Raw genomic sequence first — 60,948 nt, 5'->3', positions numbered from 1 at the left:
GTAGTTAATGATTTCTTGACACGTGACACATTTTTGTAAAAATAAAATAAAAAATTGACTGTTATTCATCCAAGTTCGTTACGACTAATAGCGAATTTGATAGTTAATGATTTCGTGACACGTGACACATTTTTGCAAGAAAAGCTGATTGGATTAAGTTCGCTAGGCATAGCAAATTTGGTGCACTATGGGGAACAATCTCATTGTTCAATAAGAATTAATGTATCAATCACAATCAAAAAAAGAAAACGAAGAAAAATGGCTATTTAATTAATGTACCAATAACAATTAATTTTGATTGATACATTAATTTTTTGTAATGCCATTGTTACATTTTAAATTTATGTTTGATTCAATTTTTTTATTATCATTTAATCCTATATTTTTATATTAATAAAAGTAGTTAATGAATTAGACACTATTCATGATATATTGTCAACTTTTGCATTGGATATCAATTTCTGGTCAAGTAATTTTTATTTCTGCTGCTTTTTATATAAGAAAAAAAGATGAATATGTGAACTATTTTGCACCAGAATTGCCAGCGTAGAAACAAGAGTCCCTCTCCCACAGCAAATTAGCTCTGTTCTTACATGTATTTAACGTTTGTGTAGCGTGTTATGTTTAAATTGGATGAATATAGTACTCGCCAATTACATAAAAAAAATTACTTGTGTAACCTGTTGTGAATAAATACACACATGTCCAGATAATCATCTACGTTTGCTGCAACCAACTTGTGACAACTGACAAGTTCATATAGAATAGACTCAATGATCCAAAAGCAATTTGTGGACTTGCAACTTTGAGTAGATGACAACATTTTTTTTTTTTATTTGTGGAATTCAACCTCAATTTCAGCCAAGAACCAGGAATATGCCAGATTGATGCTGTCAATTTCCTAAAACCAACAAAAAATATCTATAAACAATTAAACATTACAAAAAGAAATAGATAATTCTGATAAGCAAAATTCACTCGTAAAACTTAAAATCCAATAACTAAAGATAATATTTCTTGACCACCAAAAAAAGGTGAGAAACTGTGCTTAAATATCCTCAAATCATTTATTATATGGAAGCTCCAACTTCCTCCGAGCTAGATGCAGGTTCCTTTGGGTCTTCATCCGTCCACAATTGTGAAGAAACACCATCTAAGGCAGAATTTAGCTGTGCTATTTTCTCAGATAGCACCTTGCGAGTCCTCTGTTTTAATCACAGCAGAAAATAACAAGAATTTCAATAAGGTAATTTGTATAGCAAAATGACAGAACAATATGCACAGTGCAAAAAAAAAAAAAAAAAAAAACTTTACTCAAAAGATTGGGGAAGACATCAGAAGTATAAATTTAAAAATCAAATGTTGCCCTCAAAACCAAGTTACATAAAGGAGTTCATCTCCATGCTACTGTAAAACAGATCAAGTGCAACTCTGTCACAAGTTCCACTTCATTAATAAATTATAAATACATACAGTAAAGTTTCTTACAAGTCATAATCAATAATTATAAAACCCAACTTCAAATTATAACATGGGCTTAAAGTATGAGTTACTTCTTCCCTGAAAGATGTCCACAACCAGTTATACAGGGGCAGACCTAAATTGCAGGTCACGAGGGCATCTTCCCCCACTGTCCCACACTATTATTAGGGTATATATAATTTTTTATTGTTATATATTTATATTCCATAATTTATTACGATTTACCCCATACCTGCTTAATATAATTAACATAGACGTTAAATTCGGTTATGTTATAGCAACATATGACAAGATGATACTATTAAATGATTTATTTTAAAAATGAATCATAATTAAACCCTGATAGCTTATAATGTTGTATTTTTATAATTAAATTTGAATATTTTACAAATAGTTACTTATGTGTCAGCATTGTCCTTACTCATCTTGACCCACTACCTAATTTTTCTGGATCCATCACTACAGTCTACCAGTATAGACCATGTTCACAGCTGAAATTCTTGTATTTTGGATAATTGACCTCAATTTCTGGGTAAACTTCGATGGGGTTATACAAAAACCATTTTTTTTATTCTTTTTTTGTTCAGACACCATTAATGGGCATGGTTTCAAATAAATGGTAACTGCACGTATAATTCCTGACCTCCAGAGCTTTTTCTTCATCATACATAAATTTTGGAAGTTTCCTCATAAAATCTTTACTGTCAGCTCCAGTTCCAGCTATTGCCTTGCTTATCTGGAAAATTAATAACATACAAGTCAAAGGTAATCTCTTTTTGACCTTTCAACTCATTAAAAAAATGTTAACAACATATAAAAAGCGGCTCTATGTACAAAAATCAGCAGTTCATAAGACCTTAAAGAAAAAAGTCTAAAAACAAGTAAATTCATATCATCCAGCTCTCTGTTGTCAAGCATATGCACAGCTATCCAGTAAAAGCAGTAGCCGATGGAAATAAAAACAGCATATGAACAAACAGCAAGATCAGTCTCTGAAAACGAACCCTGATAGATCAATTGTTGAAAAACAACATATATATGATGATTCATCATTAGAGAGAAAAGGAGAAAATGTCACGCAAACAATGAAGTGGAAGTAGTTTTTATGATACCAAAGAGCTGTGTCAATAGAAAATGAAGAAATATTGAAATTTGATGCATGTGTACATAATGAGGGGAAGTATCTTACAACTTTATAGGAGTAAAGTGATGGAAATTAATACAGAAAGCCATTGCTGAGTGATGTGTTAAGAATTAAGATTAGATTCACATCTGATTTGAACAAAACTAAACTTTGGCCAAAGTAGAGATAACTAATGTGTATTTTCCCATGACTAATTTTAGAAGAAAATATTCCACAATATGAATAACTGGTACACCTAAAAAAAAGGTAAACCTCGGTCACAAGACTCCCCGACTTACGAGGGTAGGGGTGATAGTCGATTATACGCAGCTTTACCGTTACATATTTTGCAAAGAGGTTGTTTTCAAGACTTGAACCCATGACCTTTCGGTCAGAAGGAGCAACCTTACTGTTGCTCCAAGGCTCATCACCTAAAAATGACAATAAATTCAAGAAACAAGAAAGAAGGGACCTTCTGCCCGGCCACATGGAAAGGAAAAATATAAAAGTGGACAAGGCTGGCTCTGCATATATACCTGAGGTGCATATACACAACCTAATGCGCCAACAATTAGTCCTCCCAATACAAAGCCACCAACAAAGACACTTCCACTACTTGGTCTTCCACCGTCCCCACTGTATTAGCAGAAAGATTAAAAACAAAAAAAAGTTAGCATAATCTCGAAAGGTATACCGACTTGTTAAAATTATCTTATCCATGTATAAAGATTTTAGACAAGCAAATGACTTAAACGTAAGCTACAATCGACAATCACGCCATAAAATTCAATTAGAATAACAAAATGAAACCAGAACAAGAATAGCTGTCGGTGTACTATTTGTTGAAGCCAAACCAATTTTTAGGCTTATACACTAAATAGGCATGCACAAAAAAATAAATGCACCAGAAATTTTATTTCCAACTCCTACCTTGCTCGAACTATAAGTGGCAGGTTACGTGTTGCTTTTGCCCTCACAGAGGAACCTGGAAAGTGTTCACTGGAGCTTATTTTCATGAAGCATTTATCCATCGGCTTTAACAGGGAACCTGACATTAAATAATCTGAATATTAGATATCCTGGAAAATCACCAGAAATGGGGGGCTGTTAATACAGTAGCAAGGATCAATCAAAATATTTTATTCCCATGAATCCAGCCCAAAAATGTTATCATTGAGTTATCTTCCACCCATTTATACAAATATATAAAAATCTTTAAAACTTCAAAGACCGCATCTCCTAACATCAGGATTATATGGCTCCACAATTACATTAACATGCCACCCCCAACAATGTGGCGTACACTAACTAAACACACACACACACACACACACACACACATATATATATATAAGAGGCAGCATGCGTGTATCAACATCCTCCTCAAAATGAGACCCAAAAAAATGAAAAAATGCCCACATGGTGATTGTATAAGACCAATTTATTCTACCCCAACGATCATTAATCAATCAGAACAACCAACCAGGAAACAAGGGAAATGCTACATCAACAAGGCCATCATATATGCCCAGATGGCAAAACAACTATATAAAGACAAAATTATATAGCACTTTAGTATGATAAGAACAATATAAATCCAATTCTGCAAGAATTTAAGTGGTATGCCCAAACTGAAATACTGTCCAACTCAATATGCCAACTTGCCACATAAGGCTATCTACAAGTGTTGAGTAGTTGATGGAGTTACAACAGAACCAAGTTAAGTTTAGTTAATTACAAGATTGTCATTGTAGTTAGCCATTGTATAATCAGTTGTGGAAGTCAGTCACAAGACATAGATCACTTGTAATAGCAGTCTATTAATAGCGTTCTTGTAAGTGAATTCTATTTGCGGAAGGAATGAATCATTTTCTCTACTTGAGTTTACTCTGTTTTCTTTCATTGTTTCCATTCTCTCTAAAGATAGGATCTGCTATCCTAACAGGTACATCGCCGTTTTTTCACATTCTCATGTTCCACCTTTTCATTCTCTTCTCACCCAAAATTATAGCCATTGTTCACATCAATAATTGAAATCAAAACCTATCTGCACAATGAGATCGATCATTAACTTTTTAAGGCAATCCAACCAAATGGTATGAATCTGATTAAGCTTCCCCATGACCAAGGAACCAAACACTGTACGAAGCTAAAGTCACGAAACAACAAAAACAAAAAATTGGAGTAACCCAGAATTAGACATGCACAACCACAATAAAAAGATGCAAACTTGAACGACATAGAAACGCATTCACGATCGAAGAAACAGCAACGTGTAGTGCAACCTAGAGGGGGGCGGGAGAAGGAAGAATTTTCACTTTTGAGTGTGCCCTTTTGGGCAATGGCGATGATGAAAGTGATAGAAGTAATGACCTGATAGAAAGTGGTTCTCTGGATTCATGGGCATAGCGATGGAGGTTGATAGAGCAGCCATTTCTTCAGAGCAAAACTGAAAAACTCTATAAACTTTTTCTTCTTCTGTTAATTGTTACTTTGTTTGTTTCCTCGTAGAAAACGAAAAAGGTTGGAGTTTTTTTTTATCTGCACTTCGATAATATCGATCGATCGCGTTTTGTTTCGGTCCGATGCATCCAATTCAACTTGGGCTCACTTCTTGGGCTTCTCCTATATTCCCCTTTAGCCCATTTCACTTCTTTTTTTCTTTTTTGCCCTTTTCAGTTTTCACAAAACAAATAAATTATTTGATTAATTTGTTCTTTGTAAAAAAAGTTTCTTATTAAATGAGGTTCTCTTTCGATTGCTGTTAGGAACTGAATTCAAATATTCCTTTTTTTTATAAATTATTAATTTGAACCTTGCATGAAATATTTGCATCAGTACCATTTTTTAAATCAAGTCTAAAATATATAACGTGTGAAACCTCTTAGATACAATTTTTTAGGGTTTATATTTTGATTGTTTTTCTTGTAATAGGAGATAAAATTATCTCTATCGATCTCAAAATTATATTATTTTGAGGGTTGAGAAAATTATTTAATGATATTTTGATAAGATTTATATAAATAAAATTCATAAAATATCCTTCACTAATTCTATCAATTCCTATAACAATATAGTTTTGGTTTTGCTGGTAATACTTTTATCTCTTGTAATAGAAGAAATATTTTTTCCAAGACAAAAATTATTATTACGAGACACATTATACTTACAACCTCTGTAATTTTACTATTTTTACTACCATTTTTTTTACCCTTTGATTCAATAGAAATCAACCACTCGCATCTTAGTGACGACATAACAAAAATATCATTTTTGTTTTATTCTTCGTGAAGTATGTGTAGAGTTTTGCGTTACATACATGGCTTTATATTTTTGAACAAAATTAGCTTATTGTGACCATTATTATAGATCGTGTAGGATATCATTAAGGTTGAAACACAAATATTAATTAAAATATTTGATGTGATTGAAGTTGTATGGAAAAAGATGAAGAAAAACTATTAGATATTAGGTATAAGGGTAGTTTAGTATTTCAGTGATATTCTAGATCTTTCTCTTTTCTCTTATGCTCTTCTATATAAGAGCTCACATATTGTACAAATTAATTACCACAATCAATGAAATCAATATTTTCTCTTTACTCTCTTTTACCTTCTAATATGGCATCAGAGCATTTTTATCCTCCATGAATGGAGATTCCGCTGCAATTACTATTTTTTTTTCTTTCTCTCATTGTTTCCTTTCTTCCGGATCTGGTCCGGATGTGTGAATCTGTGAATTTTATTTTTATTATCAACGCTACTCTTTCCCCTTTATTTTTTTCTTTCTCTCATTGTTTCCTTTCTTCCGGATCTGGTCCCAATGTGTGAATCTGTGAATTTTATTTTTATCATCAACGCTACTTTTTCCCCTTAATTTTTCCTGTGTCAGATCTTTGTTGCGTCCAAGATCCACCATTGTGTTCAGATCATCTTCCGATCTTTGCTGCCATCGTCTGACCCTCTTCTCAGATCCTAGATCATTTTTTTTTCTGCCATAGTTCCTCTGGATCTATTGTGTTGTGTTGTGTCACCGTCCATCTAGAATCTTCTCTCTCCCATTGATTTTTGAATTTTCCAGATCTATTGGGTTTTTCATCCGGATCTGTGTCTCATTTCTTTTCTCTTCTATTAACCGAAAATGATTACCGGAGAAGGAGACACAGCCGGAAGAAGATAAAAAACGCAGATCTGAAATGTGAACGATCTGGAACCAAAAAAAGAGAGGAGAAATTTAGATGTGAAAATGATAACAGATCTGATCTGAAAATCTGATCACGAACAAAGGGGAAATGCTAGATGAATAACCAGATTTGAAAATCTAGAAAAGTTACTATGGCAGACGAAAAGTGCCAGGGAAAAAAAATTATAACAGATCTGATCTATAAGATGTGGAAGAAAATTTAGAGAAAAAAGAGACACAAATCTGTAGAAAAATCAAGTAGATCTACAAAAATGAAAAAATATCATGCCTCGGAAAAGAACACCAAAGAAGATGACCGGAATAGTGATTTTTTTTTTTTAATGATCGAAAAAAAGGAAGCAGACATAAAGGAAAGGAAGATCGATGAAGAAGAAAAAAAAATAGTGATTGCAGCGGAATCTCCGTTCATGGAGGATAAAAATGCTCTGATACCATATTAGAAGGTAAAAGTGAGTAAAGAGAAAATATTGATTTCATTGATTGTGGTAATTAATTTGTACAATATGTGAGCTCTTATATAGAAGAGCATAAGAGAAAAGAGAAAGATCTAGAATATCACTGAAATACTAAACTACCCTTATACCTAATATCTAATACTCCCCCTCAAGATGGAGAGTGAACAGAGAGAACTGCCATCTTGAACAAGAAAAAGCAAGAAAACATAATAGCAAAAAAAAAAAAAAAAAAGAAACCAAAATCTTCAGTGTGCTGGAATGAGCTTCAGCGAAATCAACTGTGCTGGTATGGGCATCAACTAAGGATGGGAGGACTAGGATGGACATCAGCCACAAAATACTAAACGGTGCCGGGATGGACATCGGCAAAATCAAATGTTCTGAAATGAACATCAGCAAACTTGAATAACACCACAAACATATGTGGGAATAAAATCAAAATTGCCAAATAGTGAAAAAAAAGGCACAGATATCCATAGCAGCGCCAAACAAAATCTGAAACCAGGAACAAGTCTGGGATATGAATAGACCGGAATGAACATCGGTCATGAGAAAATGCCGGCCGGAAAAGAAGACACAGCCGGAGAAGATAGTCACGGCTGGAGATGACCGGAACAAGCCTCAATGAGCGGCGGAAACATTAATCAGACCGAGACAGATCTGGAGAAGACAAACATACTAGGAACAAGTCCGATGAGAGCAAAAAAACAGATCGGAGAAAAAAAATTGTGTAGATCAGATTTGACTAAAAAATAGAAGAAAATCCAGAAAAATGAACACATAAAATCTCTGCATAGCAACAACACGTAGAGAGTCTTGTAAATCCACGCAGAAGAAAAAAAATCAATATCAGAATGGGATTCATGTTTAGATCCTGAGAGCAGATCCGAAAATGAGAGCGACGACGAGCGGTGGTGAGAAAACCTGTGTAGCAGGGGAGGTTGGATGGCGACCATGCCTGAATCTTCGACAATAGAAGTTTCACCCATGACAGTTTGAGAAGAGGAAGAGAAAGACGCAAGAGTTTCACAGATCCAAATCAGATCTGGAAGAACAGAGACCAGAGTGGCGACAGATCTGTGCGAAGATGAACGACAGAAGGCAAATGAATGAACGAAGATGATGACCGGAGAAGGAGACGCCCTGAGGAACACGTAGAGATAAAAGGTTTTCGGGAAAGCTATTGAGGAAGACGACCTGAAACCAAAATTAAAAAATAAAATGGACATAGAAAAATAAAGGATAAAAAGTAGCTCTGATGATAAAAAAATCACAGATCGGGACCAGATCCGGAAGAAAGGAAACAAAGAGAAAAAAAAAATACTGATTGCAGCGGAATCTTCATTCATGGAGGATAAAAATGCTCTGATACCATATTAGAAGGTAAAAGAGAGTAAAGAGAAAATATTTATTTCATTGATTGTGGTAATTAATTTGTACAATATGTGAGCTCTTATATAGAAGAGCATAAGAGAAAAGAGAAAGATCTAGAATATCACTGAAATACTAAACTACCTTTATACCTAATATCTAATAAAAACCATTCGGTTGGACGCATATGGAGTTTGTGGAAACAATGCTGGTTGTGAGGATGGATGGAAAAGGAAATGCAAAATAAGGGAGGTTGAACATAGGAATAACAAAAATGAGTCAATCCGTTGGGTTGGTTCATAACTCATAAAAAATGAGTTAAGTTAGGTTGACAAAAATAAGATGGTAATCTGAGTCGGCTCGAAAAAAATTGAGGCAAGTCAAACGGTCAACTTGGGTCGAGGTTTTAATTTTTTAATTAAAAAATATAAAAAAAATAATATCAAAACCCTGTTCACTTTCTTTCGTCGCATTTCTGAAGCTCTGTAAATTCTTTCAACACGTCATTTTTATCACCCTCACGATAGGTACCATTCTCACTTTTGCACATGAAGTTTTCAGGAGAGAAAACTGAAGAGGGACAATTGTAAAAAATGATGATGTGGTGCACAGTTCCAAGTAAGTGTAGTTAATGTTGGAATTTTTAATTCCTCTAAACCTTTTAGTGATAACTATCACCTACAAGCCAAGATTCATCATATCAAATCATAAAGAAATAAGAACATAAAGGTGGAGGCGTGCGTGTCTCCATTGCAGCGGAATAACTTTTATCTTGTCTCTTGGGGTTTGTAGTCTTCCTCAGTCAAATCACCCTAAAACTGAATTCCTTAGTGTGCCGTCTCTCTCTTGATGGGGAAGAGAAACTAGGGTTGTTCTTTAACGTCTTGGGGACCATAACCCTTATAGTGTTTTTATCTTTATTATTGGGTCAATAAGCTCCTATTATACCTAGTTGGCTCAACACTGGTATCCACTCATTCAGCCCATACTCACTTAGGAATCTATTTGAGAATATTTAACTGATCACTTTAATTTACCCAATATATATAAATAGCACAATATAATTATTAATATAATATGTGACCCACAATGATTATTAGAAAATATAATTTCCTAACAATCTCCCACTTGGGCCACATATTAACTTGAGATAATTATATCATATATCTTTAGTGCGCAACTGTATGCTATTTTTCTTTAGATTCTTCCTTAGATACAATCTGGTCCACCTCCTATATCAATATGAGATCATGGCAGCTTTTGTCACTTTCAAGCGTAACTAAACCTTCCATGGTCATCGCACCAATATATTCAATGACATAGATCAAGTATGGATGAGTGGCATGGAAATTACATGCAATGTGATCTTACCATGCCTATTTCCAACTAGTCCTACTTTAATCTTTATGAGATCAATCCTAAATTTTCTGCATACACAAAGCAGAAACACAAGCACAAAATATAATACATTCAGAGGGAAAATATCATTGAATTCTTTATTCTGCAGAAAACAAACATAAAAATATTTCATTTATTTATTTAAATAGAACACCAACATAAAGAACTCCCACTAAACCGTAGTGTCATCGAACAAAACAACACCCATATGAGCAGTATGCTCGTGAAAAACCTTAGGCACTAAGCCTTTAGTAAGCGGATCTGCAAGCATAGAGTTCGTCCCTATGTGTTCTATGGAAATATGACCACTCTGAACTCTTTCTTTAACAACCAGAAACTTTTTATCGATGTGCTTCGATTTTGAAGAGCATCTGTTGTTGTTGGAGTACAACATTGCTGACCTGTTGTCACAATAAATCTTCAGTGGCCTTTCAACACCACTTACTATATGCAGCCCTGTGACAAAGTTTCGCAGTCATACCCCATGGTTGGATTCCTCAAAACAAGCTACAAATTCAGCGGCCATAGTAGAGGAAGCTACGAGTGTCTGTTTAACACTCTTCCAAGAAATAGCTCCTCCAGCCAACATGTAGACATAACCTGACGTGGATCTTTTACTATCTTGGCATCCAGCAAAATTAGAGTCAGTATATCCGACGATCTCTAATTGATCTGACCTCTGATATGTAAGCATATAATCTTTTGTTCTCTTTAAATACCGCATAACCCTCTTGGCTGCTTTCCAATGATCCATTCCTGGATTGCTTAAGTATCTTCCTAACACTCCCACTATAAATGCTATATCAGGGCGAGTACAAACCTGGGCATACATAAGGCTTCCTAGTGCCGAAGCATAAGGTACATATGTCATTTATATCATCTCAAGCTTACTTTTAGGGCATTGGGCAAGACTAAACTTGTCTCCCCTAGATATGGGCGTATCTCCTGACGTACAATCCTTCATGCCAAATCTATCCAAATTTTTTTCAATGTAGGCCTTTTGTGATAACCGTAGGATACCTTTAGCGCGATCTCAAAGTATTTGTATTCCTAAGACAAAAGATGCATCACCAAGGTCCTTCTTCTCAAAAATTTTAGTGAGAAGTTTCTTGGTTTCATGCAATAAGCCTATATCGCTACTGGCAAGTAAGATATCATCAACATATAGTATCAGGAATATGAATTTTCTCCCACTGAACTTATGATACACACAATCTTCCACTAAGTTCACCTCAAAGCCATAGGAGATAATAACCTGATGGAATTTGTGGTACCATTGACGAAAAGCTTGCTTAAGGCCATAAATGGACCTTTTCAATTTGCAAACCATAGACTTTGAATCTCCCAATACAAAGTTTTCTGGTTGCACCATATAAATTGTCTCATCAATGTTACCATTGAGAAACACTGTCTTTACGTCCATCTGATGTAGCTCCAAATCCAAATGTGCCACAAGTGCCATTATTGTCCTAAAAGAGTCCTTCGTAGAAACCGGAGAGAAAGTCTCTTTATAGTCTATGCCTTCTTTCTTAGTGAAACCTCTAGCAACTAGACATGCCTTATATCTTTCGATGTTGCCATTTGAATCCCTTTTGGTTTTAAATATCCATTTACAACCAATTGAATCTTATTTATTTTATTCAACTAATAAAATATCTTCAAATTTCAGAGATTAAAATATCATTGATTGTTATCAAAAAAAAAATAAAAAATATCATTGATTGTCTCTCTTCATTAATTTATGTCTCTTGATAGAAAAATTACAATTAAGCTCTTTGGAAAGAAAATAAATATCTTTAATAATGACTAAAAATTCCTTAAAATAAAGAAAATCAATTTTAAATCAACCAACATTAGAAAAAAGTAATTAAAGTTAAATTAATTCTAACAATTAAGAAAAAAATTACAAAAGAAAACTTAACAATCCATCAAACTCAAAATGTCAACCCTCAACTTACAAATTTCTTGAAAGCATGGATCATGCTTGATGGGTTATAAATTTGTTTGAAATCAATTTTTTTTTCAATCAATCAATCCATTAATAAATTCTTTGAATTTTGGTCTCGAGCACTTATAACGATTCGAACTTTGAACTTCCTCCCTTGATTCCGTGACTTAATTTACATCAACTATCCCCTTATCAACTCAGAAACTATGGTCAGGACTTTTCCAACGTATTTTTTTATTCTTTTTTTTGGATAAACCTTTCCACCATATTTCCTTAGTTGAAACTTACTTAAAAAATGTGAAAGAGAAATTAATGCAATTAAAAAGCATTTGCTGAACTATTATTATTTAATTAGAGATATTAAAAAAACAAGAACAGGAGACGAAAGATTATGGGCCTGTTTGGTTAATGTTTTTAAACTAATTTTTGTTTTGAAGACAACTAAAAGCTTTTATCTTAAAGCTTTAAAAATTTATTCTAAAATTAAACTTACCAAACACATTTTTTGATATTCTTTTTTTCAGTGAAATAAATATAAAAATAATTTCATACAATAATTTTTTAAAAAAATAAAAGACTCAAACGGGGTCTTTAATCCGTCATGAGTCAAATGTATGTTTTTTAATTCCATTAATGTTGATATTATTTTTGAAAGTATCGTTCAAACTTTGATTACGTATTTCTTTAATATGCTGGAGACATTTTCTATCAACTGTGACAATGATATAATGATATATATTATTATAGTTGCATAACTCTTGGGGTTGAGAGTGATTTGCTCTTCACAGTCAAAGTAAAAGTAAAATAAGTCTGCTATATATTTTAGTAATATTAAGCGCGTTGTATCACACCTATGCGGGACGTCACGTTCAATTCAGGTGTAAAATCTTGTAATAGATTCATATATAGTATCAAAATAGATATATATTCATAATTGTTTATTAAAACTATAATATTTTAATTTTTTTTTGCCAATTATTAGATATGCATCAAGCTTTATATATTTTTCTTTATTTTGTTCGTCATAAAATTAATATCACCGCATACAACTACGCGATTTATTTAAAATCCCACCAACTGATTAAGGTCTAGATGACAATTTTAAACAATAAGTACCACCTGACATTTTATAAATGAAATGTTGAACCTACCGTATGTACTGAAATTTTAATTAATAAGTGTTGCTAAGACTGTTACAATATTAAATTACATCTAAGCACTTCTTCAATAGAAAATAAAGTTATCTTCTAGTCTTGAATAACTCTTAATGATTTCAAATTCGGTTTTTCATAATAATGAGTCAGATTATTTTATACCGGTACAAGTTATATTTTTAATTTTCGTTGTTAATTTTATATATATTTGAATATTATGATTTATTAAATATGAAAACAGTTAAATTTAAATATATTAATAATCAAAATTGGATGTCAGTTTTTTTATTCGATATCATAATAACTGTGCTTTCTACAATTTTGCATATAAGTTAATTTTTTTTTTTGAAACAATAAATATTTTAGGTCTTAAGATATTTTTCGTGTAGTATATTGGGGAAAAAAAATTAAAATAATGTTTTTTAATTAAATAATTACGCATTTATTGTAATTTTGAAAAAAATTACGGATCTATTGCACACTGTGACGCCTCTTTTGGGCGTCACATGTGACGCCCCATTGAGGCGTCACCCTAAGAGGAAGACATCCAAATGGGGCGTCTCTCATGAGGTGTTGACACGTGTCACTTTTTTTTCAAAAAAAAAAAACTAATTTAATTATAAAACTTCTAAATGCCATAACTTTTGACTCGAGTATTCAAATCAGATAATTCTTTTTTTAATTCCACATAACTTTTTGAGATCTACGCAATGACATCTCATTTGACATATTTTATTTCTCACAAACACAATTTTAATTTGCAAGAATGGTATTATAAGAGCAGTTAAACCCAGAAGCCTCTGAGTTCTGGATTTGCGATTTAATATAAAAAGATAAATAAAATTTTGATTTGTGATTTAAATTTTTTTATAATAATTTTTTTATTATAACAAAAATTTGGTTTGTGATTTAAATTCAAAATAAAAATAAAAATTATTATTAATAAGGAAAACAAAATAAATATTTGATTTGTGATTTAAACTAAAAAATCAATTTGAAAAATCTGAAGAAATAAAGGAAATAATTAAATAAATATTTTAAATTTCTAAGGAAGAAGAATATTATTTTTAAAATTAATAATTAATGCTATAAGCTTCTGGGTTATTATTCGTGGTCTGAAATTAATGATTGCTTATAAATGTTTTTCAAAAATAAAATTACTTAAATTAGGCGTGATTGCCTCTTGATTGAAACTCAATTTAGACGTGATTGGTGATGTGTTAAGTTTTGACACGTGTTGACACGTGTCACATTTTTAAACTCAGAAGCCTCTGAGTTCTGCGTTTGTGATTTAATACAAGAAATAAATCAAGATTTGATGTGTGATTTAAATTAAAAAAATAATTTTTTTTATTTTTATTATAAAAAAATTTGGTTTGTGATTTAAATTAAAAGTAACAATTATCATTAATAAGGAAAACAAAATAAAGATTTGATATGTGATTTAAACTCAAAAATCAATTTGAAAAATCTGTATTAATAAAAGAAATAATTAAATAAATATTCTAAATATCTAAGGAAGAAGGATTACCTGATTTAAATTTAAATTATGTTTGTGAGAAATAAAATATATCAAATAAGATGTCATTGCATGGATCTCGAAAAGTTATGTGGAATCAAAAAAAGAATTACCTGATTTGGATACTCGAGTCAAAAGTTATGGCCTTTAGAAGTTTTATGATTAAATTATTTTTTTTTTGGAAAAAAAGTGACACGTGTCAACACCTCGTGAGAGACGCCCCATTTGGGCGTCTTCCCCTTAGGGTGAGACGCCTCAATGGGGCGTCACAGTATGCAATAGATCTGTAATTTTTTCCAAAACTGCAATAAATATATAATTATTTAATTAAAAAACATTATTTTAATTTTTTTACAAGTAGATTCGTTGACGACTTGACATTTCTTTTTGAAACAATAAACTTTGGACAACCGCGATATATTTAATAAGTCTCCCCATTTTTAAGTTTTACGAAGCTCATGCCATTTTTTTATTCTTTGTCCCGATTCGCATTTTATACAAAGCTTTATAAAACACTAAACGAGATGCTAAATAAGGAATGTTGTTTAGTTGGATATCTAAATCCCTCAAAAATTGAAAAACTATAAAGTATAATATAGGATATTATATCTACCTTCTTTCGTATTTATTATATTTGAATCCCGAGAGGATCGGCTATATCCCCCTATCGATTCCCCACAACAAGTACAGTTTAAACATACTAGGTAGTGAAGTATACCAATTTGCTAACTCCTTGCTTTGAGCTCTAAGTCTTCCTCTTTTGATTCACTAGCTTGAGGCTTTACTTTGGAGGTTTGGCTATGGCACCAAGTGAAAGTACCAGCAGTTCCAGAGACCTTGATAAGACATCAACGTGGGTTGTTGCTGCAATATATACTGTTTTCATATCCCTATTGTTTAGCAGAATTGTTTTTCAAGTTCAACAAATTTTTGTCGTTAACTTTTTTTTTTTTTTGGAAACTGATCCTAATTACTTCTTTGAGGCGAAACAAAATCCCTCGGTATCCCCACGGGTTCGACTCTTTGAGCCGCCTATGAGACTAATCCAGAGTTCGAGTGCGAGTCCAAGGATTACGGTACTTATGTCCCTCCCCAGATGATGTTGATGGGATTCGAACCGAGGTCCTCTCCCACCACTCAGTCCTTATGCTACCAAAAAGACAAATAAACCGATTTTTTCCTCGTGCATTGCACGGGTAATATATTAATTATATTTTATTATAATATCTCAAAATAGAGATTTATTAATTAATAGTATTTTATCAATTATAATTAATCAATTCGTTTAAATTTTGTGTAAATAAATTATGATTGGATTTACAAATCAATTAATATATTTTTACAACATTTTCCATGATGGATTTACACAACTCACGCTACAAAAAAGATCTCAAAATAGATGTGCAAAAAAAAAACTGGAAATTAGTTAGAATTCATAATTATTATTAATTAAGAATTATATCAAAAAAGATTGATTCAAATGGTACATACTGAATTCTGCTTAAATAATCTCGAGTTCAGTCCTTGTTTCTTTGCGAGAGTTAGCTTTCACGAGAGGCAATTTTTTTCGAATTAAGAATATCCACATTGACTATCCTTCCCCAATGATGACTGTTTCCTTTTTCCTCAATCCAAAACGATAAAAGTTTACTAAAAAATATCCATTTTAAACTTTCAATTATTAAACCTTTATGAATTTAATATTAGAATTTGCATTTGTCATTTAACATGACACAATAAATTTTTCTACACACACAATATTTTGTGGGGTCCGTACTTTTTGAAGAAAAAAGAAAAGAAAAAAAATTATGGCACGCAAAATAAATCTCTATAACATTACACAATCACTTTTCTTACAACATAACTCTTATAAAACCCTTTAATATTTCAGGCCATATTAACTAATTTTATTAGTTAATTTATTGATTCTCCATTTCATTTTATTTTTGATGATAGGCAACATGAAATGCAATTTTGAGGAGTTTTTTTTTTTGGAGAAAATAAAGATTTAAAATATGCATGAAATATTAACAAGGTATTCGTATAATAATAAAAGATTTCTCTTTTCTCATGTCACATGAGATAATATCTTTCATAATATAGACACAACAAGTGGTAGGTCCCACCACTTATTAAAAAAAAATAAAAAATATAGCATGAGTCTCTGATAGATAGTAGTTATTTACAGTTATTTTCTATTATTTTAGCTTCCCTTTCTGCTATATAAAGCAGCCCATCATGTACTCTTCATGTTAATCAAATACCAAATATTTCATTCTCTTATTGCTTCTGTTTTCTCTTTGTTCACACCTTGTGTGAATAGTTCCTTTTCATCTCAAAGGTCTGATATCTCACATGGTATCAGAGCTATTCAACGATCCATGGATTCTGATTAATCATCTCCAAGATCCGCAACAAGCAATAAAAATGCAAAATCAGTCAAGCTCATTATGAAATCATGCACGACCAATGGACTAAAGTGGGAAAAAAATATTGGGAAAAAAAAACGAGGATATTAAAAAAAAAAAATATTTCAGCGGACTAAGGTAATTAATTTAGTCAACCATTTACAAGTTCAAATATTGATTAAAAAAATCATGCACGACCAATGGACTAAAGTTATGGTCAAATTGACGTTTTCTTATCAAAAATAGCTGCCAATCTTATATGATTATTTTAACTTTATCCTTGAATTTAATACACCAAATTGATTTTGAAGCGTGATTTCTCTAATAAAAAAGAGAAACATTTTTTTCTTAAACTAAAAAAAGAAAAAAAAAGCTGGAACAATTTAGATATGAACCTGCGAATATTTCAGCACCACTTGGACCTTTTCTCCACTCGTTCTGAAGACCCAGTTAGAAGCGACACAGATTGTATACAAAAAGATGTTTCTTTTATTTGTTTCACAAGGAACCCATATACATATATAATTGGAAAACTTACAATCTGTTTCTTAGAACCCAATTTTCAGTGTTTTTTCCTTTGTTGTTTGAGTATTTTCTTTTGTGCCTTCTGGCTGCCTCAAAAGGCTGTGTTCTTTTCTATCCATGTCTAGTTCAAAGTACAAAGTGCTTTTTTTATATCTGTTTTCTTCGTGGCTTTATTTTGGAGGTTTGGCCATGGCAGCAAGTGAAAGCAGCAACAGTTCCAGAGACCTTGATCAGACACCAACGTGGGCTGTTGCTGCTGTATGCACTGTTTTCATCTTGATATCCTTAACTCTGGAGAAGACTCTTCACAAAGTGGGGACGGTATGTTACTAATGAAACATAAAACTTACTGTTTTTTTTTCTTTTCTGGTTGTAATTATTAGCACTAACTCTCTGTTTGTGCGTTGCCCAATGAAGTTAACTGTTCGTTCTATATGAGTTTTCTCTCTCTCTCTCTTCGGTTCATTTGATGAAAAACGTTACTGGATTGTCACTAGCTGATATTAATTTCTCCCAGAGCAAACCCCCAGGGTTTTTTTGCTCTATTTATGTCCCCTTTAATTTAATTTGGCATATCAAAGTAATTTTCTTTTTTCCTTGCTGAGTCTTGCTCATGTTGTAAATAATATTGATTTAGTTTTTATTTAGTTTTTATTTAGTCATTTATTGTTGTATTGGGCCAAGCCCTTTGTTGTATTGGGCCAAGCCCATTAGGTTAAAAGTAGGTCAAATATTCTCTATAAATAGAGAACCCTTTGTACAGATTATTTACAATTCTATAATATATTAGAATACCTTTTTTCAAGTTGGTATCAGAGCCTCGCCGCCCCCCCACTTTCTCTTGTGGCGTTTCTTAGCACAGGTAGGCTGGGCCTGTTGCATTGTCCACTCTTCAAGCCCAATGAGCTCTTGTGTGAGGGGGCATGTTGAGATATATAGTCCCACATTGGTTGTATGTACAACTAATGTGGAGTTTATAAGGCCTTGGGCACTCCCACCCTTTGAGCTAGCTTTTGGGGTGGTGTATCCCAAAGTTCTTTACATGGTATCAGAGCTCTCGATCTGAGGGCTTTGCTTCCGCACATATTATCTTCTTTTTTACCAAAACCCTAATTTCTTTGCCTCTTGCCGCCACCGGAAAATTTTTCCGGGGACCTTTTGGACCAAGGGGACCATTGTTGACCTTATTTTTCCTCCGATCTATCATTCTACGCAGTGTTCCTCCGCCACAAACGACCGAAACACCTCCGATCGCCTCCAATCAGATCTGTCTTCACCGTTTGGACCACTTTCCGGCGACTTTTCAACCGCGACCACCCACAGACAGGTGTGCGCTCACCGGACGACCACACCAGAAAAATCTCAGCCGGTGAAGCCCATCCACGCGCTCTCACGCGCCACCCCTTTCCCGGCGAGTGAATCCCACGCGCAGCTCCTTTCTCCGGCGCGTGCGGCCGTGTTTTTGGACCGGACCACCACCATTCTTCTCGTCTTCTTGTCTTCTGTCTGGATCTGTAATTATTTTTCTGATCAGAGGTCATTTGATATTCTGTTTGGTTGATTTTATCGCTGGTTGTTAACTTTTTTTGTTAAAGAATGGCTGAGCATGATAGTTCTTCGATCTTATCTGGTAAGAGCACACGTTCTATATCTCTTCTTGCTTCTTGCACTGATTTTAAAACCTCATGGATTTTGGATTCTGGTGCAACTGATCATATGGCTTGTCGTACTGAGTTATTTTGTTCTTATCATCCTACTGTTGGTAGTCATACTATATCCGTAGCTGATGGATCCCATAAATCAGTTATTGGTTCTGGTAACATTCAAATTCAACCTTCCTTGTTTCTTAAAAATGTTCTTTATGTTCCTCAGCTTTCTACTAATCTTATCTCCACTCAAAAACTTACAACTGATTTGAATTGTTCTATCACATTTTTTCCTTCTCATTGTCTTATTCAGGATCTTACCACGAAGAAGACAATTGGAGTTGCTAATGAACAAGATGGGTTGTATCATCTCCTTCCAGACCATGCTAGCAAAAATCAGTTATTAATGACACGTCATCCTTCTACTGCAGAGTCTATGATTTGGCTCCATCACAAGCGTCTCGGGCATCCACCATTTAGTCTTTTGAAGTCTATGTTCCCCTCTCTGTTTCTCAATAAGTCGGTTGAGACCTTTCATTGTGATGTTTGTGAATTTGCAAAACACCATCGAGTGTCATTTCCTTCTAGCACTATTAAAAGCAGAGAACCTTTTTCTCTTATCCATTCTGATGTTTGGGGCCCTTCTAAAGTGCACAGTGTTTCAGGTGCTAGGTGGTTTGTTTCTTTTATTGACGATTGTACTCGGATAACATGGATATACTTGATGAAAGACAAGTCTGAAGTACCAGAGATATTTATTCGGTTTCATCACATGGTTGAGACTCAGTTTGGTAAGGGTATTAAAAGACTCAGATCTGATAATGGTACTGAGTACGTCAATCAACGCCTGTCACAATTCATTTCAGACAGAGGTATGATTCATGAGCTCACATGTGTTGATACCCCTCAACAAAACGGGGTTGCTGAAAGGAAAAATCGTCACCTTCTTAAAGTTGCTAAAGCACTACTTTTTCAGACATCTGTTCCTAGTTCTTATTGGGGAGAAGCAGTATTAGCTGCAACTTTTTTGATCAACCGTTTACCTTCACGGGTCCTTAACAATATCAGTCCTATTCATTCCATGACTTCCTTCTTTCCTTCTGTTCCCATATTGCAGAGCCTTCCACCAAGAGTGTTTGGATGTGTTGCCTTTGTCCATGTTCATAAACAACATCGGAGTAAGTTGGATCCTAGGGCTCTTAAGTGTGTCTTCCTTGGTTATAACCCTTATAAAAAAGGGTACAAGTGTTATCATCCACCAAGTCGGAAATTTTTTGTTTCTATGGATGTCACCTTTCAAGAATCTGAATCTTATTTCCTGGGTCCTCATCGTCAGGGGGAGAATAGTTCTTCAGAAGACTCGTCCCCTTCCTTCTTTGAGTCTGGATCAATCTTCTCTCTTCCTAGTGTGTCTGCTCCTGGTGTGTCAGAACCTTCAAATACACCTGAGATACAACCCATACTGTCTCACCAGCAACCTCAATCGTCTGAACCACTGGTAAGTCCTGAATCTCCTATTTCTTCTGAATCTCCTGTTTCTGATTCTAATATTATTTCCTCTCATGATTTGTCTATTTCTTCTGATATCTCTAATGACTTACCCATTGCTTCTACTTCTGATGACTTACCTATTGCTCTTAGAAAAGGAAAAAGATCTTGTCACAAGAAAACTTGTTCCTCCTGTCCCTCTTGTACTCAATACCCTATCTCCCACTTTGTTTCCTCTGCTAATCTTTCTGTGCAGCACAAAAGCTTTGTTTCAGCACTAGATTCTATTGCAATCCCAAAATCAGTACATGAAGCCTTGAAAGATAAGAATTGGGCTCAAGCCATGCAAGAGGAGATGAATGCTTTGGAGAAAAATAAAACATGGGAGGTTATTGATAGACCCAACGGAAAGAAAGCAGTAGGGTGCAGATGGGTTTATACCCTGAAATATAATTCTGATGGCACTCTTGAGAGATATAAGGCTCGATTAGTGGCCAAAGGTTACACTCAAACCTATGGCATTGATTATGAAGAAACCTTTGCTCCAGTTGCAAACATGAATACAGTGAGAATCTTGTTATCCCTTGCTGCCCATTACAATTGGGATATAAATCAATTTGATGTAAAAAATGCTTTCCTCAATGGTGAGTTAGAAGAAGTCTACATGGAAATCCCGCCTGGTTTTGATTCTGTAAAGGGGGAAAATAAAGTTTGTAGATTAAAAAAGGCCTTGTATGGATTGAAGCAGTCACCTCGTGCTTGGTTTGGAAGATTTACTAAGGTTATGATGACCTTAGGATACAGACAGAGCCAAGGAGATCACACTCTTTTCTTCAAGCACTCCCAAAATGGGAAGCTTACTGTGCTCCTTGTATATGTTGATGATATTATTATCACAGGTGATGATTTTGTGGAGAGACAGATTCTGCAAACACGGCTTGCCTCTGAGTTTGAAATCAAAGACCTTGGGAAACTGAGATATTTCCTAGGGATAGAAGTAGCTCATTCAAGCAAAGGAATTTTTATCAGCCAGAGGAAATATGTTCTTGATCTTCTCAAAGAAGCAGGAAAGCTCGGGTGTAAACCCTCTAATACTCCTATTGAGCAGAATCACAAGATGGGCTATGAAGAAGAGAGTCCTCCAGTTGATAAAGGACAATATCAACGGCTAGTTGGGAAATTGATATATCTGGCCCATACTAGACCAGACCTAGCTTATGCTGTTAGTGTTGTCAGTCAGTTTATGCACGATCCAAAAGAAAAACACATGCAGGCAGTAGAGAGAATTCTTCAGTATCTTAAAGGTACTCCTGGTAAAGGATTGTTATTCCGACGTGATGGCAATCTATCTTTAGAAGTCTACACAGATGCTGATTATGCTGGATCCGTGACTGACCGTCGCTCTACCACTGGTTATTGCATGTTTCTTTGCGGTAACTTGGTGACATGGAGAAGTAAGAAACAAGATGTGGTTGCCAGATCAAGTGCAGAAGCTGAATTTCGAGCTATGGCTCAAGGCATTTGTGAGTTACTGTGGCTGAAAACTGTTCTTGATGATCTCAAAATAAAATGTGAGGGACCTATGAAGCTGCTATGTGATAATAAGTCCGCTATTTGTATAGCTCATAATCCAGTTCAACATGATCGGACTAAACATATTGAGGTTGACCGCCATTTCATCAAAGAGAAACTTGATAGCGGGTTGATTACCACTCCATACATTCTCACTGGGCGTCAATTGGCTGATCTATTAACAAAGGGGCTTCCTTCAGACAGATTTCAAGAACTTACTAGCAAGCTGGGAATGATAAATATTCATTCCTCAGCTTGAGGGGGAGTGTTGTAAATAATATTGATTTAGTTATTATTTAGTTTTTATTTAGTCATTTATTGTTGTATTGGGCCAAGCCCTTTGTTGTATTGGGCCAAGCCCATTAGGTTAAAAGTAGGTCAAATATTCTCTATAAATAGAGAACCCTTTGTACAGATTATTTACAATTCTATAATATATTAGAATACCTTTTTTCAAGTTTGGACCCTGTAGAGCTGTGTGATTTAGGCTTACCTATGATAATATGTGAATAGTCGTGTTTACTGTTTTTCTTTTTTCTTTTATCCTTTTTCTCCCCTTGTTTTGAACTCCAGAGGCAGATTTTAAGAGTATTTTATAAAGCTTATTTAAAGTTATTAGAGTATCTTTTTGTTCATTATTAAAATTCCAGTACAATATTTGAAGTCTTAGGAATATGTTGTGTACTCTTTGAAATATGATGATTCTTTACTGGGATTATCTTGTGTACTCACTCACCCGTTCAAATTTTCTTTAGTGGTTAGGAGATAGGCAAAAGAATGCTTTGCTTGAAGCTCTGGAGAAGGTCAAGGCTGGTAAGGATTAAGTCAAAGGATGACTAATTTTTAAGTTAATTAATTAAGTAAATGCTACATTACTTTCTGAAGTTAATTTTCTATACTTTTTTCCTCTCTTTTTGATCTTTATGTGGAATAAATAATTATTTGTCATATTTTTGTCTCTTTTTTTCTTTTTCTTTTTTGCAGAGTTGATGATTTTAGGTTTCATTTCACTGCTTTTGACTTTTGGGCAGAGTTACATTGTGAAAATATGTATTCCTGCAAAGGTTGCAAACAAAATGTTGCCATGTCCATATAAACATAAGGACACCAAAAATGCATTAAGTAGTGAAGAACATCGTAGGAACCTTCTGTCTTATGAACGTAGATATTTAGCTGCTGATACTACCTCATTCAAATGCAGCAAGGAGGTAACTATGTTTCTTTTTCCCTTCTTCTTTTTTCATTTATAAATGAAACTTGAGTTGTTTACTTCTCAGTTCTCACATCTATGCTATGTTCTTTTGTGAAAAATGAAAAGTGCCTTGAAATTTTTCTGACAGCTGATATTGCAATTAAATAGAAGTAATTGATGTAGATTGATATAATTATATTTTACACTCTACCTTAAAGATTTTTGACATTGTTTATCACTAATAAATTGCTTTTAAAGACCATGTATCCTCAGATTAGAATACCCCTCTGCATAGTTTTTCAAGTTTTTTGGTTTCATGAGCTTGAAAAGCTAGGCCTTATAAAAGGCAAAACAGTGAAATACCTTGCTTTTCATGAGACTAAGTATGTTTATCTTTGAGGCAAACAAAAAAAAATAAAAATTGTAGGTGTATTTTCTTCTGCCACATTGAATGACATACTTAATATTTCCTCATTCAAAACAGCATCTTTGGGTGGAGATTGGAAACAATTGCTAGTCATTTAGATTTTTTTTTCTCATTTTTCTTTTGGGTTGTCTCTTAGTTCTTAAAGAGTTTTTAATATAAGCTTGCTGTAGGATAACAATATATTTCACAGTGATTATCAATGTTTATTCATAATCTTTTTAAATGCAAATCCTTTATAATTGTCATCCCTTCTCTTTAGATGATATTTTAATTTATCTTATTTATTTATGTGAGAACAATATCAAAAACTTCTTTTTCACTACCTGACTTCATTTGCAATTTTATCTCCTATCATTAACTGCTTATCTAATTGTTGATGGTTACAGGGAAATGAGCCACTTTTATCTGTCGATGGATTGCACCAGTTACACATTCTCATATTCTTCTTAGCTGTGGTTCATGTGCTTTACAGTGCTGTCACAATGCTTCTTGGCAGACTAAAGGTCTGCTTGTTGTTTTGATTTTTGTATACTATTTAGAATTTTTGTTTTTTTTTCCCGTATTTGTGCACATTAAGGATATTGAGTTGAGTGGTATTCATCTTATGACTTTTTCTTGCTTTGGAAGCGTGACTATGATTTATATATTTTTTGGTAATGTGATTAAATCTTTAAGTGATGAGTATAAAATTGATTTAATTACAGACATACTGAAGTCTTAAATATTGCTGGTCTCATTAGCGTTTGTAGTTTCTTAATTTGTTATTTCTTATTTTCTTCTATCGAAAAAAAGGGGAATAAAATCTTCAGATTTTGTTCAATATAACAAGAAATTAGAACATGGGGATGCATGGATGAAATTGTGTATTAAATGACATAATAATAACCTTAACCAAAACCAAAAGAAAAATGATTTAAATGCTAAAGAAAAACTGCATTAAATGGATGAAGAGTTTTCTTGCTGCAGATACGTGGATGGAAGGCATGGGAGGAGGAGACTTCAACTCACGGGTATGAGTTCGCCACAGGTATGAGTTCCATTAATGTATATGTTTTTCTTCTTCTAGTGTAAAATAACTAGTTCTTCAGTTTTACTAATAAGTTTTATCTTTAAAATACTATTGAATGAAATTTCATGTCTTTATTTGGTGTTTACCATTTATGTGTGCAGATGCTTCAAGATTCAGGCTTACTCATGAAACATCATTCGTCAGAGCCCATGCCAGTTTTTGGACAAGGATTTCTATATTCTTCTATATTGTAAGACCCATCGAATCCTACTAATTTTTTTTCCCACCGATGCCCATGATTTAGGTTGAAAGTTGGAACCATCATAGACATCTAACATTTATTAAAGCACAAGAAAGGTGATACTTTAGTGTCATTATTTGAGTTATACCTCGCATAAATTAGATAGTGAGGTACAAATATCGAATTGAACCATTGTGGCAAATTTTGTATATCAGAGAATAATCGAATTCATGTTATTCTATAACTTCTATTTCTAATGCTAATTTCAAAGTGATGATGAACAATATTATTTTTCCAATTTCAGGGATGCTTCTTTAGGCAATTTTATAGGTCTGTGCGTAAGGTTGACTACCAGACTTTGCGCAATGGGTTTATCACTGTGAGTCTTACACTCCTCAAAGAACATGTTCTTGACATTGTGGATTTATCTTTCTTCTTTTTTGACAGTGAATTATGTATAGGTCCACTTGGCTTCTGGTAGTAGATTTAATTTCCAAAAGTATATCAAAAGATCACTAGAAGATGACTTCAAGGTAGTTGTGGGAGTCAGGTAACAAACAGTCTTTGATACAATGTATTTGCATCATCATATTATGTATGGTTTTTCTAGTATAACTATTTTGAAATGTGCGCTCACTCTAGTCCACTATGTTGTTAACAGTCCTGTCCTTTGGGCATCAGTCGTTGTTTTCCTACTTCTAAATGTTAATGGTGAGCAACTATATTCTTTGTGGGGTCTTATGAAATTTATTAATTCAACATTTAAAAATTCAATTAATTATGACACTTGGTTAATCTCATGTAATTTCCAGGTTGGCATACTCCAATATGGGCATCCTTAATTCCTGTTATTGTAAGCATTCTGTTCTATGTATGAAATGTTCAAGTTGGTTGAGATCTACAATTATAATTCATTTAATTGGTTGCAGATAATTTTGGCTGTTGGAACAGAACTTCAAGCCACATTGGCAAAGATGGCTCTTGTAATCACAGATAGACATGCAGTTGTCCAAGGAATTCCTCTTGTTCAAGGTTCAGACAAATATTTTTGGTTTGGTCGGCCCCAGTTAGTTCTTCATCTTATCCATTTTGCTTTGTTCCAGGTATTCAATGAGTTTCCTTTTAGCCGAATCTAGAACAAATGTTTTGATATGTAACACACAAGGTAAAACTACTAAGATTTAAAGTTGAATCAAGCCCTACCTTGAAGCAATGAACATTGCTAATAGTATAACACTAATGTTGCTTCTACATTCTACAATACAAAAGATAACATATGCTTACCTTGAAAACTAGTCTGTCTATTCAAGCAAATCTTATTCTTTTTGGTAAACTTTTCTGGTCGCTTGAATTTGTAAAATTTAAATTTATAGTATCCAATTTAAGATAGTTTGCTAGATCTTCTACTTAAAAAAATTATGTGAAACTGCCTATATTAATCTTTGTACTTGTGAGGGTTAAAGAGTTTATCTGAAAGAGTTTTATTTTAATTTTTATTAAAGTATAGCAACTAATTGATTTTTCTTTTGCTCGCAGAATTCGTTCCAAGTGACCTATATCTTGTGGACATGGGTACTGACCATTACATCTTAATCTTGAATATTGACTAATGTCTTTTTGTTGTCTATATTCCTGAATAATAAAAGAATAATTTCTTTATTTGCAGTATTCTTTTGGGCTGAAAAACTGTTTCCGTCTTGACTACAAGCTTGCAATTCTAAAAGTAGCTTTAGGGTAAGCCTTTGATCTAAAAAATAGTGCACTTCGTACTTTGGTTTAACTGGTTACTTTATATGAATATGTAGTTGGTTGAGGCAATCTCTGCTTTTGAAAACAATAGTCTTGGGGGGAGGGTTATAGAAGTAACCAACATTAGAATGACTGAAGCCTCTGATAATACCATAAAGTAATGTGATTAATTCTCATGGGTTTGCAGGATTGTGATGCTATGCATCTGCAGCTACATCACCCTTCCGTTGTATGCTCTTGTAACTCAGGTACCTAATGTTTTTACTTCTTGACTTTCTGCTATATGATTTGAGACATTCTCCTGCAAGGTTTGATTGATGATTTCATTATTAACTCTTGATGTGACATGAACTTAATTGAGACCAAGTGTATTATTTATCCAATATAATTCCAAATGCTACCTAGAACTTCGGCATAGAAACCTACCTTTTATAATCTATTCCAATCAAACCATTAATATGAAGGAAAAAAAACACTCCTCATTAAATCTCAACTAGTGAGGATTGGGATGAGAGTAATCCTTTGTACGCAGTTTTACCTTTACATATTTGCAAAGAGTTAATAAAATTTAATTTTGGTGCTGCCATCTCTAATATGTCATATACATTTTATGCATTAATAGGTATCATAATTTATTATTTGATCATTATCTATAACATTACACTATTTGTACTTGCAAACTATGAACGTTTGAAATTGGTCTAATTGACCACTATTATGCTAAAACACATGCAGATGGGTTCAAGGATGAAAAAATCAATATTTGATGAACAAACATCCAGAGCTTTAAAGAAATGGCACATGGCTGTGAAAAAGAAGCAGGGATCAGTGCAGCTAGGAAAGTCCACAGCAAGAACCATGGATGGAAGCACCGTTGGCTCAACATTGAACTCCCCCGGACCCATACTTCACCGTTTCAAAACTACTGGCCACTCAACCAATGAGGATCAAGATGAATATGAATCTGATACTGATCAGTTGTCTCCCACATTGATTGTAAGAGTGGATCATGGTGAGCAACAAGCAGAAGAAGATACACACCATAGTGAGGGAGAAACCAACAATGTAGGTGACTTCTCATTTGTTAAGCCTCACCCTGTAGAAAGATCCACTACATTGCATTAAAGTTACACTACATTCTTCTCCTTTTATAAAATTTTAACATGTTATTGATTATTGTATATTTTAAACTTGAGATGACCACTTTGGTACATTCTTGTTCAATGTTCATAAATCACTTGTCAGTAATGGAAACTTTACCCTCACTTTAAATCCATGATTTTAACGTTGATATTTTTTATCCATGCTGGAGCAAAGGCTCATAATAAGGAGCAAACAGAGGAACTGTTTTTTTTTTATATGTTATGTATCTAATAAAGGTATTCATAAAGAGCTTATAGTTTGATGCACTGTTATAATGTAAATTGCGTTATCATCTAATTTTGTATTTCATTTAATGTGTTTGATTATGCTGGCATCTCTATTTCTGCATGTGCTTAAATATGCTTCCACAAAATGCTAATATATAGTAGTCATGCCTCATTGCTCCAACGCGTTTCTTCCTTGTAGATTTCCTTGGCTGACGTGTAACAAATGGACTTGTAGTGATATATCCCTTAGATATCTTGAGCATTTGTGCGATCAATGCCTGTGATTGTTTCTGCCACACACAAATCGGTGAAACCCAAAAAGTGGAATAGGAAGGAGAAACGTGATGAAAACACCATCTTAGCGTGTATTGAATTTTAAAAACTAAATTGACTTGACATGAGAGGTTTATATTTATCCGAAGAAAGCCAAGGTGGGTTTCCCTAAAAAGTCAAATTTTTTTCAAGTTCAAAGAAATAACACGTAATGCTAAAAGCCACCTAGGATACATGTGCAACTTTGGTCATCACTTGGTATAAAAACTTTTGAGAACGTTATTCCTAGTTCCGACTATATGATGGAAAATAATTTTTTAAAAACAATTTTTTAAAATTGATTTATCATATTTACTTAGACATATCACATGTGCAAAAAAACTATTCCATCCAACGATACATGGAAAATAATGTCTCCCATACTTGATATATATATATATATATATATATATATATATATATATATATATGGTAGTTGCTTTTATGATTCAACCTAGTTGTGATAGGTAAACAATGTTGTTAAAATCTAGATTTTAAGTAAAATTGGATGGAGATTAAAAAATCATAAAACATAAAATTATAATATAAAAAAATCGTAAAAATATAAAAACGTTTGGAATATTAGTAAAATTATTTTGATGAAAAAAATCGTAAAAATATAAAATCGTAGTGATAAATTGAAATTTTAACAACAATGTCTGTAACAGGACTATTGACATATCATATTACTTAGATATGTTTTTCTGGGACCCACTAAATAATAAAAAAAAAATTAAACAAAAAATATTGCACGAAAAACGATCTGAGTGCAAGAAGAAAACAAAATTTTCGGTAACATGACTTTTGGTTTTCCCTTAAATTGATGTTATAAATCTTGTAAGTTAAAATTAAAGGGCATTTACAATTTAATTAATGCAGATGATTATGAAAATTCTTTATTGATATTGGTGCATAATTAAAACGGGAATTGCTTCTTATATTATCCATATTAATTTCGTGGAGTTAGTGAATTTGCTACAAGAATAACGTAAAAACGTTTCAGCTTCCTGCTTCCGGGAAATTAATTCCCTGGGCCGCTTCTCACTCCTCCTCCTTTTTCTCTCTCTCTTCTTTCTTCTCTCTTCTCTCTTCTCCCCCTCTCACATGCGGTGCATTGGTTCAGGTGCACAGTATATTTGCTCAACATAAAAATATTTAATATATTCAAGGATCACTTAACAATTTGGTGCTCCTTCTCACACACTAATTTTTTTTTTTTCATTTTACCCTTGTTATTTTTCTTTTTTTTCAATTTTACCCTTCTATTTACATTAAGAGACCACCTAAAAAATGATGGTCCCGGACCACAATAAATTTTGTCGTTGAACATTGAAGTACGGGTGCGTTTACTTGGAGAATCACGTTTGGAGAAAGCTGATCCACGTGGATTTTGTAAAATGTTGACTAGTGTCTTCATCATTATTTGCTTGGCAAAAAAATTAATTTAATATTTTTTAATAAATTAATTATACGTTTATTACAGTTTTAGGAATAATTACACATTTATTACACAATATGACGTCCAATTTGAACATCACTAAGGTAGTGTTTGCTTGAAGGTTTATTTTGGGATTGATGTGAAAGTGTAAGTGGATATTGAAAAAATACCACGTTTGATTCAGATTTTTTCAAAAAATACTAGGCAAATAGGATAGATCGAAAAATAACTTTTGTGTTGATATTTGGATGAAATTCACTATTACAGAATACCACTTGAGATGTGGTATTTTGAGATAACTGGGGAAGTGAAAAATCAGATGCAAAGTTTCTCGCGAACATAGATTTTGCATATTTAAATAAATTTCCCTGGTAATATTTCGGTCAACCAAACAACTTTTTTTATATTTTCCTACCAAACTCATTTTTCAACCATTTCCCTATCAATTACATTTCCCTAGTAAAAAAAAAATTCTCCCGAACCAAACACTACCTAAAGACACCCAATTTGGGTATAACTCAAGAGGCAATCACACCTAATTTAGATGTCACTCATCACGTGTTGACACGTGTCATATTTTTTTTCACCCAATTTGGATATAACTCAAGAGGCAATCACACCTAATTTAGACGTCACTCATCACGTGTCATATTTTTTTCTAAAAAAATAATTTAATAATAAAACTTTTGAAGGCCATAACTTTTGACCCGGGTATCCAAATCAGTTAATTCTTTTTTTTGATTCCACATAACTTTTCGAGATCTACGCAATGACATCTCATCTGATATATTTTATTTCTCACAAACATAATTTAAATTTATATCAGGTAATCCTTCTTCCTTAGAAATTTAGAATATTTATTTAATTATTTTATTTATTAATACAGATTTTTCAAATTGATTTTTGAGTTTAAATCACAAAAAAAATATTTATTTTATTTTCTTTATTAATAATAATTATTATTTTTTTAATTTAAATCACACATCAAATCTTGATTTATTTTTTATATTAAATCACAAACCCAGAACTCAGAGGCTTTTGAGTTTAAAAATATAACACGTGTCAAGTTTTGACACGTCACCAATGACGTCTAAATTGGGTTTCAATCAAGAGGCAATCACGCCTAATTTAGGTAATTTTATTTTTGAAAAACATTCATAAGCCATAATTAATCTCAGACTACAAATAATAACCGAGAAGCTTATAGCATTAATCATTAATTTCAACAAAATAATATCCTTCTTCTTTAGAGATTTAGAATATTTATTTAATTATTTTCTTTATTTCTACAAATTTTTCAAAATGATTTTTTAGTTTAAATCACAAATCAAATCTTTATTTTGTTTTTCTTATTAATAATAATTTTTATTTTTATTTTTAATTTAAATCACAAACCAAAATTATGTTATAATAAAAAAAATTATTTTAAAAAAATTTAAATCACAAATCAAAATTTTATATATTACTTTATATTAAATCACAAATCCAGAACTCAGAGGCTTCTGGGTTTAACCGCTCTTATAATACCATTCTTTCAAATTTAAATTGTGTTTGTGAGAAATAAAATATGTCGAATGAGATGTCATTACGTAGATCTCGAAAAGTTATGTGGAATCAAAAAAAGAATTACCTGATTTAGATACCCGAGTCAAAAGTTATGGCTTTCAGAAGTTTTATGATTAAATTATTATTATTTTTGAAAAAAAATATAACACGTGTCAACACCACCTGATGAGTGAGGCCTAAATTAGGCGTGATTGCCTCTTGAGTGACGCCCAATTTAAGCGTCTTTAGTGACGCCAAAATTGGACGTCATATTGGGCAAAAAAATTTAATTATTGCATTTTAATTAAATAATTACGCATTTATTGCAGTTTTGAAAATAATTACGGATCTATTGCACAATATGACGCCTTTTTTGGGCGTCACATATGACGCCTCATTTAGGCATCTCTCACCTAAGGGAAGACGCCAGTGGGGCGTCTCTCACCTAAGGTTGACAAGTGTCATTTTTTAAAAAAATAATAATAATAATTTAATCATAAAACTTCTGAAGGCCATAACTTTTGACTCGGGTATCCAATTCAGGTAATTATTTTTTTGATTCAACATAAATTTTCGAGATCTACGCAATGACATCTCATTTGATATATTTTATTTCTCACAATTCACAAACATAACTTAAATTTAAATTAGGTAATTCTTCTTTCTTAGAGATTTAGAATATTTTTTAATTATTTCCTTTATTAATACAGATTTTTCAAATTGATTTTTGAGTTTAAATCACAAATCAAATCTTTATTTTGTTTTCCTTATTAATAATAATTGTTACTTTTAATTTAAATCACAAACCAAATTTTTTTTATAATAAAAATAAAAAATTATTTTTTAAATTAAATCACATATCAAATTTTGATTTATTTTTTATATTAAATCACAAACGCAGAACTCAGAGGCTTCTGAGTTTAAAAATGTGACACGTGTCAACACCTGACACGTCACCAATCACTTCTAAATTGGGTTTCTATCAAGAGGCAATCACGCCTAATTTAGGTAATTTTATTTTTGAAAAACATTCATAAGTCATCATTAATTTCAGACCACGAATAATAACCCAGAAGCTTATAGCATTAATCATTAATTTCAAAAATAATATCGTTCTTCCTTAGAGATTTAGAATATTTATTTAATTACTTTCTTTATTTCTACAGATTTTTCAAATTGATTTTTTAGTTTAAATCACAATTCAAATCTTTATTTTTTTTCCTTATTAATAATAATTTTTATTTTTAATTTAAATCACAAACCAAATTTTTGTTATAATAAAAAAAGTATTATAAAAAAAATTAAATCACAAATCAAAATTTTATTTATTTTTTATATTAAATCACAAACTCAGAACTTAGAGGTTTCTTGGTTTAACCGCTCTTATAATACCATTCTTGCAAATTAAATTTTTTTTTGTAAGAAATAAAATATATTAAATGAGATGTCATTGCGTAGATCGCGAAAAGTTATGTCGAATAAAAAAAAAGAATTATCTGAATTTGATACTCGAATCAAAAGTTATGGCCTTCAGAAGTTTTATGATTAAATTTTTATTTTTTTTGGAAAAAAAATGACACGTGTCAACCTTAGGTGAGAGACGCCCCATTGGGGCGTCTTCCCTCAGGTGAGATACGCCCAAATGAGGCGTCACATGTGACGCTCAAAAAAGGCGTCACATTGTGCAATAGATCAGTAATTATTTTCAAAACTGCAATAAATGCGTAATTATTTAATTAAAATACAATAATTAAATTTTTTTTTGCCCGTCATATTGTGCAATAAATATGAAATTATTCTAAAACTGTAATAAATGCATAATTAATTTATTAAAAAACATTAACTTAATTTTTTTGCTACGTGATACTCGTAGCAATTTAATTTTTTTTAAGGGGAAGACGCTTTTTAAAAAAACAACCCCGTTTTAAAAAATAGTTTTCTTATATCGATCTTACTTTTTTATGTGATAATACGAGAAATAATCGACTTAATCCGACAAACCTTTTATTTTGCTTTATGCGTGGAATATATTAATCTGACACACTTTCATGAGTAGGACGGAACACAAATCAGTTTGGTTCGGTTTTTAAAAGAAAAAAATATACAAACCAATCAAAATTAATTGCTTTGTTTGGTACGATTTTGTGAATTTTTTTGTAAAAGTCGAAGCAAGCCCACATGATCAAAAGTAAATTGGTTTGGTTTGGGTAATTAAATTTATCTTAATTATTTTTTTAACGCCCTAAAAAAACATCACCTACAGAGACAGTTACATATAACTTAGTGAATAATTATAATAGCCCCTCTTGCTTGGGATTGGGACGTACGTTGTTTCTGTTCTCCTTCAAGGGAAAGTTATGGCAACATGTTGGAGGTTTTACCTCCCTTTGTCTGTCCTGACCAGATACTTGGGTTGTTCTATGCATGCTTCATATATATATATATATATATATATATATATATATATATATATATATATATGCGTGACTATTTAACAAAAAGTGTGTAACGTTTTTTCTACAAATTGGTTTGCAACGTATGTTGGATAATGCAAACAAACGAAGTACTACAAGAAAGAAAATATAAATACACACTATACAGTTCTACTTGGTATTATAATAAATAAGCAAATTTTGTGGCTTTTTTAAAAGTTATTTTGCTATCAAGGACACATGGGGAGCACATAGAATGGTGAAACCGATGCTTTTTTCTGCAGTGTCACCTTTCCACTGCCAGATAGAGAAAGAACTAAGAAGAGGGGGAGAGGGAGTCTCAGTTTGCTTTAATCACTATCAATCATTGATTTGGAGATTGGAACATTAACCATTGTTATTTAAACTGAAAAGGGGTTGAGACCCTACACTACAGTGCTAGACAGTGGCACATGTTGAATGAGCCTTTGTGGCTCACCACTTATCATTGTGGGAAAAGGCTATGCTTTGGTGCATTAATACTCTCCTCTTGCCCCCTTAATTTCTTGTCGCTGCACATAAATTTCGTTATTTTATGGGACATTATGATATGACCATACGTTATATAATTTGTATAACATATAGAACCCATTATGGGGACATTTTTATGTGCAATAAATTCCAGCCATCGTTTAAAGTTTTTTCTTCCTTTTTTTCTCCCAGCAAAATGGAATAAGTAGGCCTTTAAAGAGAAAACTGAATTTGGCTGAAGAGATGGGCTGAATTAATCTTTAGATCAGACAACTCTCTACTTGCAGAAACAAAACACTCTAGTTTGAGGTGGTGATTTACATCAACTTTTCATAAAGGGCAATGCTTTCAAGCTGCATCAAGAATCCATGGGCTCGTTTATTTTAACTTTTCGTTAAACACATAATAAAATTTGAAAAAAAAAAATCATGAAAAGTTGAATATTGCATTTTATATTTCAGTATTGCTTTTAATATTATTTATCAGTTCATCAATTACTTGACTAATTAAATTTCATATCCCTTATCAGTTGATTTACGTACTCAATAAAAGAAAATTTACAACCGCAATAAATAGTTACAGTTATAACACTAGAGCTTAAGCAGGACGTAAATAAGAGAATTTGAGAAGAGTGGCTTTTGGTTCCCATGTACATGGAGGGTAAAACGTGAAATATCAAGTGTCCAAACCTATGGGCTATGTATAATGGACAACAGTAATCAATTGCATTTGTTTTCTTCCAAGAAACACGAAAGGGATAGTGCAACTTGCTACTCTTGGTTATTTTAAATTATCAACAAGGGTACTTGTTGTTGTTGTTTTTTTTTTTTTTTTTTTTTTTTTTTTTAATACAACTTGTTGTTTTGTTTTGAGGGCATGTAAGTTGACAACAAAATCAAGGCTGGTAAGATACTGCAGCAGACACAAAACTTCAAACTTAGCGGCACAATTGGTTTCAAATTAATATATCTTCTTGGTAACTACCATTCCTTTCCATTTAGAATTTAAAATGCCCAAACTAGTTGAGATTCCCAGATGGTTTTGAAATTCAGTTCCTGGTCTTGAATATTGCTGAGCTTGTAAGAGTAATCTAATGCTAATATTCTCGTTTCTTACAATTGAATTCATGATTAAAAAAGAGAATAAACGTGTTAGGCACTTATAATTTTATGAGATGTTTTAAGTTTCCTCCCATATGATAAAACCTACTTTTTGTTCTTCACGTCTTTTATCATTGATAAAGCTCTCCTAACAAAAAATACCTCTCTTATCTTGTATTCTCTAGAATTCACTAAAATTTCTTTGACTTATATTTGCTCTGATAGGGACTTGCAATTATCTACTACTTAAAATCAAACCACTTTACATTTGAAAAAAAAATATATATATACTGGCTGCGGTGTTGAAAATGGGAAAACAACAAAACCAAAAATCAAAGAAAAAACAGTTAATTACTCCCTACAATATTATTATGATTATTATGATTATTGGTCTAATGGTATTATAATATAGACCTTACCGGATAAGGTTAGAAATAATAATGTAGGAAACTTGAAAGCAGAAAGAGATATTAGCTTTGTCCAATTTTGTCCCTTAGCTCCCTACCCACTTGTCTTCATAAAGGGACACCCTATTGTACCTACCAAGCAAATACCTCCTTCAATTCACCTTTCTCTCTCTAAACCCTCTCAGTCTCAATCTCACTCTTCTCTTCTCTGTTTCTATACCTTCTAGTCATTATCATCTTGACTCTTAAGTCTTCTTCTCCGAACCCATTAACCCTTATCCTCAAACGCACTAAGCTCAATTTTTCCCAATCAAATTCATCATCAAAATCAAATCTTTCTTTCTTTCAACCTATTTTATACCTACCTCAACTATTTAACCTTCCAATTCCAACCAAACGGACCAAAACCTAAAAGCCCAAAACCCTCTCTACTCACTTTCCTCTCTGTTTTGTGACTCTGTTCCTCTCTGTTTTAACTCTGTTCCTCACCCAACTCATACGACAATACCTCGAGATGACACGCACGCTGAGAATTCTCAAATCCACGGACAACGCCACAGCCATGATAGCTGCGGCGCCACCGCCGGAGGCCGTGGCTTTGGAGTCAGATTTCGTGGTGATTCTGGCAGCCCTTCTCTGCGCCCTCATATGTGTAGTGGGACTCGTCGCCGTCGCCCGCTGCGCGTGGCTCCGGCGAGGTACCGGCACCGGCGGAAGCTCTCCTCGGCAAGCTTTGGCGAACAAGGGCCTGAAGAAGAAGGTGCTCCAGTCGCTGCCAAAGTTCGCTTACGTCGACAGCAACCCGAGCAAGTGGGTTGCCACGCCGGAATGCGCGATTTGTTTGTCGGATTTCGCCGCCGGCGACGAGATCCGGGTGCTGCCGCAGTGTGGGCATGGGTTTCACGTGGGCTGCATAGACACGTGGCTTGGGTCCCACTCGTCGTGCCCTTCGTGTCGGCAGGTTCTGGTGGGTGTGACGAGGTGCCAGAAGTGCGGGCGGTTCCCGGCGGCGAGCGGCGGAGCCACCAGAATGGCGGTTAGTGAACCTGAATTGAAGTCCAGAGAAGACAATGCTGCTGCTAGTAATAATAATATTAACGGCGGTAGTTGTAGTAACAGTAACAGTGGGTTCTTGCCTTGAAACAAAACAACTCTAGTTTTTTTTTCTTTTTTTTTTGTATTTATTAGTAGTTTTTATTTTAATTTTGTACTTTTTTAATCCCTTGAAGTTGGTCAGAGAGAACGGAATTTGGACAATTTCTCACTTTATAATAATACAATCCTAATTGTTGCGTATAATACTATAATGTCACATTTTTATTGTTATTACATTTGAGTATAATGTATATATATTTTTGTGGATTTTTGTGCAAAAAGTGTAAGTAATCTCAATATTAAAGTTAAAAAGTGTACAAGACAAACTTTGAAAATAGTTTTACTAATTTTAGAGTGAGGGGATTTGTTTTACTTTATGGGTTTTATTAGTGTTATGTAATATAATGTAAGTGTTCTTTTTAATTCTCACATCAAAAGGGAGAGAGAAAGTGGAATGATGAAAGAGAAAGAAAAATATGTGGATCTCACTTTTTTAATGTGTGTGTAGGAAGGTGAAGTTATATTATGTTAAATTATAAACATAAAATCCTTACTTTATCCTACTAAATATAAGCTAAATATCTATAAATTAAGGAAATAAAAGTATCACGTAAGATGATACAGTTTGTCTCATATTATAGACACGTATACATTATGCTCTCATTGAACAGAAAAAGAAAAAAGAAAATAAAGCGGACCCGTATCTTTTTAAATAAGTTGGAAAAAAAAATTATGTCATGGTACGTCTATTTTCTATTAATCAATCAAAGGGCAAAATGATTGTGTAAGAATGAAAATTGAAAACCCATTTTTTACTTACGCAGATGAAATGATTGCAGTTTGGCCTTTGACAATTACAAAGGGACGGGGAGATTAAAATAATAGGGGAAAAGACAATTTTTTTTTTTTTTTTTTTTAGTAATCTGGGAAAAGACAAGTTTGCTCATGATTGTGTTTGCATTTCTTTTATCAGTCATTCTATTACGTTTAACTAATAAAAATTTATACAATATTGATATTACTTTTAAATTTATATTATTATTATATCAGCTTTATGTATCATATGTTAGTAATATTGTATTGTATTTTAAAAATTTTAAAATTTAATGCATTTACATGCTAATATCAGGTCATTATTGTACCTTGCATCAGTATTAATATCTGTTGAAAAAAAAAATAACAATAATAATAATTTAATTAAGTTATCGTGTTAGGGAGAAATAAGAATAGAAAACTGTCCAACTAGCTTACCAAAAAAAGAAAACATTCCAACTAGATAATGATGCTACATATCAACGCACAATTTTTTTGAGTTGGCTATTACATAAAGAAATGGAAAGAAAACTCATAAACTACTAAATTAATTTGCTTGCGTAAGCTTTTATGTTTAGTTGGTCTGTACAACTAACATCATTTAATAAGATTTATGAAAAAAAAAAATTGTTTCTCGCATATTCTTTAATATCACATTTTTTTTATATTTGGAATAACTAATAAAATTTAAATAAAAATATACATAAATGAAATAAATTTATTTGTAATTAAATGCAATTTTTTATAAATATAAAATAACACGCGTGCAATTATATACCAGTAAAAACAGTCATGTATCATCATTTTTTAATTCTCAACTGTCAACATGATTATTTATGAAAATGAAAAAAATATTTTGGTGTAGATATGTCATATCAATGACATTAAAAGCCATCACATCTCATTAGTGATTACATGCTTAGTCACGACTCACGAGTTTGACAAACTTGTTATGAAAATCAAAGCTTGGATTGTATGTTAGCCAACCAAACTTAGCCAGCAACCCCTACCTTGCATTCATCCAAACAACCAGCGCAGTGGTTTTTCGAACTTCCTGTGTGTCTCTGTCCTCTTTGTTTGGACCCTCCCCTTGTTTTTTGTTCCACTCCATAAACAAAACTTGTTTTCTTTTTTGTTGCCTACTAAGAACCTGTTTAATTTAAAAAAAAAAAAAAAAAAAACCGTCTTTAGATCCTCTTATTTTTAAGTTATAAGTTACTTATAAATTAAAGTTAAAAAAGAAGAAGCTAAAAGTTGTTTGGTAATTGCATAAAAAATTTAGCTTAAAAATTACTTAAAAGCACATGTTTCAAGAAAATTATTTCTCTCTATCTTTATAACTCTTCGTTTTAAAAAAAAAAACACACAATTCAAGAAAAATATATAAGAGCTTAAAAAAAGCTCATAGAAGGAGATTTTAGTTTTCAGCTTTTTTTATTATAAAAAAAAGCTTTTTATTATAAGAGCTTTTTTCAAAATTTGATTGGCCTAACTTATACTTATAAGTAGCTTCTAGCTTAAAAAAAAAGAGGATCCAAATATACACTAACTATTACGGAACAGTGACCATTGTGCCACTGTTGACCAACTTTTTTACCTAAATGCCACGCGAACAGTGTTATTTCCCAATCTGCCACGAAGGCAAGTTCGCTTCTGACACAAGCGACCTCGGTTTGCTGACGTATCAGCTTCCTGGTGGTGTCAGAGTTCACTTATGACACAGGCGACCTCGGTTCCAACAATATTTTAATCAAGTTCGCCTACATGGTAGGCGAACTTCATTTTTTTGAATTTTTTCTTTTAAATTTAATACTTGTTATCCACTAAAAATGTGACACGTCAACAAACCGAGGTCGCTTGTGTCAGAAGCGAACTTGCCTCCGTGGCAGATTGGAAAATAACACTGTTCGCATGGCATATAGATAAAAAAGTTGGTGAACAGTGACATTTTGGTCAGTATCCCAACTATTACCTAGAATGTACTAGTAGCACTTGTGCCTATAAATCATTGAACGAGAATCCCGTTAACTACTTTAGTCAAAGGGAATCAATAGTAAGCTGTATTATTCATTCTCAACCTCAAGTGCTAACCATCGATGGTTAAACTAGCACGCAACCTTCTACATCAAGTTTGATTTCCACTATCCGTGATTCCTCCGCTCATCTTCAATTTTAGCAAAAAGAAATACTTTGATGGGGCAAAATCAAAATAAAATAAAATTTAAAAGGGAAGATAGGACAAAAGAGGGACATATATAATGGTAGTGTATATGTTTATTTTATGAGGTTAAAAGAAAAATAAAGTTTGAGATGCCCTTTTGGCAATATGGTCCTTTTCCGCATCTATGCAAATTCCCCCGTCTATTGAAAATCTCTCCAATGGGGGAGAATATAAGAACTCGTTTGGTATAAGGTATTTTTTAAAATTTTTGGAAAATTAAAAGTGATAATTATATTTATTCATGTTTGGTATAAGATTTTTAAATTTTTTCTAAAAATCTGATTTTCTCAAGATTTTATTTTATGTGTACTTTTTTTTGAAAATACCATCCAGAAATACTATTCAGGGGATGACATTCTAGGATTTCTATGACAAGGAAAAATTTAATACAATTAAACATAGAATTAAGAAAATTAACCCAGTATTCTCGAGAATATTTTAATCTATCAAATAACTTTTTGTTAATATTTTTAGAAAACTCACATTTCCATCGTATTCTTAAAAATTGTGATTTTCTAATAAAAAAATTTCTCTTATATCATACGTTGCCTTTTAACACACCATTTATGCCAAATATATATGAAAAAAAAAAAGCTTATAATTGATGGCATCTTCTACTCTTTACTTTTTGGTAAGACGTGTGACTTGTTAGGGCCCACCCACCATTTATCTTCCGAGGTTATCCTCTGTAGTCTGTTCTCTTCTCTAGTGTGAAGTGTAAAGAACTCATCAACAAAGTTGAAAGTGAAACTTGAAAAAGCAATAGCCGATATTTCCCCCTAATCCTCAAGATACATGATTTGACAGCACTATGGTGGCCAAAGATTACATCCAGTTGTCACTCTTTATTGCAGCCCCTTAAGCTTTTCTATATTGTTTGTTTTCAACCAAGTTGAGGTGAGGACTCATAACTTGCAACTTTGCCTACTTTTTTCGTTTTTTTTTTTTTTTTTTTTCTTCTTTTCCCAAACCTTTTTCTTTAGCACGTGACTTATCAGAACATGACATCTCCGTGGGCAACTTTGTTTGAATGTTACCTACAATTTCTCCTGCGACTGCCTAAAGAAGTAGTAGTCAAAGTTCAAACTATGTAATCCATTTTAAGTATCCAACATGACTAATACCTAAATTGATGATAGCATCTTAGCAGTGCCTTTCTACCACGCCTTCTACTATCTAAATGTGACACTAGCAAATCGAGAAAGACACGTTTTAAGCGTGAACATAATAGGTAACTTTCTTTCCCACTTTGACACTGTAACTGGGGTTTGATTTTATCTTCTTAAGAATAACTTACAAGATAAGAGATACTTAGTGATGCGAACAACTTTTTGATAGACTGGGATGTGGGCACATGCTGCAATTTATTAAAGAGAAAATTAAAAAGACGTATAAACCAAAAGTATTATTTTACTATAGGACAAAATTGCAAATATCCATAGATTTGTTATTTAGTCCTTATTGATAAGTAAGTTGGTTTGCATTTACATGTTTTTGTTTTTATTTCTCCTTTTATTAAATGAAGTGGTCTAAGTGCTATGAAAATGCTCACGACATATAATTCTTATTTTGTTTTTTGTTTTTTAATAAGAGGAAGATTATACTTACAACTTTTTTTTTACAACCTCTTACAACCATATCTTAACACCGTTGATTTCTGTCAGTCGACGGTTATCATTTATTGTGAATTAATAATTAATTAATGAGTTTAATTTACGAAAATCATAACCGTTGATTGACGGAAATCAACGGTGTTAAGATATGATTGTAAGAAGTTATAAAAAAAAAATTGTAAGTATAACCTTCCTCTTTTGAGGATATGATCTGCTCCACAAAATATGGGCTGTTAAACAGTTATGACAGGCCATGAGAAATTGATCTTAAATCATGTTCTCATTTTCTGCAGCGACAAAGAGTAACAAAGAATGGCATTCATTAAGTATCCTTACATTTCTAATGGAATCTCGTAGTGCTAACACCTTATATCGACTCATTCTCCTCTTCACCATCACTACCTCCCCCAAATACAGAAGCCATTTTCATAGCCAGCTTTGCAGCCATTTCCCTTCTTTGAAAATCAGGCATCAATCTTAAACTTGCACGCATATTCCCAATCTCAGACATCATCTGTTCCAAATCCTCTAAGTCAAGAAATTTGCCCCTATCTGCCTTTTCATCTTCAAAATCATCGATATTCAGTGCTACTTCCTTGTCACTTTCAACCTGCACTGCGGTGCTTGAGGTTGAGGGTTGGAATGCTTTATCAGATTTGATTCCATCCTCATGTTCACATTCTGTGTTGGGGTTGTTATGAGGAGCTGATCCTCCTGCATCCAAGGAAGTCGCAGAAACCCATTCTTGTTCTGCATCACCCCATGGATCAGCTGAACCAGCTGATAAAACTTCATACTCCAATTCATAATCAGATTCTTCTGAAGACAACTCTAAATAAAAATAATTTAAACCAAAATTAGTGCTCAACCTTTATTCTTCATTACTGAAAGTAGAATGCTTCAGAGAACAAGAAAAACTAAGGGAAGAAAATAACCTTTTTTCTCAGGCAATGATGGTTCACTTATTCTATCACCAGATTTTAATATCATTCCAGGCCACATATGAGCAGAAAGAGCACCATAGAGCCGTTCAACTCCTTGTAAATCACCATCTACAGACAAGCCTGTCAACAGCAGCAGTTCTTTTATCTCAAAGATCCAATACATGTATGGAAATTGTATAAATGGAAAATATTTGTCTTGAGCATGTATTATAACTCATTAGTATATAAAACTGAGCATTTGTCAAAGCGAAAACTCAGAGCAATATGCAATGAGTCATATTATTGACTTGTGGACAGCTCATTACAACAGCTAGGAAAGGATTACATTTGTCAAAATCGGCATTTGAAGCACAAGCCTCAATGAACTCGATGTTGTGATCAGTGCACCATTCCAAGCAGGATCTTCTGATATTCCTTGATGGTTCTTCATCCCCCAATAAACTAGTTCCTTCAGATTCAGATATTCCATACCCAGTGAACTCCGAATAAGGGTCAACAGCAGAATCTTCAAGCTTCAGCAATCGTCTTCTATACTCAGCATGAACTGGATGATCTGGAATCAGGTCCACTTTGTTTCCAATACATAATAGTATCTCAAAGTTTTGAATATCAGTGCGCGATACCCAATCTTGAAGTGCAGTTAGGGAAGATAGCTGCACATAATAAGAAAAAAAATAAAGGTATATCACATGAAAATGTCACTGCAAAGGCATAACTCTGCACAAAATTTTCCTGATGGATTAAATCATTAGCAATATAACAAATTAAAGAAGAGTCAAGTGAAGAATGCTGACATCACTCATGTCAAAAACCATCACCAAAGCATCCAACCGTTGAAATACGGGTAGGTTTCCAACAGAAAAATCATCATGAAGATTAGCCGTCCATACAGAAACATCAGCAGTATAGTACTTAGTGGTAATATTCCACCTGTTCAATCCATCAAAGACACACTGAGGAAACTTGGAAGGAAAAAAAAAAAAAAAGTGTAATCAATCACATGGAGAAAATGATTCACGGTAAACATACCCATAGGCGTTCACTTCAGATGCTGCTGAATCAGAAGCATCTTCAAAGTCAATAGAGAGCAGTCCTGTAGTATATCAAATCAAATTTAGCACATGAAAAACCAAATCAAGAAATGATACTAGAAATATTAAGATAAGATAATAGTGAATTAACATGATTACCAGCGGAATACCCTTGGTTAAAATCCAAAACGTTAAAAGAAACCTTTATCCAAGCCATCAAAAGAAAATGATATATTCAAGATGAAAATGTGATTTTTAAAACAGTTACATCAGATATCAGAATCCAAAACTAAACAAGGGACACCACTGTTCTATTTACTCACTGAGCTAAAATTAAAAGCTTAAAACGAGCAACCAGGCTTTACGGATCAATAACCAAAAAGGAAAACTTAAAAGACTTAACTGAAAACCTGACCTTTCAATAAAATCCAACAAAAATTACTAAATTTTTCATATTTGGGAAAATCCCAATTCATGACCCACACAAAAAAAAAAAAAAAAAAAACTTACGGGATAGGAGGGTCCGTTTACCGACGTTGCAGGATCCGATAATGAAAATTCCGGGTCGATTCTCCAGAGGGATCGGATCCTTTGGCGACTGGTTAGCGTTCATTATTAGTTGCAAGCTTCAATTTTGGTCTTTGAGAAACGTTTAATTTCGATTTGATTTTTTTTTTCTGAAACCCTAATTATGGGCATTCACTGAGTTTGTGTTTTCTCTTCCGGGTTTTGGACATTGTCGTCGTCTCCTTCGAGAAGCAGCCTTGCAGTTATCTCCTCCGCTGGCCCTCACGCAAGCAATGGTGTGCGTTATCCATCGACCACTCCTGTTACGCCACGTTGTTCCTTAATAGTTCTTATTTATTTTTCAGACGTATTCTAAGCTGAAAAAGCAATATTATTAAAATCAATTCGATCCCTGACCCCGGTTGAGGTACTGAGTCACTGATCTAATCGCATGATTCGATAATTATATGCAATTTTATAATTTATATTAAAAAGTTATAAACATATTCAAATATATAAAAATATGATAAATTTTTTAAATATTTTAATATAAAAAAATAATAAATCACATATTATTATCCAATAAAAGATCAAACAAAAATATAATGATCGTGATACAGGACTTTAGGTTCAGAAAATGACATATCTAACAATAAATTAATTCAAAATTTTCTACATAGTATATAATTAAAATAATATTAGTGTTCTAGGTACATAACTTATGTAAGTCAATAAGCAAAAAAGTATTCAAATATGTCCATTATGATTTTATTTTATTGTTTTTAAATTTGGAATTATTTTTTGGACCGGACCAAGTCACTGGGTCACCGATTTTTATGAAAACCGACCAGGTCAGATCGGGTCGCACTGGTTCTGATGCATGGTCGACCCGTTGCTTCAATCGAACCGGTTATATGATCGATTTACCGATTCCCGGTCGGTTCAGTTTTAAGAAAAATTTAATATTTAACGTTGCTTTCTCACTATTCAATATTTTCCCACTTGATCCTCAATATTTAAATAAAATACTAGGTAATACTAAAACTACTTTCCTTTAAAACGTCACTGGTGTGTCAAATTATACAGCAAACGAGGTTTTTTATTAAAATATAATGATAATAATAATAATAAAGAGGACGTGTTATGGTAGAAAAGTCTTTTCATTATCTCAAATTAAATGCTGCGTTTAGAATATAGGTTTAGACAATTACCTCGAACATAAAGTGCAATCTAATCAGATTTGAGTAAACTATACTTTGTTCTTTAAAGCAAAATCTCTTCAAGGCCAAGATAAATAGTCTCTAAAAAATTGTATTAAAAAAAAAAGTCTCTAAAAAAGAAATTTGAAATCTCTAATTATTTTCATCTCACGAAAGAAGACACTCATACTTTGTTTTTCATTATTACCCACTTGGGGTGTATATGCAAACCGAACTCATACAAATAAAAGTACAACAATCCAAATTTTGTACGAGGCAAATTTTGCTTAATTTGCTGCTATTCTTATGGCAGACTCTCTATAATTTAATCTGTTCAGATTTCACTTAAGGTCATAGTTGTAATGTAAAAATATAGATATACAAGAAATTTTTTTTTAATATATCAACCCTAATTATTTCTTTGAAGCTAATTAATCCTCAATATTTTAATAAACTTTAAATCTTTGAACCGGTCATGAGACTAATTTCGAGTCGGAGCTTAATCATAGTTAAAACTCTTTGTCCCTTTCCAAAAATATATTTGATAGAAATTGAACTCAGATTCTCTCTCTACCTATTCAAATTGTACTGCCAATTAAGCTACACTCGTTGGATAATATAGAGGAATTTTGATTCCAGGGTCTTTAAGTCTGAAACGTTTATCGAAGAATACAACCAATTTTATAGTGATAACCTTTTCAGACCTCAAATGTCAGTAAAGCACATCACCTCTTGCAAAGCATGGCTAAAATCAAATGCCAGGGAATGAAAATGAAAATAACACAAAAAATACTCTAAACATGAATCGTACTCATATTATGTGTAAATAAATTACTATATTATATTCATTTCTCCTCAAAATACAACCAAAAAAATAAAAAGCTTGATGCTGATATGTATTCAAACGCCAAATAGTTTCAATCTTCCACCAAATCTTTTCAACCCACTTTTGAGGGAATCAAAACCAACTAAACTTCCAAATTTAACAATGATCAATAATGCTGCTTCTTCTTATGACGACGACGACGACGACGATATCACTAAGACAGGTCAGACTTTAATTCCTATTGTGGCAGGATCAGTACCAGGCTTTGCACCAATAGCAAAAAACTCAATAATGACTTCTAAAGGCATGCCCTTTGTTTCAGGAACTTTCAAGTAGACAAATATCCACGAAATGATGCAGCCAGCAACAAATAATCCAAAGACACCAGTAAGACCAAGAAGCTGGAGCAAATAGGGAAATGTTAAAGTGATGATCAATGTACAAAACCAATATGTAAGGGAACACATAGAAATGCAGATTCCGCGGACACTAGTTGGGAAGATTTCTGCACATATGATGTTGGGAATTACACCAAAACCCATGCAGAAGCAACTTTCGTAGACAATAACACTAATAGCAGTGATTGCTGCATTGAGGACAGAACTCATGTTAAATAACTCCCGGAGTACTAGTACCAGGAGACAAACTATCAAAATGGGTATTGTGTACAGCATGATTGACCTGCCATGAGAAAACATATAATGTCATTGTCGCGAATTGTGGCATTTTACTCCAATTTTTGTTTTATGAGATAGCAAGCAAAGAAGAGATAGAATTTTATAGGGACAAGTAGTTAAGCAAATCATGCATTAATAGGAGACTATTTAGATTTTAAAAATGGATTCCATCAAATGCCAACAGAAATAGTATGGCAATGCAAAAAGAGATGAAACAATTGTAATGTTTTAATATGGCTAAGGCTCCATACATGAAACTCAGACCAAGTCAATGTTTAAACATACCTCCTTCCAGCAATATCCATCAGCCTTATGGAAATAGCTATACAAGGAAGCATACAGAATGTTGTAATGATGTTAACAAGAAAAGAAGCAGATGTTGAACTAATGCCCAAATTAGATAAAAGAGACCCTACTCCTGCCTCCTCAAGAATTTGGGGAGCATAGTATAGAAATCCATTTATGCCAGCAGCCTGCAATATATATATTATATTTTCAGAATCAGAGAAGAAAGAAGATTTTATATGCAAGTGAGTGTTCATCATGAATATCCTTTGCTTCAGCTAATTTTAAATTGTGAGGAAAAGAACACCTGAAAACAACATTATGTACTTAGCATATATGGCCAAGAATTTGTCAAAATTGTCAGCAGGAAGATGAGATGAGGAAAAAGAAAGTAGAGAATAGGGTCGTGTACAGCAACTGCAAAGCAAGAGGAGACTATTAATTATGCATATTAAAGGATAGGATTGGATACACCTCCCATCCTAGAATTAAAGTCGGTAAAGTAAAGATACCCATTAGAAGAAGAATTGTAATTGTGAAATGATCAAATCAACATCCTTATCTTAAGCTCACCGTTAATTATCTTCACAATTATTAATCCTTTATAACTAGACTGATAAAATACGTGATAAAGTACAACCGAGGGTAAAGAATAACTTCATAACAATCCAATTTTAAGATGAATGCATGGGATATCAATTATAGCAGGATACAATATAGTCAAGTGATATAATACTAATACAATGCCAACTAATTGTACCTGTTGAAGAATTTGAAGTCCTATTCCAACAATTAGTGCACGCTTGACCCCCGGCTCTAGCAGACCTCTCCAATTTGGACCTTTTGCAACAACTTCTGGCATATGCAACATATCACTAGTACCTAGAACTGACCTGCTGACTAGAGCGGCAGCCTGAAAAGCTTCACCATCGTCTATAGGTATGTCATAGCCAGAAGTTGAAACAAATGAAACATGTTGAGAGTGAGATATTGCGGCAGGATCTGCGTGCAAATAAACCCTTTGGAGTCCTTCTCCTTTCCCATCCCCAGCACCATCAGCTGATTTATAAACCAATTGCCAGCCTCCACCAATGTTTGTACTTTTAGGTGTTCCGACAGCATTCCCATGAACCAAACTGCTATTACTTCTCAGGCTGCTAGTGCTCCTCATACCTAACATGTCCTTGGATCCATAAGCCTTCTCAGCAGCAGCACCTCCAAATGACATTAGCGGAGCGCGCAGGTTGTCACTGGTACCAAAGGGGCTGGCCGGTGGATCTCCCGTACTAAAGATACTATTAGCATTATGAATTAGCATACTGCGTGAACCTCCACTCTCAGGGAGAGTATTCTCATGCAAACTTCCAAAGAGTGTGACAATAGGATCCTTAAGACCAGCAGCAGCCTGAGATGCAAAGCTTCCTTGCTGGGACAACATGCTGCGAGATGCAAAGCTACCCTGTCCATTCACTGGCTGGGCAACCATTGTAACTTCCTCATTGGGTCCATATAACTTTATATAATCTTTCGCTGCTTCCTGATTAACAAGGAGCTCACTGGCTGGGGCAACTACATACTCTTCTAAGGAAGTGGCTTCACCTCCAGGACTGAGACCCTCCGCCAACAAAGCCAACTCTCCTATAGATCAAAGATGACTCCTAGTCAGTAGAAAATGATGACGCAAAAAAATTTTAAACCAAGAATTACTACAAATTCAGTGTCACCTGAAACATCTTCAGCACCACGAAGTCTTTGCAGAACTTTTTCAGCCTCATGGATTCGACCTTTGCTCACAAGCCACCGAGGAGATTCGGGCAGGTAAAACATAGCAAGAAGAAAATAAGCAACAGAAAGAATTGAAATAACGCCAAGCATGATTCTCCAATTAGGTGAGTACATGAAGGACATTGAGAACACAAGGATGTAAGCCAAAAACATTCCACTAGAACAAGCAAACTGTGTAAGAGTGGTCAATTGGCCTCTGATATCAGCTGGTGCTGTCTCAGATATGTAGAGAGGAGTAAGAGTAACAGCAAGAGAATTTCCAACCCCAACAAGCATCCTAGACACCAGAACAACAACAACACTAGGAGCCCACAAAATCACCAAACCACTAAAAAAATACATAATAGAAGCTGCTACCAACATAGGACGTCGTCCAACCAAATCAGAGATTGTCCCAGAGAATATTGTCACAATAGTACCCGTTATAAACGACATGGACACGATTAGCCCTTCAAGTGTTGGATCCTCTTCCAAGTTGAATTCCTGCTTTATGTAGGTTATGCCCCCTGCAACAGGGTACCAAACATGTTTATTTAACTTTAGTAACGAGATCTAATACACCTTTTGCAGCATTACCCAATATCTGAGAATTTGGGTAAGCATTTCAATTTCATATCCTCAAATCAAAACACTAGAAAGAAGCAACATATGGAAGAATAAATCAAAACCCAGAATCTATTTTCATACATGCCATTAGATTTTCAGATAAGTAGACGTACATGCACACATGTATATAGAACTGAATAATCAATAGACAAAACATAAATAGATGATAAAGGAGTAATTGATAAAAGAAAAAAATCAACCTGCAATGGTTGAACTATCCCATCCTATGAGTAGATTCCCAAGTGTAGCAGCAACTGCAACAATCACAACCTCCATCATTTTTTTCCCTCCTTAATCTAGAGAAAGTAACCCAAAATCCAAACCCAATCACTCGCAACTCAATTTGAAAGAGCTTTGGAACACTTTTCAGATTTTCTTTCACCCGGTATGTTAAAGTCCAGAACCTGAATGGGAATTAGAGTTCCCAGGATAAATAGTTGTCATCATCCAATGACACTGAACATGTTGGACTATTGGTTTCAGATGTTTGCGGTTTTCATCAACATGTCCGAATCTTTTTCTTTTTTGTTTTCTCAATCCAACTCAAATCATATCTAAGTCCCTAGGCTTAGCTGTACGAGTGGATTTTTTTTTATATTATTTTATTGTAGAAGATAACGTGACAACTAAATTGTGTTACTACTAAGTGACTACCAATCAATCTTACCGTTAGATTGATTATATTGATCTAAAGATTATATTTATTTTCATCTTTGTATGGTCATGATTCCCTAAATTTAATATTTTATATTTATTTTCACCTTTGTATGTTATGATTTTTCATATTTAATGCTTTCACTTTAAATATGGGGAATCATGACCATACAAAGACGAAAATAAATATAACTATTGGATCAACATAATCGATCTAACGGTGAGATTGATTAGTAGTCAGTTGGTAGTAACATAACTTCATTGTCACAATATCTTTTCCCTATTTTATTTATCATCACATGATTCAATTAATAAATTAAACAAAAAAGTCAAAATAATTATGTTGTCCCACATGTTACGGAGGACTATGCTTGCATTTCGTGATAAGCACATGAAAATGAAGATTGCTTGTGATTGTGAAGCCGCCACGATAGCATTTCCCACGTAGCTATGACTCAAAAGTATTTTAAGTATTAAAATAAAAAGTATTTTAAGTACGAGTAAATAAAAATATATTTACTATTTAAGAGGAGGAAAGTTATACTTACAATCCTTTTTTTACAATTTCTTCCAACCATATCTTAACATCGTTGATTTTTCTGTCAATCAACGGTTATATTCTCGCAAATTAAACTCATTAATTAATTATTAATTCACAATAAATGATAACCGTTGATTGACAAAATCAATGATAACTGTTGATTGACAAAATCAATGATGTTAAAATATGATTGTAAAAGGTTGTAAGTATAACCTTCTTTAGAATTTATATATTTTTATTTATATTCTTTTCAAAAATCTACTTGAAAAGATTTTTTTTACATTTATACAAAAACTAATTTTTGTTGACAACTGGAGATTTTGGACCCGTTTTGAAAAATAATTTTTTGATTTTCATAAAAAAATATATTTGATAAGATATGTTTATAAAAAAAAAGCTTTAAAATTTGTAATCATTTAAAAAAAATCAAATTTAGAAAATATATCTAATTTATTTTTATTTTGTGTTTTTACATTTATTTTTTAAAACAAAAAATATTTATTTCATTAACTATTCTACAAAATAATTTTTTTAAAAAAAATAAAACACAATCAAAAGAACTTAGTTTTCCAAAATAAAGTTGATACCATAATCTCAGCAGTCAGGATTTTGAGGGAATTATGCTAAGCATTTATTTAAATTGATATTCTTGAGAAGTATCAATTAAAAATTATATTAGTTATATATATAGGATATCTTTTTTCTTATACAGTATATATAGGATATCTAATTAAGTGTGAAAAATTTATTTTCTTATTTTATGATCTCTTATTTAGTACAGATAAGAATTATTATTTGCCTTTTGAATCACATAGTATCTTATTACATTATTTTATTAAATTTTTTCTGTTATCCATCTCCTTCGTTCCATTATATCCTGATTTCTATCATTCTATAATTTTTTATATTTAAATAGGGAAATCATTTTCTTATGTAATAGGAGATAGTTTTCTCATGTTGTGAGACATCGAAATTCGTGCTATCTTTTTAGTTTTTTCTTCTTTTTTAATAAGTGATGGGCCCCACCACTTATTGTGTCTATTACATGAGAGATGATATCTCATGTGACATGAGAAAAGAGAAGCCCATTTAAATAATATCATGCCAGCAATCCAGCATCCATTAAACATCTTCCCGTCCTTTGTATTGATTAGTCAATTTATATGTTTTTATTCACGGAAAACGTTTTGCCTTTTAAAAGAATTAAGTTTTATATTATTTTATTTTCTTATAATTATATATTTTGAAAAGTATATAGTTATAATATTAAAATTGTATTTTTTTTTTTACTTTTCAAGTCAACTGATAGTTTCTGAATAGAGAAAAAAATATAACTTTAATATTATAATTATATACTTTCTAAAATATATAATTATAAAGAGATAAAAGAATAAAACTTAAGTCCTTTAAAAGATAAATTATTTTTCATTTTATTTAAATTAGGTGACACACAAATTAAAATGGCACAATTTACTCCACACACACACAAAAAAAGGTTCAGTTTGAATTAATAAAACAAATAATCAAAAATGGAAGATATTTATTATTAGTCACCGTCTCTTAGAAAGTTCAAATTCAAATTCAAAGTACACAGGAAGGAGAAAGGAACCACATATGCGACAACATAATTCAGCCACGTGTTTCATAGTCATATAATAATCACATTTCATAGAAGAAATTAATAATTAATCCGTACGGGAATTTTTAAAAATATAACAAAAGTTATGCTAAATAAATAATGGAAAAAAATGTTTCTGCAGTTAATGCAGATAAGTTATCTGTTTTTATTTCCAAAACGACGTCGTTTTGGTATTAAAATCTTAAAAAATTATAAATATAAAGACTATTATAACCCTGAAATAAATTAAAATTACAAAAATACCATGATTTCTGTCCCAAAACGACGTCGTATTGGCTTACTGCAGATAACTTATCTGCAATAACTGCAGAAAAGCGAACCCATAAATACTTTAGATAAAAATTTAAAAAAATTAAATGATATTTGAATTATACAAAATATAAAATTGAATTTAAAATAACTTAAATTCAAATAGTTAAAAAATTAAAATTAAATGTGTTATTTTTTGAAAAAAAAAATATATGTTAAGAGATTAAGTCACTTTTAAAATATGTATTCTATTTTTTTTTTCTTTGTGGTAAATAATCTGTATTCTAATTTAGTATAGAATTATTAATTACTTATTAATTATATTGATATGATATCTACTTCAATTTAAAACTTAAAAATATTTTATGTAAAAATGAAAATTTTAAACGTGAAACAGATAAAAAAATATACAAAATGAAAATTATAATAAATCCGAATATTCCACTTAAATTACGATTATGCTTAAAATTAGTTAAATTCAAAGTATTAAAAACGGGTCAGGATTAAATATAAAAATAATAAATATTATATCCAATCTTAATCGTTGATTTTCGTACGTATGATTATATTTTATTAATTTACACTCATTAATTAATTATTAATTTTACTAAATTATTATTGTTAGATGCACAAAAATCAACAATTAAGTTTTGATGTATAATATTTATTACTTTTATACCGGTAAAAAAATCCTGCCCTATTAAATAATATTAAACAGCAAAACAGTTAAAAAAAATTAAAAATAAAACTACGTATTAGATGGAGAAAGGGAAAATAAATTATCTTATTCTCAAAAATAAAAAATTTATTCTATTATATAAGGATGAATTTGTCAACATAATCAGAAAAAGAAAATGTTTAAATTGAGTAGCCATGTTCATTTTGTTTTATTTGCCTATTCGAGCATGATATTGATATTTACGTTTGAGATTACATATTTTATATGGATTTTCCTTTCAGGCATTCGACGGAATGATTTAATTTGATATTACTTTATCAAATTCCACATTTACATTAATTAAGCTCGGATATGAACAGTGCCACACATTCAAAAATATTAAGCCCCGTTAGATGGGTTTACCTTTTTTTAGAAAAATAAAGTACTTTTCAGAAAAAAAAAGTCAGTTTGAATGAGGTAAGTTATATTTACAATTTTTTTATTTACAAACTATATTATCCTTTTTCGAGAGAACGCTAATCACACTATCTTCTCCTAAAAAAATATAGTGCAATTTTTCATAAATTTATAAAAAAAATTTGTAAACGAATTCATCTCCAATTTGAATACCTATTTTTAGAAAGAAAAAAAAACCATTAGTAATAAAAATAGCTAAAAATATGTTTTTTTGAAAGCTAAATATTTTAGCTTCTAAAAAAATAAAAGTTAAAACTTAAAAGTCAAATATTTTATTCGAAAATCAAATATTTTTTAAGAATCTAAATAGCTTTAATTTTTGTAAAAAATATTATTAAAATAAGTACGACATAAAAAGCACTTTTTTAAAAACTCATCCAAATGGGATCTAAGTACAATTGTGAATAGAATTTGTAATAAACTGTAGACAACTTAAAATTAAAAGAAAAAAATAACTCCCTCAAGTATAAATTTTTTAATAAAAGTAAATATATTTATAAATATATAAGTTAAAAATCTTAAAATATATGATCATAATTCATTTATTATAAAAAATTTATTTTTTGTATTTCTTTAGTAATCATACCTATTATCTATAAATTATTAAGAAAGAAAGCTAAAAAAAATATAGTTTTATTATAAATTATTACAAATAACACTTTAAGAAACATAATACAATTGTAATTTATTACAAATAAAACTTCAAAAAATATAATATAATTATAAATTATTAACAAACAAAGTTCCAAAATAATCCCACCTGGGAATATTTTGTTTAATAATTACTATATAAATAGTGTTTTACTATTATATTACTAAATTTATTATTTTTATGTAAATTTTTCCTTACAAATATGGGCTAAGGGAAACATTAGTCATAGCTTCAAAATTTAGAGAATATCAAAGAGTGAGAGAAGGATAATTTTGGAGGAAATTCTATTTGAAGATAGGGATAACAAGTTTTTAGAAAAGAAAAAAACTCTACTTGAAAAGAGGAAAAATATATATTGAAAAGATAAAATTGAATAATAAGGTGATGATAACTTCTTTTGTTTCTTTTAGAAATACAAACCCCATCGTAATTATATTGTTTTTGTTATTTTATTTTTCCATTTATTTCTCTAATCGGTCCCAGTGAATTACCGTATTTTGATTTTTTTATGTTATTTATTTGTATTTCAAAAATTAATATCTTTTTAGTTTATTTCACACATTATAATTAATTATATATGCACCAATTTGTAATTTAATAATTAATATTTTATTAATTAATAATTTTGCAATTTATGTTTTTGCAATTATATTTTAAAAATTATGTTTCTTCGATTTATATTTCCACATATTAATATTATATATATATATATATATATGTATGAAAAAATATTTCTACAGTTACTGCAGATAAGTTACTGCATTTATTCTCAAAATGATGTCATTTTGATAGTGAAATCTTAAAAAATTATAAATATAAAAACTATTATAACCCTGAATAAATTAAAATTACAAAAATACCATGATTTTCGTCCCAAAACAACGTCGTATTGGGCTTACTGCATATAATTTATCTACAATAACTGCAGAAAAAGCTAACTCATATATATATATATATATATATATATATATATATATATATATATATAATTTTAATTCAACAATTTATATTTCAATAAATTACTTTTCTGCAATTTAGAATTACCATAGATGTGTTATGTGTGTAATTACATGTATTTGAATAGTATCAAATATGATTATATGAGATAAGTATTGTACATGTGATAAATTACCATATATTTAATTGTTGATTTATATTTTTGCATGTTCTTTATATTTATATGTTATGTCTTTAATCTTTTATCTTATAAAAATTACTACGTAAAAGTTTGTATAATTAATATTTGAGTAAAGACCCAAATTGGTCCCTGACAAAAAATGCGGTGGCCAAATGAGTCCCTAAGAAAAATAAACTCAAAAAAAAGTCCCCAACAATGTCAAACAGGTCCCACGTTAGTCCTTCTGTCAAATGAAAATTGACGGAGTGAGTGACGGTGCTGATGTGTCACGTTAAGTGACATGCGGTTGCCCACGTGGAGTGGTTGGACGACGTCGTTTGGTACAAACTCAGCCACTTGGACAACCTTTTTTTCAAAAACCCAATTTTGCCCCTCACCTAACTGTTGGACACTTTACCTTTTCCCCCTCTTCCAACATCGACACTTCATCGTTGAGAAGGAAGGAAGAAGACCGTCCATTAAACCCTGGTGCTTGCGATTAGAATATTGTCAACTTTTTCCAGAATCGAAGGGAACCAGTGGAAGGACAATTGGAAGTGGTTTCTGACATTATTACAGGAAGATTTAGGGGACCATGCAGTATTTGGTTGGAACTTCATCTCGGATCAACAGAAGGTAAGGTTTTTTTGGTTGTGCTTCCAATTATTTATTTCATATAGAATTGTCATACTTAATTGTATTTTGGTTGTTAATGAATATTTTGCCATAGTCCTGTTGTTGATGAAGCTGTCCTTAGTAATTCTGTTTGATGATGTTAATGAATATTTTGGATTGGCAAGTTTGTCCTGTTTGTTCTGGTTGCTGTCATTGATGACCATGTAGTATTCTGTTTGCTGTCCTTCGTATGTGTGTTCTGGTATATGTGTTATGTGTTGTTGCCATTGCCTTGCTGTTAATGAATATTTGCAAGCAAGCTTCTGCCATTGCCATTGCTGTCATTGATCTTATTGAATAATGTGGATTGTTTACAATTTTTTCATGTCTGTTGCTGCCAATGTCATGCAGTATCTGGTTTCTGAAATCATGTGGTATGTGTGTTGTGTTTGCCTTATCTAATGATGTTTAATAACCTTAACTAGTCCCCCATAAATATCATCGAGGTCCATTTTAGTCCTTGTTATTTAACAGAAGGGACCATTTTGGTCCCTAACAATATTATCGGGGGTACAAATTGGTCCCTACAACAGTTCTTTTAATATGGTCACCTAAAAATCCAGCACTGTAAATTCCCCTTATACATGGTAATATTATTCATGCTGATTTGAGATTGTATTTTAATTTTTATTCACTGTCATTCACATACAGGGACTTGTCCTAGCCTTGAAGGAAATTATGCCAGGTTCACACCACAGGTTCTGTGTACAACATGTATGGAAGAACTTCATCAAGCAGTGGAAGGATAAAGAGACAAGAGGAATTGTATGGGAATGTGCTAGATGCAACACTGTTCCCCAATTTGAGAAGGTCATGCAAAAGCTGAAGACTCTAAATGAACTAGCTTGGAAGTATCTTGACAATATACACCCTTCAGCATGAGTTAAAGCCTATTACAGTCACTGGCCTAAATGTGACAACATCACGAATAATATGGCTGAGGTGTGGAATGCAAAGATTGTCAATTATAGGGACAAACCTATAATGACATTGTGTGAGGAATTGAGGTGCTACATAATGCGAAGGATGGCAGCACACAAGAGGATTCTACAAACCTTTAGGGGTAAGATAGCACCGGCACAACAGAAGAGGCTGGACCAGTTGAAGGTTGCAAGCAATTCTTGGACACCAACATGGACTGGAAACTTGGTCCAAGATCTGTATGAAGTTTCTGGAAAGGGTCAACGTGTTGGGGTGAATTTAACTCAGCAAACTTGCAGCTGTAATGTGTGGCAGCTGACTGGATTGCCTTGTGAACATGCCATTGCTGCCATTGCACACAAGAATGAACCTGTGGAAAATCATGTTCACCAATGGCTAATAGTGGATGCTTTGCATGCCACTTATGAACACACTCTGAATTGACAATCCTGCTGAACCAAGAGCCAGCAGCCCACCACCATGCAATCCTGCTGAGGCAGTGACCAGTGAGACAGCAGCTGCAGCTAGCAGTGGCACCAGAGCCAGATTCATGAGCTTCATGACTACACCAGGACTCAGGCCACCTAGGCCAGCCCCACATAACTGAACATGAATTGTAATCACTGACATTAGGCCAGTTCGAATGTCTTAGGAGGCATTTTTTTTGTTATTAGGCCATTAGCTTGGAATTGTAATTAGGCAAGTTTTTTGGTTTACTTTGGTTTTGGCCCTGTTTAAATTATTCACCAATGGCTTTTTTTTGTATGCCTCTGGTTATGGCCATATTAAGTATGAACACTTTGTTTTTTGGGAATACATAGTGTTCCTACTTAATGGTTTATTATGTCAGTGCCAATTGTAAGTACACAGTCATGATATCAATGAAATATGCTTTATGGATTACTAAATCTCTTATGTCATTACTAGTTTGGAATTGCTGTCATTGATGTGAAATGATTGGAAGATTATGTCAGTTTGGTTACTATCTGTATTCACTGTCATGATTGTTTTCTATACTGTCAAACAGTACTGTTTTTTGATTCATTGCTTGTCTTGTTACAATATTTGTATGCTGTGTCATTTTGGGGTCATGTGTAAACATACCTGAATTATGGGTTCCCTTTTATGCCTTATAAGTCCCCCACAATTTGGGTCGAGGACCATTTTAGTCCCTGTAATTTTTTCCTATTGGACAAATAGGTCCCTAACAAATTCATCGAGACCCAAATTAGTGCCTGTAACACATGACAGTAAGACACATGACAGTAAGACCAAAGGGGCACCAAAAGCTATTACCACAGCAGCTCATTCCCCCCTTCTGTTTAATTCCCTCAATCCTTGTTGTTATGGCATTCCCTCAATCCACAGAAGCTCATACAGTCTTTTGACATTTTATTTGGCATTTCAAGATAACTTAATACTTAGCAAATTGTGCTTTATGAACAATCAATTTCAAGGACATTAACCATTTTAAGAACAATCAACATCTCATTACATCCCAACAGTGGTCTTTCCATTACAGAGAAGCATACATATTACAGATTAAAAATGTGCATTTCACTCCACCCTACTACAAAGATATAAACATATTACAAAGACAATGATAATGGATCAACTAAGCCCACATTTACATAATGGAGCAGCTTTCCTTCTTCCACTACTGAACCCAAACGAACTACCTAAGCTCCCCCTTCCAGAAGACATAATCATGGCATAAACACAAAGTTCAACCCTAAATCGAACAGTATACACCCACCTTCCCTAAACCGTCAATCATTTTTCCTAAACCGTCAATGAATTTTCCCCAAATTCATGCGTTCAACCTTCGATTCGATGTCATGCTTTCTGGTTTGAGTTGAACCCTAAACCCTAAACGACGACGTTTCTTGTATGAAAGAGAACTTTGTGTCCAACGTGGCTGAGCTTACCCAAACGACGTCGTCCAACCACTCCACGTGGGCAACCGCATGTCACTTAACGTGACACATCAGCACCGTCACTCACTCCGTCAATTTTCATTTGACAGAAGGACTAACGTGGGACCTGTTTGACATTGTTGGGGACTTTTTTTTGAGTTTATTTTTCTTAGGGACTAATTTGGCCACCACATTTTTTGTCAGGGACCAATTTGGGTCTTTACTCTTAATATTTTTCAAGATTTTTCGTAGTGATGTAATTTTTTTAATTTATATGGCTTAGCGTTGAATAAATTCTTGTTGGCTATCCAGTTTTGTTGTTTGGTCACTCTCAATCATGCAAGTTTTGTCTGCTTAGGTTAGAAAAATGGATATAGTGAAATATTTTTTATTTTTATTTCAAATAGAAAAATTGACGAGTAGATAGCAACGCACATGTTCAATAACTTATTAAAACCATTTAATTCTCATTATATAAATAAAATAAAATATCAGTTTACACACGTGTCAATACGCTTGTACATAATGTTAAGATTTGGCAGTGGTAATTAATTTCTTTCCATGGTTAGCTAATTTAAGCGGTACTTATTTTGCTAGGGAGTAACCTGTTTAGATTTGGCAGTAGTAACATACTAACCTGTTTAGATTTAATTATTATTAAAAAGTATTTCTACTTCTTTCTAAAAGTTTTCTCATAAAATTAACAATTATTTAGTGAGAAATTATCCTCAGGTTGATTTTGATAGGAGGGTAAAATATAGGTAGAAGTAAAAATTTTGTTTTTAAATTTATCCATTTCAATTTGAAAGTGAACTAATATAATTTTGCGTTCAATCCGTTACATTTATGGATAATATTTCTCTCAAATTGCATAAGGGGGCGTTTGGTTGACGAGAAATTTTTATGAATCACAGGAAAATATGATTCGTAGGGAAATGTTTGGTAGGAAAATGTAAAAAAAATTATTTGGTAAGGAAAAATTTTACCGGAGAAACTAAATAACTTTTATAAAATCTATGTTTGGCTTTTGGTAAAATATAGATGGGAAAAAATATGATATTATAAAAATATCCTTGTTTTTAAAAAATGTTGATAAGCCTTGCTGCCCTTTACCCATAAAAAAAAGTCTTTTTCTTATTACACAGTATACCCAAATGCATAGCTAACTGAGAAAACCACATCAGAAAAGGGTTTCTTTGGCCTGCTTTCTTGCTTCAAAATGCTAGATAAGGTGGTTTGCTAGCAAAGAAACTTAAGTACCTAAATTAGGAACCTCTCTCAACCAAACATGGACATCCAATTTCTCCACTTCACATTTGTCTATCAATTTTCTCAAAAACCTCCAACCAAACACACCTTAAGAGAAAAATATTTTCTAGCACACTCAATCAATTGTGGGGCCTACTAGGAGAGTGGACAAAAAAAAGTAGCAGTCAATTATGGATGTAAATGCAGAAATATTATCATAAATTTATGGGAGAAATGTTTGTACTTTTAAATGACAGAATTTATGTCATTTCACTTTCACAAAGTGGTGTGACTCACACTTTTATTTTTTTTGTCCACCCTCTCTCCCATATGATCTATCTTTTTCTCTTATTTAAAATAACACAACTTTACATCTTTTAAAATATCACATATTTCCCCCTAAATTTATATATAAAAGCGGTTTTCGCAAAACTATTCTCTTCTCTCTATTCACAATTTTAAAGTTGGGATTTTTTTATCAGGGAAAGTGTCTAGTTGAATAGAGGACAACTACTTTTCTAATGGGGAGTAGGTTAGGAAAGAAAAATCTCATACAGTCTTTGACAAAAACAAGA

The 60,948-nt window shown here is 32.5% G+C and overlaps 5 protein-coding genes across 7 annotated transcripts; 2 read left to right on the top strand and 3 right to left on the bottom strand.

Annotated features, from left to right (window-relative positions):
• Positions 1 to 645: 645 nt before the first annotated feature.
• LOC133291799 (uncharacterized) lies at positions 646 to 5,122 on the bottom strand. The gene is made up of 5 exons (XM_061490130.1): positions 4,979 to 5,122; positions 3,536 to 3,653; positions 3,142 to 3,241; positions 2,126 to 2,218; positions 646 to 1,205 (listed from the first exon to the last, which is right to left on the bottom strand). The coding sequence occupies exons 1-5, from the start codon at positions 5,037 to 5,039 to the stop codon at positions 1,071 to 1,073; spliced, it is 507 nt and encodes a 168-aa protein (XP_061346114.1). The 5' UTR covers positions 5,040 to 5,122; the 3' UTR covers positions 646 to 1,070.
• Positions 5,123 to 17,549: 12,427 nt separating this feature from the next.
• On the top strand, positions 17,550 to 28,078 carry LOC133291750 (MLO-like protein 8). Of its 2 annotated transcripts, none has more exons than XM_061490062.1 (15): positions 17,550 to 17,907; positions 23,048 to 23,105; positions 23,277 to 23,500; positions 24,298 to 24,414; positions 24,878 to 24,938; positions 25,082 to 25,170; positions 25,466 to 25,540; positions 25,623 to 25,711; positions 25,823 to 25,872; positions 25,974 to 26,014; positions 26,091 to 26,264; positions 26,698 to 26,733; positions 26,828 to 26,895; positions 27,098 to 27,158; positions 27,646 to 28,078. In XM_061490062.1, exons 1-15 carry the CDS (start codon positions 17,704 to 17,706, stop codon positions 28,033 to 28,035), a joined length of 1,737 nt encoding a protein of 578 aa, XP_061346046.1. In that variant the 5' UTR covers positions 17,550 to 17,703; the 3' UTR covers positions 28,036 to 28,078. The 2 variants fall into 2 exon arrangements, with proteins under 2 accessions (XP_061346046.1, XP_061346047.1); XM_061490063.1 differs by having other exon boundaries at positions 17,767 to 17,907; positions 23,324 to 23,500.
• An 8,077-nt stretch (positions 28,079 to 36,155) lies between these two features.
• On the top strand, positions 36,156 to 37,383 carry LOC133291782 (RING-H2 finger protein ATL8-like). The gene has a single exon (XM_061490110.1). The coding sequence runs from the start codon at positions 36,539 to 36,541 to the stop codon at positions 37,163 to 37,165; it is 627 nt and encodes a 208-aa protein (XP_061346094.1). The 5' UTR covers positions 36,156 to 36,538; the 3' UTR covers positions 37,166 to 37,383.
• A 4,621-nt stretch (positions 37,384 to 42,004) lies between these two features.
• Positions 42,005 to 44,466, bottom strand: LOC133291773 (uncharacterized). The gene is made up of 6 exons (XM_061490099.1): positions 44,252 to 44,466; positions 43,740 to 43,803; positions 43,505 to 43,640; positions 43,036 to 43,363; positions 42,702 to 42,830; positions 42,005 to 42,597 (listed from the first exon to the last, which is right to left on the bottom strand). The coding sequence occupies exons 1-6, from the start codon at positions 44,352 to 44,354 to the stop codon at positions 42,134 to 42,136; spliced, it is 1,224 nt and encodes a 407-aa protein (XP_061346083.1). The 5' UTR covers positions 44,355 to 44,466; the 3' UTR covers positions 42,005 to 42,133.
• Positions 44,467 to 46,219: 1,753 nt separating this feature from the next.
• On the bottom strand, positions 46,220 to 50,151 carry LOC133291768 (monosaccharide-sensing protein 3-like). 2 transcript variants are annotated; one of them, XM_061490090.1, is made up of 5 exons: positions 49,827 to 50,151; positions 48,960 to 49,526; positions 47,996 to 48,873; positions 47,236 to 47,423; positions 46,220 to 46,954 (listed from the first exon to the last, which is right to left on the bottom strand). In XM_061490090.1, the coding sequence occupies exons 1-5, from the start codon at positions 49,903 to 49,905 to the stop codon at positions 46,498 to 46,500; spliced, it is 2,169 nt and encodes a 722-aa protein (XP_061346074.1). In that variant the 5' UTR covers positions 49,906 to 50,151; the 3' UTR covers positions 46,220 to 46,497. The 2 variants fall into 2 exon arrangements, with proteins under 2 accessions (XP_061346074.1, XP_061346075.1); XM_061490091.1 differs by having other exon boundaries at positions 47,260 to 47,423.
• Between the last annotated feature and the right edge of the window lie 10,797 nt (positions 50,152 to 60,948).

Source organism: Gastrolobium bilobum, unplaced genomic scaffold (genome assembly GCF_033153095.1).
Source record: "Gastrolobium bilobum isolate Gb01-03AN ecotype WA unplaced genomic scaffold, APGP_CSIRO_Gbil_v1 utg1885, whole genome shotgun sequence".
NCBI lineage: Eukaryota > Viridiplantae > Streptophyta > Magnoliopsida > Fabales > Fabaceae > Gastrolobium > Gastrolobium bilobum.
The sequence above is the reverse complement of the archived record's forward strand: the minus strand, read 5'-3'. Positions and strand labels throughout refer to the sequence as shown.

What these genes read in the sequence shown, in the direction of transcription:
- LOC133291768 (XM_061490090.1), bottom strand. Translation starts at nt 49,905, where the DNA reads ATGATGGAGGTTGTGATTGTTGCAGTTGCTGCTACACTTGGGAATCTA. An exon ending in GGATAGTTCAACCATTGCAG is followed by an intron (nt 49,527 to 49,826) that starts GTTGATTTTTTT and finishes ACCCTGTTGCAG; the next exon opens with GGGGCATAACCTACATAAAG. An exon ending in GACTTCAAATTCTTCAACAG is followed by an intron (nt 47,424 to 47,995) that starts GTACAATTAGTT and finishes TATATATTGCAG; the next exon opens with GCTGCTGGCATAAATGGATT.
- LOC133291782 (XM_061490110.1), top strand. Translation starts at nt 36,539, where the DNA reads ATGACACGCACGCTGAGAATTCTCAAATCCACGGACAACGCCACAGCC.
- LOC133291799 (XM_061490130.1), bottom strand. Translation starts at nt 5,039, where the DNA reads ATGGCTGCTCTATCAACCTCCATCGCTATGCCCATGAATCCAGAGAAC. An exon ending in AGAGAACCACTTTCTATCAG is followed by an intron (nt 3,654 to 4,978) that starts GTCATTACTTCT and finishes ATTTAATGTCAG; the next exon opens with GTTCCCTGTTAAAGCCGATG. An exon ending in CCACTTATAGTTCGAGCAAG is followed by an intron (nt 3,242 to 3,535) that starts GTAGGAGTTGGA and finishes CTGCTAATACAG; the next exon opens with TGGGGACGGTGGAAGACCAA.
- LOC133291773 (XM_061490099.1), bottom strand. Translation starts at nt 44,354, where the DNA reads ATGAACGCTAACCAGTCGCCAAAGGATCCGATCCCTCTGGAGAATCGA. An exon ending in TCTGAAGTGAACGCCTATGG is followed by an intron (nt 43,641 to 43,739) that starts GTATGTTTACCG and finishes TGGATTGAACAG; the next exon opens with GTGGAATATTACCACTAAGT. An exon ending in TGGTTTTTGACATGAGTGAT is followed by an intron (nt 43,364 to 43,504) that starts GTCAGCATTCTT and finishes TATTATGTGCAG; the next exon opens with CTATCTTCCCTAACTGCACT.
- LOC133291750 (XM_061490062.1), top strand. Translation starts at nt 17,704, where the DNA reads ATGTCTAGTTCAAAGTACAAAGTGCTTTTTTTATATCTGTTTTCTTCG. An exon ending in CATTCAAATGCAGCAAGGAG is followed by an intron (nt 23,501 to 24,297) that starts GTAACTATGTTT and finishes TGATGGTTACAG; the next exon opens with GGAAATGAGCCACTTTTATC. An exon ending in CCTATATCTTGTGGACATGG is followed by an intron (nt 26,734 to 26,827) that starts GTACTGACCATT and finishes CTTTATTTGCAG; the next exon opens with TATTCTTTTGGGCTGAAAAA.